This window comes from Schistosoma mansoni, chromosome 1 (genome assembly GCF_000237925.1).
Source record: "Schistosoma mansoni strain Puerto Rico chromosome 1, complete genome".
Taxonomy (NCBI): Eukaryota; Metazoa; Platyhelminthes; class Trematoda; order Strigeidida; family Schistosomatidae; genus Schistosoma; species Schistosoma mansoni.
Window position 1 is genome coordinate 44,618,251 of NC_031495.1, and position 72,089 is coordinate 44,690,339.

The 72,089-nt window shown below is 37.3% G+C and overlaps 3 protein-coding genes and 1 non-coding gene across 4 annotated transcripts; 2 read left to right on the top strand and 2 right to left on the bottom strand.

Annotated features, from left to right (window-relative positions):
* Positions 1–2,505: 2,505 nt before the first annotated feature.
* Smp_154960.1 (putative cop-coated vesicle membrane protein P24 (emp24/gp25l family)) lies at positions 2,506–21,677 on the top strand. Its single transcript, XM_018794552.1, has 3 exons — positions 2,506–2,652; positions 2,700–2,756; positions 20,665–21,677. The coding sequence occupies exon 3, from the start codon at positions 20,702–20,704 to the stop codon at positions 21,368–21,370; it is 669 nt and encodes a 222-aa protein (XP_018648954.1). The 5' UTR covers positions 2,506–2,652; positions 2,700–2,756; positions 20,665–20,701; the 3' UTR covers positions 21,371–21,677.
* Positions 21,678–29,214: 7,537 nt separating this feature from the next.
* On the top strand, positions 29,215–52,174 carry Smp_061100 (hypothetical protein). The gene is made up of 7 exons (XM_018794554.1): positions 29,215–29,438; positions 33,539–33,619; positions 34,610–34,773; positions 36,592–36,673; positions 43,239–43,364; positions 51,053–51,157; positions 51,973–52,174. Exons 1-7 carry the CDS (start codon positions 29,295–29,297, stop codon positions 52,015–52,017), a joined length of 747 nt encoding a protein of 248 aa, XP_018648955.1. The 5' UTR covers positions 29,215–29,294; the 3' UTR covers positions 52,018–52,174.
* On the bottom strand, positions 49,407–49,473 carry Smp_tRNA_01861_Pseudo_TTG.1.1. Its single transcript has one exon. It is a non-coding gene (tRNA).
* A 17,869-nt stretch (positions 52,175–70,043) lies between the features above and the next one.
* Smp_200620 (uncharacterized protein) lies at positions 70,044–70,439 on the bottom strand (the record flags this gene model as incomplete). The annotated part of the gene is made up of 1 exon (XM_018794555.1): positions 70,044–70,439. The coding sequence occupies one exon, from the start codon at positions 70,437–70,439 to the stop codon at positions 70,044–70,046; it is 396 nt and encodes a 131-aa protein (XP_018648956.1).
* Positions 70,440–72,089: the final 1,650 nt, after the last annotated feature.

Genomic DNA, 72,089 nt, shown 5'->3' on the forward strand with positions numbered 1-72,089 from the left:
ATGGACAAACATTTAATTACCAGTGCATTTTTAATCCTTTGAAGATGGAATTACAATTAATAAATATTAATTTTATCAGAAAGGGGTTTTGTGGAGATTTTCAGTGATTTTATAGTTGAAATCATGATTCAATTGAATCTAGAACACCATAGAAAACCTCGAAGCGCTGGACGGCCGTTTCGTCTTATTGTGGGACTCCTCAGCAGTACGCGAATCTCGCGAGGCGAGATCGTGGATGCGCACTGCTGAGGAGTCCCACAATGAGATGAGATGGCCGTCCGTGATGTTCTAGATTCGATTGACCCATGATTTCAACTATAAAAATAATAATTTCATTATTATCATGAACTATGGTCATGAATACATTACCGATGTTGAAATTTTGTTGTAGTAGGTCAAACATAGACGAGGCATTGAGTTATCGACTTTAGACTACTTTTTCAAAAATCTCACACCATACAGGTCTTTTTATTCGTACTGTCCACAATTTAGGTCAATGCTTCTGTTCCGTCTGACTACAGCTTATTGTTTTTTTAGACTAATAATGTAGCGCTTAATGATAGTGATAAAAGACTAGTTGAGACCAACAGAGCACTGAAGTTTATGGGCTTTCTTAAATCAACTTTTTACAGAAGGTTGAAAAAGCAAAGGGTTCAGTTCGAGAATAAGTGTGTTTTAACGGCCACTGATTAAAAGAACAACAATTCAGTTGGTGTCGAAGAAGTAGGGACCGCTGTAGCTGCAGAGTAGTGTAACACGTTCGCCTCACAATCAGGCACTGCCTTATGTAGTTACGTCCAGTGTACACAGAGTACAATCAACGGTATAGTCTAGGTTTCTTTATTAACAAATTATAGACAGTGCAACTGCCGAAATGTCTCCACCTGTTCATCTATCAATGAAGCAACAGCTATATAGAGTTGTAATTGAGATGATAAAAGGTGACATTACGGTACAGAAGGCGAAAGGAATTTCGGACTTTTACTGGGTGTACGTTCCAGAACTCCCCAAGTCAGTCAGAAGTGTACTACGTCGTCACAACATCGAACCGAAATTTCTGGAAACAGGAGCGTACTACTATATTGGATTGAAAACAAGTTTGCTGAGAATATCTGAAAAGTGCCTTTGCAAAATGTGTTTCAGAAAACTGATGTTTCAACCAAACTACGATGGCTTGTCATAGTTCAAAAGCTCCAACCAACAGTTGTGGCCAATCCTAGGTTGCACAGTAGGTCCATCACTTAGTGAAGTATTCATAGTTGGGTTCTGTGGTGATGAAGTAAAACCATCTAATTTCAACGAAATGTCCGCAGCGCTTGTAACCGAACTACAGGAGTTCCTGACCATCTTGTCCATCGTACTTTCAATAGATTGCTTAGCATCGATACGACAACCAAACCTAAACAGAAGAGGGCATGTCGATCTATCCAATTTTTTTCTAAGGTGGGTGACTTGGCAGTTGACATTCAGCATACTGCATGCTTTAAGGCAAATATCCTTTAACTTATTCGGATATGTGCGGCCAGAGAGATTGCATGCAACTGCATTGTGGAACGACATCCCTCTTTTCGTCACTTCTTCAGCCACAAACTCTGAAATACACTCAACTTTAGTGGGTAGTTCACGATTTTCATCAGTATTAATACTCCATATGTGTGTGAGGAGTGCTAATTGGTTAGGACAACCGTTAATTTCGGCCAGAGAGATTGGTTACTGACGGATAAAAGCACTATATTGAGTAGTGTTTTCGTATGTCAGATAAACTGATGTGAACAGAGAAACAAGAAGCCTTGACAACCTACGTAAGCTAGTTTGGGTGGCGTTATTTCATTTAATTCAAAGGTTATATAACAGTAACATTTAGTTTTGCCCCTAGTCTATTCTACAGATCATAAGCTTTCGTTTGATGTATGATTCACTGCCATAGCCTTTTCTGTTCCCAAGCTATTGTAATTTGGACTTAACCTTTTGTACTATATTTTCTACCCTAATCCCCCAGCTTTGGACATAATTGTATTTTCTTAATTATTGTACGTTGTGGTCAGGTTAGTCATCTATTTATTCATGTATCTTTTTACACTAATCTGAATTCGGGTACCAGATCGGAATTTGGGAATGAAGCGAGTAGTTTTCCAGTTGTCTTGTCTTCTCTCTCGAGTGTGCCTGTCATCCAATCAGGTGATAGAATAGTTTTCTTCTCTCTACCTCACTTCGGACTCACGCATACTAGACACAAGGTTAAGCCAGTCAGCCTTGTTGGATCCATTTTGCAAGTGAAAATCCCTCCATGCATACATTTGTGATTTCTTCCTTACGTTTCTTTATTTGTGTATGTTGTTGACATTTTTGATGCTAATTAAGACTATAACGTTTAATTTTCTTGGTTTTATTATCGTTTTTTATTGGGTCTCTATGTTCCTTACTGAACTGTATCTAGTTTGTTTTAATTGTTATTATTCTGGCGTCTGCCATATTGACTGCTCGCTATTTGATTGTGAGGTTTGATTTGACTGGGATCGTGTATCTTTGGTTGTAATTTGGAGCACTTTCCCAGATATTGAAACACTTTGTGTTATAAAACAGCTGCTCAGACGGAATTTTACTTGATCTATCCAGAAAGGATAGAATAACGCTTACCTTTCGGTGTTTTCGGTAATTTTCATATATTTCTTACCACTTTGCTATTTATTGTAATTTAGATTGAATATTTTGGTATCAATTGTCGGTTGAATAACTGGGTAGTAATATTTGTTTAGGTAAATTTGTACATTTGTATATATGATGAAATTTAGAACCGTCACTATATCAAACACTTTGTTTTGATTTCAATTGAAACGAGTCTCTAAACTTTTACTATATTTATTCAACCACATTCAGACCTATTGGAATTTAGGTTTGGATTTTACAAGCCTATCGCGTCAAGGTCTTAACCTACATTGGACAAGTTATCCTCGGCACGAAAGTGGGTAGACAGATCAAGGACGTAACATATACTGTTAGACTCATTGTTTTTGAAATTTTGTATTTATACCTTAGTAAGATATGCTGTCCGGTAGACTTTTCGTTGCATGTGGGTATTGTGCCTTTAATGTCAATTATTCTTACCGTAAGCATGCTGCACAAAGAAATATAGGGGTTGTTACATGGAGAACCAGGCAGGGATAGTGATATCTGCTGATAAGAGGCATAGGATTCAGAAGATAAAGGTTTATCATTGTCAGGTACTGAGTCGTCAATCATAGGGGTTACAGACTTTGACGTTTTGGTTGACTTGAAAGTTGGTGAAATGTCTATTTTACTAGAGTTACTTTCCATAAGTTGAAGCCGGGTGAGTAAAGAGCTTTCCTAACTAAAAGATAAAATCTGAGTATATGGTTACTATTACGTATTAACCGGGGTAATACCAGGATCAGGGACTATGAGTATATAACGTATATCAGATATAAGGTGTTCATTTATGACGTAAGAGAGTACCGATCAATGGAATATCCATATTTCAATTAGTATAATCCAAAGATAAATACACGTCAATGTCGATTGCTGGGAGTTTATATAAGATATACAGGAAACGAAGTCCATGATATGTATGTATTAACTGGTAAGTGTCCGTAAAAATTATTTTCCTGGGGTGAAATAAGACCGATATGTGAGATAGGATGATAATCCAAGTATAATACAGTCTACAAAAGAACAAGAAGAATTTCTAAACCACGTGAAAATTTTTTACCAAAAATGTTAAACAAGTGACGAATCCTTTCGAACGAGAACCCGTAACTTTCTCAATTTATATGTATTTTGTAGAGTCGAATCACGTCAATTCAACGATTTAGGTGCCATCCTATGTGGCCTAGTTTGATTTCCCCTTAAGCCCATGATCTGGCTACCTAATCCAAATCTCTTAATAGTGTGACCCCAGTGCTATTTTGAGTCACTGTCAGGTTAGCCAGACTTCTAGCTTGGTCATATTCTGTCTAAAGTTCCGACTCTGGTTTACTCGAAAAAGGAATATCCGGAAAATTCGCGACCAATAATATTTGCTTTGATAATTTTTATTGAGTTAAGTGATAATAATACTTCGAGTTACCCCACAACACAATTTACCCTTCCAAAATAGTTCTGATGAAAGTGCTGCAGGGACAAGAACACGTTATTGAACCAATCGTCCATCAGGCCGAACCATTTCCACGTCAGCAGACAGACCACTGATCATTGAACGATCAGTCAAACATCTTCACGGTTAAGGATTTACAACGTGTATTAATCGACTGGATGCTGTAGCTGTAAATAATTCCCCAGAATCAATAGCTTTCTAAGTGTTCGACATTGGATGCTGACCACGTTGTTTTAGTGGACTTGTTTAACTTAAGGCTTTCGGTCATGCATCCGTACCAGATCACGTTTCAACTCGGCGTGGGACACAGCTCCTACGTTTCAATAGATAGCTAAGATCAAACGCCTCTCGATATATCGATAACGTATCAAATATATCTTTCCTGCCTCTTCTCGTCTGACTTCTGATTTCCTTTGGCCGGGAACGATCGAATATAGAAGGTACTACTGGTTGCTAGTTGTTAAACTAGAATACTAGTCGTATCACGCTCTTACTGTTAGTTATGTCCACAACTAACTAATCATATCTTTGCTTAAGCTCCCACCACATTATTCTGGTCTGATGTGTCTGTAAACTATTCCTGCTGCATGTGACTTACCAATTGAAAAACATTATTATCCTATTATATTGATGTGACTCATAATTTTTATTCATTTCGATAAGACACGCAATACTGGTCGGTATGTTTTTGCGTTTCACTTAATGACTGTAATTCTTTAATTATTGTACTAATCTGATTGTTTTTATGTTTAGAAACAGATAAAGTTTAAAGCCAAGTCGTCCTTGTTCTGAATTTAGCTTTCACATAGACTCTGAGATCGCCAGTATCGCGTTTACAGTTTTAATAGTACATCTGTAAGACAAATTAAATCCTACACTTACTAATCTGTTTCTGTAATAACGTCGTTTGTGTTGTACCTTCATCAAAGATGACATCGTACCTGGATATCACAAAAGCGTAATCCACGCTAGGTACTTCAATGTTAGGTGGTTGGTCACGCCATCCCATCTAACTCAAGTAGGTACCCGGATTACCTACGATGGTGATGTACAGGTTTTTTTTAGCTATGTTTACTGTCACAATATTTTCTCATAATAAGCTAGTTGAATCCAAATAATACTGCTGGCTCAGGCACACGCATCTAGGTACACTGAGCCTTTTAGAAACTGCTTATCTTTGGTTGTAATAACCGTAATGACACCACACTCTGCGTACTACTACTCACAGAAGTACAGATTACTTGGGAGCCGAAGATTTACCTTTTTACATCATCCAGCCATCGTTTGACCATTTTCAGAAGATTTGAAAAAAAGCGTCCAAATTATAAGGTACTTACAAACATTCGAGCCGGAAAACGGAAACGAACTATCAACCGTTAATTTGTACGAATATTCGTCAAGGTTAGAACGAATAGTTTGACAATAATCAACCGTTAAGTTCAGAAAGTATATTAACCGAAAATACTTTTGTACAAAAATAATTACACAAACAAAATTCCATTATAACAAGATAGTTTTTAGTACCTTGTGTAAAGCTAAGTGGTCTTGATACGTAGTAAACGATCCAAAACTACAAAAATTTATTGAATGAAGAAAAGGATAACCCTTCTCTTAAATATCTCATCATCTTCACAACACCGTTCATTCGAAGTTCGGAATTTATGATTAAACATCAAAACGAGACTTAAAACCCGTAGCCTTATATTTTAGACCAACAACTGAAAATTCGATTTCACATTTTGTTTGTATCTTTTAGTTCGGTGTGTAGTTTAAAAGCTGTTACCTGGCGGTTGACGTCGAAGCTGGTTTTTTGCCGCCGATCAGAAGTAAGATGTGACGTAGCTAGAATTTTCAGGTTTATTATTTATGTCAAGATATATTTTTCAAGGCACAAAGTCTTGTATTCTGATGTTTACAGCTCGTGCTTTATGAGCGTGATATGCATCTCAAACTTTTGCTGTGTCCTTGCACAGCGAAAGTACCATCTTTGACCCAAACCTTTGTCATAAGCTTGAAGTTCGGTAGATCACTGCTGTTCAAGTTAATAATTGATAACAGATTTAGAAGCTAAGTTGCCGGGCCACCGTCAATAGTGTTAAAAGGCATCGATCACCGTCAGAAGTGTTAACCAGCCCCGGTCTTGTAAGAAAATTGGCTGTGCAGTCTACTCCTGGGATTGCACGAACTGTCAAGGGGAAACGTCGGAATTCGGACAGCCTTCTAACCGCCAAGTGGAAAGGACCTCAACCCTAACCAATCTTCCTATTTTGAGGTTAATTTGACGAGACTATAACTTATGGACGACCTTTGAACGAAGCCTAAGTGACCTTAAGAAATATCAGCCAATCAGTTAACAGTCAGCATAGAGTATAAATATACTATACAAAGCCAAATAATTGAAATGGATACACTTATGTAGTCCGAAAACTTGTCAAGGTTAGAAAGAGGTTCTTAAATCGTAATGCATAAGGCAGAGGAAGTCATCCATATGGCTCCATACCAGTCGGTCTCTGGAGCCATTATAAAGTCACAAAAACCCTCCCAGTATTGTTTGTGTGTACTCCGGTTCTGTAAGTTTATCATTTTTATTATGGATATGTCCCTACAATACTCATACCACTGAACAGCCGAAGTTTCAGTAACAGCTGCGATTACTGCAGCCAATGTTACTGGTGCTTTTATCATACAGTTCACGGCAATTATTATAATATGTCTTAGTCTCAATCTGAATCGAGCGAAAAAGGTTCCTATTCTAGCAGAAGTCTTGCTTCAACGCATGTTACATCAAAGGTTAACATCACGGTAGTCTGTACAGGGTCGACAAGTCATTTGATTACTACAATTACAAATAAAGGGACTTAGTAGTCACATTTATTGTAGCCGCCTAATTGTCAAGTCTTCTCTAAAATCCTCTGTGAACCGATCGTACATAAGCATCAGGTACTGAAATTGGCGCCGTGACCTTAAAATCCCTCAAAAGTTTCTAATTAGCTCGTCCATAAATTATAGTCTCGCCGTAAATTTTGGCCATAAACTTTGGGGAAGCCTCAATAGAAAACTTTGAGAAAATAGCGTAAAAACCCTAAAATTTCTCCAGGCCTGTGGAAAATCTCCAAAGTTTTGTGGCTATCTTCAATATTTCCCTAGGATCTTATAACGCGGGCTTTTCCCCAAAATTTCCTCAAACTTTGGGGGTAATTACTAAGTTTTCACGGCTTTTGGAAAAACCCTTAAATTTCCAAGTCTCCTCATAATAGATAGATTGGGTACTCCTGATTGACAATCTCGGCTCCCATAGAAAAGGCGACCACGCTGTGGTGTTCTTTACTTTTAACAGTAGCACTGACCTAAAATGTCCCACCAACAATAGGCGTTAGAATTTCAAACGTTTGGATGTGTCAGCCTTAAAGGACAATCTACAGTAGATGGAATAGAAAGCTCACTCTCAACTTGATATAGATGCTCATTGGGATTTCTTACGTGTTATAAACCAGTCTGTCCCACAAATTGTCCTCCAAAACTACAAACAACGTACAGTCGTAAGGAATCGAACTCTTCGACTACTAAGACTGGAAAAGCACTACTGAGAAGAGCCTAAACCAACTAGTAACGACAGCACACAAACAGTTTAAGCAGCAAGAGAACCAGTGCGGTAAATCGATAAGAGAAGATGGGCTCCAGTGTCAGATCAAGCTAATCGATACTTTTTTCTCCAATCCGTAAAACTCGTTCACTCATGCAGCCTCTCTTCAACAAGGCAGAGTCGGAGTTTCTCAGTTCTTAGGCTCTAATAGCCCAACCAACAATGACGGGGTTGCCACTGAGCTCCTAACAGCAGTACTTTCAAACATTTCAACAGTCACATACAAACTACGTCGATGAGGACCCCACCTGCAACTCAACAGGACTCTCACGATTGGACCTGAGGGCTGACTTGGTGTATTAGGAACTGCAGCAATGACAAAGACACTTTCCCTGGCCGTATATGGACCCTTTTGCTTGACTGAGAGAAACGGCATCAATCTTGGCAACATCGCTCAGTGTAACATTCACACGATCGATAAGCCGAGGGATGGCCGCGTACAGTCGGAAGCTGGCGCACACCTCACTAGTTTCCAAATGTTGTTGACGCAGTGAACTTTCAAGCTACTGACTGGTAGCACTTCCCTTAGTAATAACAAAAGCTACAGAATCCTTGATATATGATAGGCTACGTGATTACTCGTTATCCGTAAACTTCCTTCACCCCAACTATACCTGATGAACGCGGCGGACAAATGGTCAAACATTCTTGATCTCAGTGGGAAGGTTGATGTGTACCTCGACTTCGCAAAAGCTTTTGATAGAATCAATCATGTATGTTTCATCAAAAAGCTCAAACTGTTAGGTATTGTCACCTTCAATAAGCAGGCTTACTCCGTTACATACGTACCTTTGTTAACCCTCGTGTAGGAGTACAGGCTGCCCATCGGGGTTCTCCATCAAGCACTGTCCTAGGAAATCCTTTCCAGTCTATATTTCATCGTTTTGATGTCTACTTCCAGTACCCGGCACAGTGTTTCCTTCGGTCTTCCTCTTTCCCCTTTTCTTTAAGGATTCTAATTTAACGCTCTCCTCGCGATGCAGCCTGATGATCTCCTTAATGTATGTCCTATCCAGTTCCAGTGTCTTTTTCGTATTCCATCCTCAATTGGAATCTGACATCGAAGCTAAGCATCTACTCAGTCCTTCGTTCGGCTAAACAACACTTAAAAGATTTTCCTCGTACTGATAGTATGATTCCTCACACTTGCTAAAATCTTTCTTTGGCATCTTGATAAGCTGTCCTTCTCTACAGTCTGTCGGCACTTGTTTCTCCGAAATCTTTCTAAATATAATGTGGAACATCTTCGTAGTTACCTCTATATCTGACTTCAGTGCTTCAGCTGCTATGTTGTCTGGCCCTTCTGCTTTCCCACTCTTGATTTGTCCGATCGTCATGCTGATTTCTTCGATCGTTGGTGAAGTGACAGCTATAGGAAGATCTATCTGTGCTGCTTCGATGTCCAGTAGGGCTGGTCTATATTCAGGAGTTCTTCGTAGTGGTCTACCCACCTGTTCTGCTGTTCTTAAATCTCAGTGATTGGTTTGCCTTGTTTGTCCCTGACTGGTCTCTCTTGTTTAATATATTTCCCTCCTAGTTCATCTATTGTGTCATATAGTTATTTCATACTTATTTATTATTTATTTATTTAATCACATATTGGTACAAAGGGCACCGAATAAATATGCGCCTCACAAATCTCATTCGATTTGTGTGAGGGCTGTGATACTGCCCGGGTGCCCAAACCGAAGCAGGTGATTTTCTTAGGGGACCACACCCCGAGCCTTTGATCTAAAGGTCTAACCCACAAGGCAGTGGAGCATCGTAAGGAGATGCAGTCCCATGGTGGCCGGTGACCAACAGTTGGTTCATACGCCATTCGTTCCCTCAGGATACTGGACCCCATGTGCACCATTGGTTTGGAATGAGGGTTTTCCAACTCCCCTAGGTGGATCCTCCACATCCACCAACCCGGTTATAGCGCCGGACATTCGCTTTTCGTCCTCTCACTTTCGTAAACAACAGTAGTGCCACGAGAAGGCAGTGAGTAGGACTTCCCTGGCAGGGGCTATATACGCGTGGCCATATGAGAGCATTTGGAGAGGGAGAGCGGACTCTCCCCACTCTCGGCCGTACCAGGGCATTTGGGGGCTCCCTTCTCTTGAAGCTTTTTTCACCATCGCTTCTATGTCTCCCACGTCTTTCTGCTTGTCAGCTGTAATGCTCCTTTCAACTTGTTTGTTTGTTTCTGTTTGTTCAGTTTGACTATCTCTGTTTTGTTCGGCTGTCGTTAACTGCTGTCCTCTTGTCCTTCCTTTCTTGAATCCTCAGGGTTTCGATGAAGATCCATCGCTTATGATGATGCTTCTTGAGGTCCATAGCCTCCTGATACGTTGGAGTTAGTGCTTCTTTTATCCCTTTCCAGTTACTCTGCATAGTAATTTCTTCTTTGAGTAGATCTTGTATGGCTCGAAACCTGTTGTTGAGAGACCTTGAATTCGTTGAGTTTGTTAGTATATCAAAGGAAAACTGTATTGAACCTTTGTAATGCTGTCTCTCCAGTTGTCTTTCGCTTCAGTTTCATCTTGTCAATAACTGGGTGGTGATCTGAAGTTATGTCAGCTCCTCTCTTGGTTCTCACGTCTTTCATTGACCTTCTGACATTTTAGTGATGTAAATGCGACCGGTTTGGTTCTGTGTAGCGTGATCCGGTGAGACCCACGTAGCCTTGTGTATGAGTTTGTGGGGGAATATTGTGCCTTCTATAACCATTTTGTTGAATGCATATGGGTTTGCGAATCTCTCAACATTCTCTTTCCTTTCTGCCAGTCCATATCGTCCTATGGTATCTTCGTACCCGGTGTTATCCATTCCGACTTGGGCGCTTAGGTTTATCATCAGGATGGTCAGACCCCTTCCAGAGCACTTCTCTGTGACCGATCGCAGCCTCTCGTGAATCCTATCACTATCGTCGTTGTTGATGCGTAGCATTGGATAATATTCATTGTGATTCCCTCCTTTGTTTTGAATGATGCTTTGTTGATCCTGGGTCCTTGGCATTCCCACCCTATAAGTGCTTTACGTGTTTCTCTGGACAACATCAGAGCAACTCCCTGAGTATCCGGAGCATTTCTTTCCTCGTGCTCCCAAGTGCCCCGACCGTTGCTGCTACCTTGACGTGGTGGTCGGGCTTGCCTATCGTGATGAAGCAATCGAGCTATGCTGGCTGGAACAATCGTTCCTCGAGGTCCTACCATGCCAGACAGGTCGGTTGAAGAGCGGCAAGACTAAAAGCAGCAATCCCAAGGTCCGAAGGCGAAGTCGTACTGCCGACTGTACAGAGGTGTGACGGCAGTAAGGTGTTTCCTTCAGACAACCAGCATGACAGCGATGCTGCCTTCCCACAAGGAGGGGTGGGGTTAGAAAAGGTCGACCCTAAAAATGCACACTTCGCCTTATCCCACGGATTTCCGTCTCCGACGGTAAGGTCCCAACAAGTACGGAGCTAACACAAAAATCACCCACAAATAGGTCATGTGTGGCAGATCTCAAGCAGTTGTCCCTTTGGCACTGCGGTCACGCTCGCAGGTCGTTCAGACCAACACTAATCCAACTTCTTTTTCAGGTCCCTCAAGAAATACCCTTCCACGGTGTGGGCAGCCGGGAAGTGATATTAGCCCTCATACCCATAACAGCACACGAGACCAAGTCGGTCACTTTCAAACCCTTCCTACACCTCCTAACAACTCTCTTATCTCAACGACTAACCCTTCTCACGTCCTTTTATCACCTCACACCGCTGGGGCAAACGATTCGAGTACACAGAACGTTATTCCTGGTCTCCTGAAACCACGCTCTAAACTACATGTAGGAACTTTTAATGTCCGAACATTGTGCCAAATAGGACAACAAGCTTCCTTAGCTGAGACTTTCAAATCTCGCACCATCGATGTGTGCTGCGTCTCCGAAACGAGCATACAAGATCCGAGTAGCATCATTCATTTGACCTCACCTAATCAAAATAAAGAACCATCTCGATACACGCTTCGTGTATCTGGAAGCCCTGATGCTGCTTCCCGTGGCCTCGCTGGAGTAGGTATAGCATTAAGTCCTAGGGCAGAGCTAGGTTTTTTAGATTGGATCCCAGTTGACAGTCGTCTATGCGCTGTCTAAATAAATGGAACAGTAAGGACTCGGTAAGAAAAGGAAACTCGTCGTTGCCTCTTCGTCATCTCTGCCTACTCTCCCACTGACTGCAGCTCAGACGATATAAAAGATGAGTTCTACAGGAAACTTTCCGACCTTCTCCGAAAAGCTAGGCGTTCTGATGTAGTAATAGTGGTAGGTGACTTAAATGCTCAAGTAGGTAAACTAAGTGAAAGGGAAAGACACCTGAGTGGATCTTATGGTGTCATGGCGGAAAGAACAGATAATGGCGACCGTCTGTTGCAGCTGTGCTCAGATAACCGCCTATTTCTTGCAAATACTAACTTTAAGCATAAGGAAAAACATCTTTTGACATGGCGACCCCCTAATTCGTCCCAACGTTGGACCCAATTAGATCACATCGCTATCAGCCACCGATGGAGGGGCTCGATAGAAGACTGTCGCTCATTCTGGAGCACATGTTTAGATTCAGATCATGCTCTAGTGCGAGCACGTATCTGTCTGCGTCTCACTGGACATAAGAAAGACACTGTAGGTTAGCCTCTAAGGGTTCTGCTTAATAATAAGCAAGCTAAGAATATATTTCAGGAACAACTGGAAAAACAGTTAGACAGACATGTAAGTTGTGTCCACCCCGAAGCAGCGTGGAATGACATCCGAAAAGCTGTGGAAACAGCTGTGATATCCGCTAGTAAGGTAAACCATAATGTTAGGGAGAAACAATAGAACTCGCCAGCATCTATCGCACTGATAGATGCTCGAAAACTCATCCCACCTGGCTCTGAACATAACGAAAACCGGAGTCAGCTTAAGAGCAGGCTAATAAGAAGCTTACGCAATGATCGTGAACAGTGGTGGGTAGCGAAAGCAAGAGAGATGGAAAAGGCAGCGGCAATAGATAACAGTAGACAGCTATTCAGACTTGTTAAAGAAACCGGTATTAGGAACCCAAGTATCAGTGAAACTATCTCAGATAAAGATGGACATATCATTCACTCTCAATCCAGGAGATTGGATCGATGGGCAGAACACTTTAGGGATCAGTTCAACTGGCCTTCAGCCACACTTCCGTTTCATACGATCCCCAGTCGTCCTGAATGGCAAATTGATGTAAGTCCTCCAACTCTCTACGAGGTTGAAAACGCTATAGGAAATCTGAAGCAAGGGAGAGCAGCAGGCCCTGACAGGTTCACCACTGAGATTTTTAAGGATGGTGGTCCGGTACTAGCAACGAGATTGACTGAGGTCTTAGGTAGAATCTGGGAACTGGACGTAATCCCATCTGACTGGTCCCAATCACTGATTGTGCCAGTCTATAAGAAAGGACAAAAGTCCTCCTGTGACAATCACAGAGGAATCAGTTTGACTAATATAGTGTCTAAAATATTAGCTTCAATAATACTTCGACGCCTAACTAAAGCTCGTGAAGAGCAGACTAGAGAAAACCAGGCTGGTTTCTGACCTGGACGTGGTTGCATAGACCAGATATTCACTCTACGTCAGGTCCTAGAACATAGACACACATTCAGACGTCCCACAATAGTAGTATTTCTTGACCTTAAGGTGGCATTTGACTCCGTTGATCGTGAGGTTCTATAGCAGTGTTTGTCACTGAATAGAGTACCAAAGAAGTACATTAATCTTATAAAGGCTCTCTACTCGAACACAACTGGTCGAGTTAGAGCCTATGGCGAACTGTCATCAGAATTGGTTGCCTCAAGTGGTGTTCGTCAGGGCAGTCCACTCTCCCCATTCTTGTTTAACTTTGTCGTAGACGTGCTTTTAGAGGTATCACTTTCATCATCTCAATCTCCTGGAGTTGAACTTTTACCGGGAGGCTCACTTGTTGATTAAGAATACGCCGACGACATAGTTCTATTTGGTGAAGACGCTAACAAAATGCAGAGTCTTCTGACCACTATAAGCAACAATGCAGGCATGTTCGGGATACGATTCTCTCCCTCGAAGTGCAAAATGTTACTTCAGGATTGGGTTGCATCGACACCTGAACTAATGATAGGGAGTGAAGTAGTTGAGCGTGTTGACAGCTTCACTTATCTTGGGAGTCTCATCAGCCCTTGTGGTCTGGTATGTGACGAAATCTCATCACGGATACAGAAGACTCGTCTAGCTTCCGCCAACTTGCGTCATTTGTGGTGTAGGCGAGATATCCGTCTAGCAACCAAAGGACGGGTTTACTGTGCAGCAGTTCGTTCCGTCCTACTTTATGGCAGTGAAACATGGCCGATAAGAGTAGAGTATATTTGTAGGCTACTAGTGTTCGATCATAGGTGTCTTCGAAGCATTGCTCGTATATCCTGGGACCACCGGGTAAGTAATGCAGTTGTTAGGAAACGGGTACTAGGTAAGGATGGCAAATCGATTGATGAAGTAGTGAAACTTCATCAGTTGAGATGGCTGGGACACGTGTTACGTATGCCCAACCACCGACTGCCCCGACGTGCAATGCTTTATGGTGTAGGAGCAGGTTGGAAGAAAGCTATGGGTGGCCAGACCAAAACATGGCATAAATCCATGCAGTCACTGACAAGTGGACTGGGCCATGTTGGTAGGTTTAGACTACCTGGTTGGGATCCGCGAGATGATAGCAACCGATTGTTAAAGACCTTGAATGACATGGCTCAAAATCGTTTGCAATGGCGAAGGTGCATCCACTCTGTGTTCTACCAAATTCTAATCTGAATTCTTCATGTCTGTATCCTTTTTCTCTTTCCAAATTTATTTCATTGTATTATACTCCTTCAATAACATCTTCAAACCCTAATCTTTCCGAGTACTGCTTATACTCTTACTACTTCTACCAATATGGGATTTGAATCGACAACTTCATCTCTGTGCTAATGTGGTATGGCAACTCGAACTGATGTACGTACGTACGAAGTACTACGTTGTAACTGACTGACTGACTGACTGCTCCCAAGTGCTCTGGTACACCCGAGAGTGAGAAGAGTCAGCTACCCTCGAAATGCTTTCAAGTGGCCACGTGCATACAACCACTGACAGCAAAGTCCCACTCACTGCTTTCTCGTAGCAGGAGTGTTGGTTACGGAATTGAGAGAACGAAAATCGAATGTCCGATGCTGTAACCGGGTTAGTGGACACAGATAGTACACCTAGGGGCGTTGAAAAATCCTGATTTCAAACCAGTGGTGCACATGAGCTGTTGTATCCTGAGGGAACAAATGGCGTATGAATCAATCGTTGGTCACTGACTACCATGGGACTGCATCTCCCAACGTTGCTCCAAAATTGGACCACCATATTTAAAGACCTCTGGAGCCAATCCATCTGGACCAGCTGTTCTTCCCCGTTTCAGATTAGTAATAGCCTTTTGAATTTCAGCTAGGGTCGAGCGACTTACTCCAATGTTCCATTCAGAGTCTGGGAATAGTGGGTAGTTGTACAGTAGCTGAAGGCCAGCTGAACTGCTCCTTAAAGTGTTCTGCCCATCGTTCTAAATGTCTGGGCTGAGATCATTTCACTTACACTTGACTTATTAATTCCCGTTTGTTTTATTAGTCTGAAGAGTTGCCTGGTGTTGCCTACAGCTGCTGCCTTTTCCATCTCTTTTGCTTTCGTTGCCCATCACTGCTCACGATCGTTCCTTAGACTTTTAGTCAACCTAGATTTGATTTCTTTATGCTCTTCGTCGTGTTCAGAGCCTGATGAGATGAATTTACGCGAATCTATCAGTGAAATAGACTTGGAAGAAATCCATTGGTTTTTCGGAACCCTATGGTTTAAATTACTAATAGATGTGACTGCTGTTTCCACAGCTGTTCGTATGTCTTTCCAAGCAGCATCTGGGTCAGTCTCGTTTACAGAACTTCCTAGATGTGAACTCAGTTGTCCCTGGAATTTACATTTGGATTTCTTGCCCTCCACTTCAATCCTAATGGGTCTTCTTAGTGTAGTTTTCCTGCGTCCAGTGAGGCGCAGACAAATGCGTGCTCGTACTAAAGCGTGATCAGAGTCTAAACAAGTATTCCAGTGCGAACGACAATCTTCTATCGAGCCTCTCAAACGATGACTGATGGCAATATGGTCTATTTGAGTCCATCGTTGGTTTGTAGCATGTGGTCGCCATGGTAGACAATGTCTTTCCTTATGCTTAAAATTAGTGCTTGCTAAAATTAAACGATTGTCTGAGCATAGTTGCAACAGACAATCACTATTATCTGTTCGCTGAGCCGGAATACTAAAATACCCACCTAAATGTCTTACTGTTTGATTTAAGCTGCCTAATTGTGCATTAGTCACCCGCTACGAGTACTATGTCTGAGTGTTTGGCTTTTTGAAGAAGTTCAGAAAGCTTTCTATAAAAGTCATCTTTCACTTCGGACTGCAGTCAGTTGGAGCGTAGGCAGAAACGACGAAAAGGCAACGACGTGTGTCCCTATCCTTCCGAGTTCTTACGGAGCCATTTAGCCGGACAGCACACAGGCGACTGTTAACGGGGATCCATTCTAATAGTGCTTGTTCTGCCCTTGTACTAAGTGCTAAGCCTACGCCTGCAAGTCAACGAGAACTAGTCATAGGGTCGCCAGATACACGGAGAGTATATTTCGTAGGCTGTCCATTTTGGCGAGGTGAGGTCAAGTGAATGACCATACTGGGATCCTGTATGCGTGTTTCGGAGACACATCATACATCGATGGTATGAGATTCTAGGGTTTTAGCTAAGGAGGCGTGTTGACCGATTTGTCTTAGGGTGCATACGTTGGAGGCTCCAATGTGTAGCTTGGAGCGAGGTTTTAGTAGACCTGGGACTGTTTCGCGCACTACAACCGTTGGCCATGGTGACACTTGAGGAGGAAACCGAAAGAGGGAGTTTAGTGTTGAAAGTCGAGGTATAAGGAATAATAGGAATCTAAGAAGGAGATTGATTATGAATACAGTGATCTTGAGTGCTACTATAGGTATGAAGGCACTTATCACTCTCTGGTTGCCCACACCGTGGAAGGGTTCTTCTAGAGGTACCTGAAAAGGAAATAGGGTTAGAAGTGGTATTAATTACCTGAGGGCGTGACCGCAGTGCCAAAGGGACAACTGCTTGAGATCTTCCACACATGACCTATTTGTGGGTGATTTTTGTGTTAGCTCCGTACTTGTTGGGACCTTACCGTCGGAGACGGAAATCCGTGGGATAAGGCGAAGTGTGCATTTTTAGGGTCGACCTTTTCTAACCCCACCCCTCCTTGTGGGAAGGCAGCATCGCTGTCATGCTGGTTGTCTGAAGGAAACACCTTACTGCCGTCACACCTCTGTACAGTAAGCAGTACGACCTCGCCCTTGGACCTTGGGTTTACTGCTTTTAGTCTTGCCGCTCTTCAACCGACCTGTCTGGCATGGTAGGACCTTGAGAAACAATTGTTCCAGCCAGCATAGTTCGATTGATTCATCACGATAGGCAAGCCCGACCACTACGTCAACGGTCGGGTTGCCCACTAGAGCATACACCTCGTTGATAGGATAGAATATTCTCTCTTTAGCAATTAAAAAGATGATGCGCCAAAATTTTTACTTTGAATTTTCACGGTTAACAAAATATTCTGCCCGATCGGTCAACATAGAGAAAGGGACTTTAAATTCACAGAGGTTGAGGTTAGGATTCTCATCACAATCTGACACCAACGGCAGTTTAATTTTTCTAAAGTACATGCTGTAGTTCTTAGTTTTAACACGACAACTTGTTCATTTACCCTAGCTGTTTCATGGTGGGTTAAGACATCAGGGTCGTTTGGCGTTTTACTTTGTTTTCATTAGTTGCAGCTTAGCTAATCCGCAGTTGACTAATCTATTTCGGATAACATGACAGTTTCACTAATACACTAACGCTCATTATTATCAAAGTAACGGTCTGGGCATCCGGGCAGAATCACAGCCTCACACACAAATCAAGTGACGTGTGTGGTGCATATGTATTCGGTGCCCCTTTGTACCAATATTTATGTGTTCAAATAAATAAATTATTATCATGGTATCATTATGCTGTTTGTCACATAGAGCAATTAGTATTTTTTGTTGACTTTTCCATTCAAGGTATAGTTATGGTGGGATTATTGTGATGGCCTTATTGAACTATGCTCTGCAAGCTGAGTGGTGTAGTTTTGGGTATAAACTTGACGTTTAAACAATGTCATAAAAAATGTTGCTATTGTGTCGTGTTGAGATTTTCTACTAACAATACTACTTTTCTGGAACTTTAATAAACATTTTTGTTTGCCAGTTTAGTTTATGGGTGTAGTTTTACATTTAGTAGCCATTATAAGCTCAATGGTTTTTCTATTGTGATTACAGCCTTAAATAGATCATTGCATTGGACACAGCCCCTAAATGCCCTGGTACGGCCGAGAGCGGGGAGAGTCCGCTCTCCCTCTCGAAATGCTCTCATATGGCCACGCGAATATATAGCCTCTGCCAGGGAAGTCCTACTCACTGCCTTCTCGTGGCACTACTGTTGTTCACGAAATTGAGAGGACGGAAAGCAAATGTCCGGCGCTTTAACCGGGTTGATGGACACGAAAAGTCCACCTAGGGGAGTTGGAAAACCCTCATTCCAAACCAATGGTGTACATGAGCTCCATTATCCTGAAGGAACAAATAGCGTATGAATCAATCGTTGGTCACCGGCTACCATGGGACTGCATCTCCTTACGATGCTCCACTGCCTTGTGGGTTAGACCTTTAGGTCGAAGGCTCCGGGTGTGGCCCCCTAAGAAAATCACCTGCTTCAGTCTGGGCACCTGGGCAGTATCACAGCCCTCACACAAATCGAATGAGATTTGTGAGGCGCATATTTATCTGGTGCTTCCTTGTACCAATATTTATGTGTTTAAATAAATAAATAATAAAATCTTAATGACTAAGTTAAATATTTATGTTAACTCTACAATGTGATGTTCCTAATTCAGCTTTAGGAGCGATTACACATGATTCTATTCTATTATTTTATGGTAACCTGTTCAGCTACAGACTAGTCTATAGGGACTACTTCAGGTGTCAATCAATCAAGTTACTAGTGACTACCCGTATTGCTTACTAGTAGTCTTAGACTACATATCAAGGCCTGTCTCATTCGTTCAGTTTGTGCTTACCACTGCACCACCACTCACTCAACACGTAACCTACATTAGTTTCTTCTATCCTTCGTGGTAGTTAAATGATCGAATAATTATAGAATAAAGTAAGCTTTCTCAGTTTCAGATGCTACAGGTTGTTCACTCATTTCAAGAACTTAGTAATTATCTCCCATCTTCATTATCCGTTTCGTCCTGTTTATCACAAGCCTCTGTTTGCGATCTCTGTTCAGTTTATTTATTTATTTATTTGACCACATAAATATTGGTACAAGGGGGCACCAAATACATATTCGCCACACAAAATTACCATTTCATTTTGTGTGAGAGCTATGATACTGCCCGGGTGCCCAGACAGAAGCAGATCTCTGTTCAAACTCACAATCAGTTGGACAATAATAATTCATGTCACAATTCATAGCAGCATAAAAACATCCAACAAATATAAAGTCAAATCAATATAAAAGAATAACACGAATGAAAAAGAGGTTAGATGATGGTTGTTCAGTATTTGGGTGATAGTGAATATATCTGTGCCATTGTGACTAATTTTTATTCTTGTTACGTCTGATATCCTAATATTAATTTCTATCATCCCTAAGCCTCCGCTAACAAAGTTTTCAACTTCTTTTAATGATTACACAAATTACTGTCGTGTTCTACTCTGCCTTAAGCTTTCTTCAACATAATTTTGTTTCAATTAGGGTTGCGACTTGAAATGTGTGACGTATAACCTAGACACAATTAATGGACATTTACAGAATTTCCAATCAATCTTATCGAAAATTATGCATTTGCTAGGTTTTAAGCACATACCAACATGCATCTAAAATACTGCTGCTTGTAACTGTATTCACTCAGCTGAATTATGCTAAGATGTCTTTACGTCAACATGAGAAAAATTTAAGTAGTTAGTCCATTTGATAAATTTTAGCTTTGCAATATAAAGATAAAGTTTACCAAAACTATGTGATGTATTAATCTAATACATCTCAAACAATCTGGTTACATATGTACCTGTTCAGACACTTGTAAATGAACATCAAAGGGTCAACAATAACGAAATACCCGAAAAATAAAAGTGATATTCCTAATAGTGGTGGGTAGTCAAAAGTTCTTCAGTTAATAACTTTTAAGAGAAGACAAGGTGTTTATATTGATACGGTGCTCATAAATACAAAATCTTTCGCTGAGTCTACGAAATTCCTCTCTGCCAACGACAAAGAGGCCTCTCATTTCTGTACCAAAGTCCTTTCAAACAAAAACATTTGAATGACCTTATGGACAACTAAATTCAGATGAAAGGCCTTTAGTCGATCTCTGTTGGTCGTTTTCGGTAGCGTGGTGTACTTGGTTTCATTAACAGGATGGTTCTCTTCGTTAGGAGTCATTCCAAAATGGTAAGTTCAGTCCTCCACTAATATTTCTACCTCTATAAAATGACCGTCTTCAGATATACACAAGATAGATTATATAGCTTATATCCGGTGGGATAGAGTGTATACTTGATGTTTGAATTGTATGTGCACTTTCTTGAGTTATTGCGTATTGTAAGATTTAAGACATAGTTTTATCCTATGAAATTTACCCTTGCTGTCCGGCATAGAGCTCACATACTAAAGATGTGTTTTTTACTTACGGTTTATATGTCTAATTGTTTGTCGATTGCTCATTTATGTTAGCTTTGTTTTGTATTAATGTAGGTACAAGTAAACACAAAGGAAACATACAATCTTACCCATGTATCTTAGTTTATTCGCGTTTAATCTTCTACTGGGATTGTCAGTTGGTTATCCTAGTCGGTTGACTTTCGAGTTACCTGACAATGAAGGTATTTGCTTCTATGAAGATCTTCCAGCTTCGAAAAAGTACGTATTTAGCTATCACGTAATTCACGGAGGTCAAACTGATGTGGATATCGTGATTAAAGATCCTAAACAAGTGATTATTTCTAATGTCGAACGTGGTTCAGACGACGATATCACCTTCACAACAATTCCTTCTAATGGCACTTATTCTTTTTGTTTCAGTAATGAGTTCTCTTCTATATCGCACAAACTTATATATTTTGAAATTCGACCGGAAGATTTTGAATCGTTAGCTGAAGAGGCTGGGTTACCGGTTTTTCCAACTGTGATGACTTTATTGGATAGTGTTGTGGAGGTGTTACATCATTATTTGTCACGGGCTGAAAGTTTCGGAATCGAGTTGAAAAATCGTGATTATGGTGATTTCTTAGTAGCGGAAGATTTGAATTCAGCTGTTTTTGTTTGGAGTGTCATTATTACATTTGTTGTGATAATAACTTCAGTTGGACAAGTCACAATATTAAAGAATTTCTTCAGTGAGAAAAAAGTTGCTTATTCGGCAATCCCAACAAGTTATCCTACCCATACTTTGAGAACATGATTTGGTGCAAATTCTAGCATTATTTCTGCTTTATAGGATAGTTGGGATTAGACGATGACAAGCACGAGAAATATCGACTATTTTCTGACTCCCGTCCAACTTTATTTTTTTTGTCAGTCGATTCTTACTCATTTTCTAACCAAACTTTCCAAATTGTTAACCTGTACAGCTTCGGTTTTTAAAATTTTGATTTGTATTTTAAAGTTTGTTTTGTTCTTGTGGTGATTTGTTTCTCTCAAACACATTAGTTTAGTTCGTGTTATGAAAAACATTCCTTTGGTTACTCAGTATATGATGATGACCAGTGATTGTTAGTTTACTTTTTATGAAGAGCTGAATTGTGTCTGACGTTTACATGGTACATATAGTTGACTGACTGACGTAGCTGACAACTGACCGCTAAAACTATCTGATAAGTCTTTCTAATTGAACGCTATACTCGGACCCTAAGCTAGTCTCGTAATTTCGAAGCTAAATCTGCACATCGACTTGAACACGAGAGAAAAGGCGCAAAATATGCGATAAGCACTTTACTACAAAGGTTCATTTATGTACAGAAAATACAATGTTTTTATAGTATTTTAGAAGTCCTTGGGTTTTCCTAAAAATTCTGGAATGCTACTAGACATAGCAGCAGTGTAGTAACCAGCCAATCAGAAACTCTGCATGTGACTTAATTTTCGTGATGTTTCTAGTAAAACTTCTAGTCGAACACTGATTGAATAAAATGCTTCGTAATGTTTCCTGAGCTTGTCATGTCTGTCTCGAGAAATTTTCTGGATCATCCCAACACTATCGGTAGTCTACTCTGTCTCTGCATATTGTATCATATTTTAGAGCATCATTCATGTTATTTGTTAAGTCTTCACTGCTTACAAATTTGGCTAGTGTAAGGATATAAACTATTTCTAGGTATCCACTTTCCCCTCTTAGCTTACATGAAAATTTCTTCACTACACGAAGCTACTGATTAGAGGCTTCTTGAGTAAGGGTGTAGCATGAAAAAGCTCTGTGGAGGCTGAACTCTTTGTATACTCAGCTGTACCAGGGTTTCTGATGTATAGTATGCCTTCGATTGTTGCTTCACGAACGATGTAAGCGTACATCAAATCATGATCGAAAATCTGATGCAGTTTTGAGATATTCTAATTTTTCTTTTTTTAATAATTGGAACAATATAGTAAGTATAAGTGCATCAAATGAAAGCTAGGATCATCGTGAGACAAAAGTTTCTACTCAATCGGCTTCTTACCGTGAAGATACGCCGGTATTATAGTTTTATAACTATAAACCAGTAACACCTATATTCGAATCGTCCCCCAATTAGTTAAAACCAGAAGTCAGATGCAAAGAGATTGGAAAGATATATTTGATTTGTTATCAATATATCGAGAAGCGGTTGATCTATTCTGGCTAGTGAACGTAGGGGATGTTTCCCATGCTGAGTTGTAACGTGATCTGGTGCGGATGCATGACCAAACGCCTTCAGCTAAACAAGTCTACTTAAAACAATGTGGTCAGCATCCAATGTCGAACACTTTGAAAGCTATTGATTTTAGAGTTATTTACAGCTAAAAGAATAACCGCTCCTGAGATTGATTGAAACTAGTTATAATGATGAATACAAGAAATTTAATTATAATTATATGTAAATATTTTAGAATAATACAAGAACAACGTAAGTTACAACGTACAAGTAGAAATTGTTAGAAGTACAACTATTTACTGAATATTAATAAGTAGTATAAGAATAAACAAAAACAGGAAAGTGGCTTACATCATGTTACAAAGAGTCAAAAATCCAACATATCTACTCATTGGTCATAACAAAAATATACTTACTATTAACTTTCTACTCAGTGTTAATTTTATTTGGAACTATCAGGTCAGATCTTGGCATTGATACATATAAACAAAAAGAGTTGACGGGAAGAAAGTAGGTATGGAGAATAAAACAAGCTGTACACCACTTCCCAAAGACAACATCTCTTTTTATCAATATCATTGATTAGATATTTAGTTTGAAGACATTCAGAAACAATAAGGATACAAGTTACTCTAGCCGCAGTCACTCTGGAAATTCATTCTACGCTATACTTCTCAATGACTTGTCGATAATTCTGAAGATTATGATGAAGCTGTGAAGTTTGTTATAAAAGCCAAAGTATAACTCTTTATCCAGAGTGATGATCTAGTGTTTTCTGTAAACAAGGGATGAGTTTTCGTATGATTAGTGTCATGTATTTTACTTGGTAGCTCATTCGTCTGTATGAGGCAGTTGAAATCGCATTACTAAGTCTACTGTCATTTTCATGCACGCATCCGTATTTTCCTTTTGTTCACATAGTGACCTTGCGTATTTAATTTAAACCATCTCACCACTCCCCTTATTTTTTATATCGAACGACAATATTAAGTCCTACGAGAAATTATTGAAAACGTAGGGCATCCTCGGGGTCACTTCAAGTTGACTCATGAGTTGGTATCTTCGTGGTTTGATGGACGAATTTTCAGCTGTTAAAATGAAAAGATTCTGATCAATGGATGGTATCCAATGATACTATGTGACCGAATGATGGCTACTCAGGATCGAATTATTAACGTAAGTCTCTGTATAACTTGAGATAAAAGGCAAGACCTAGTTTGATAAGCCCTGGTGGGTTGGTGTTTGACGAAATCTCGATATGAATTCAGAAAACACTGTTGGCTAATGTCAATTTACGTCGCTTGAGGCGTAGGTGAGATATCCATCTACAACTAAGGGATGAGTTGACTGCGTAGTGGTTCTGTACATCCTACTTTAAGTCTGCGAAGGATGGCCATTATGAGTAGAGGATATTCGTAGGTTACTATTATTCGGTCATAGGTGTCTTCGTGTGCTTTAGTACAATTGAGTTGGGGATTCTGATGTTAGACGCAGAGTACTAGGTAACGATGGCAAATCAACTGAAGATATGATGAATATTTATCGACTGAGACAATTGGAACACATATTACATATGCCCATCCTCTGACTTCCTCGACGTGCGATGATGTCTGGTGTAGGAATAGGTTGGACGAAAGCTAGGGCGGCCAAACCAAGACATGACATTAATCCATGAAGACACTAACTGTTGAACTGAGCCATGTGGGTGGGTGCACTATCTGGTTGAGGTGCACGCAATTATTGTAACGAATGGTTAGAGAATGGGTAACATGACTCAAAATCGTTCATAATGACTCAAGTGCGCTCACTTTTTGTCGCTCCTTAGATCATAAATTTCCAATTTCCTTAAGAACTCTTATTTCACTAATTGATATTTTCGTCTGGAATTGTATCTTCGATGCCTAACCTTTTCCATTTCGATTAATACTTTTACTACCTGTACTACTCTGAGATTCACCCAGACAATTTTATCTCGTTGTGCTAATGAGATATGACAACATGTACTAGGTCCTACGCTGCTAATGACTTATTGACTGACCAGCCTCTCCAAAAATCGCAGATATTCCCTGCCAGTGAGGGATAATGGGAAAGAAATCTTGTTACAGGGTTTTATGTTGATTAGCCTACACGTGCAATTTTTTAAAAGCCGAACTCAGAGATCATAGTTTCCATGATGTATATAGTTTGGAACCAGATACTATAAACTTCGATCTAGTTAATCCCAAACATTTGTTAACGGACGTATGTAATATACTTTCTGTAATTTAACAAACAATTTGATTTTAAGTAACCCTGCGACAATTTCTTATGTTGACATTTTGAGATTGATAATTAAAGCATTACTTCTACATTGATGATTTTTACGAAGTTTTAAAACACTATTTATGTGGCATAAATAATTGAATCAACTGTCACGAATTAATCCATAGTAACACATTGGTAAAATTTTAAATTTTATGTAAAATTAAATCAATTATTTTAAACAAACATAAATTTAAATTATTTGTAAATCAATACTCACTTATATCAACAAAAAATGCCCATAAATGCCCTGGTACGGCCGAGAGTGAGGAGAGTCCGCTCTCCCTCTCCAAATGCTCTCACATGGCCACGCGAATATATAGCCTCTGCCAGGGAAGTCCTACTCACTGCCTTCTCGTGATGGGGATGTTGTTTACGAAAGTGAGAGGACGAAAAGCGAATGACCGGCCCCTTAACCGGGTTGATGGACACGAAAAGTCCACCTAGGGGAGTTGGAAAACCCTCATTCCAAACCAATGGTGCACATGGGCTCCACGATCCTGAAGGAACAAATGGCGTACGAATCAATCGTTGGTCACCGGCTACCATGAGACTCCATCTCCTCACGATGCTCCACTGCCTTGTGGGTTAGACCTTTAGGTCGAAGGCTCCGGGTGTGGCCCCCTAAGAAAATCACCTGCTTCAGTCTGGGCACCTGGGCAGTATTACAGCCCTCACACAAATCGAATGAGATTTGTGAGGCGCATATTTATCTGGTGCTTCCTTGTACCAATATTTATGTGTTTAAATAATAATAAATAATATCAACAAAACAAGTCATAATGAACTTTCATATGAACTGAATGATTTTACTGCAATTTGTTCAAGTTTCACTGAAGAAATTATGATTATAATTTGTGGAAGTACGTGATAGGTAAATGAGAGACTATATATTAATAATTTTATGGACAGTTTAATAGAATATGGACCTTTGATGAACTTTGACGGACCGATGTTCTATATTCAACAAATTTAGATAACAGTGTCTCAGAATGACTTTTTAATATGTTTAGACCTAAAAAAAAACGCCGTCGTTCTTAGTTGTTATGATTGGTATAAATGTTTATATTGAATTAGGAAAGATCAATTAATTATTTCGACATTTTAATTTATCGTTCATGAAAGTACCTTTGATAATGATGAAGTTTCAAGTTTTTTTCCATGTCAAAAATATGATTTCTTAAAGTTTTTATAACTGTGAAAATCAATTTTAATTGTTTAGTCGTTAATGTAACTTGAAACAGTTTTAAAGCTTAAGACTATGGAATGGAGCTATAGTTTTAGATAATGGCTCGTAGGGAAATCCAGGATGTGTAACTTTTTCAGTTAGTTAAGAGAATGTACCTGCTTTTCAGTGTTCACAAGTTACAAATGAGACAAAAAGCTTTTCCTGGAATTTACTTATTAACACTAATCAGACGTTCGATCAACTTACAAGTGCGGAAAATTTTAAGGAAATCGATAAAGGAACTCTTATGAAAAGAGAGAATAATAAAAGATAGTGTTGTGTATCAATAACGGAGTGATGGTAAAATGATTGAAAAATAAACAATTTTTGAGTGAACAATTGTTTACGACAACTTCATCATCAGGCTCCACAGTTATAAGTCCATAATTATTGTGATACTCTACGAAGGCCAAAATAAGGCATGTATTAATATATTTGACAATGATATATGGTGAAAATGGTGAATATTTGCATTTGTTACGACATATATACTTCAAAATTGTATTGTGTAAATTAGAATAGTCATTTAATAAAGGTCAGAATGACTTGTGGTTAAGTTTCAAGTCATAAGCAACATATTAGCAATATAGTAAAACGAAATCGTGTGAATAAAACACATAGTTGGGGAATTTTGTCTTGTTAATCGAGGTAATAATAATAATAATAATAGCGTCGTGTGAATATAATATGTTATAAAATAGTTGTTATCAAGGTAATTAGAATAGAAAGAATTCATGTGAATTACGAAAGATGAATGTGAAGATTACTTACTTACGCCTGTTACCTCTTATGAAGGAACACATACTGTTCACCAGTATTATCCATTGCCTCTGTCCTGGTTAACTACGTTTAAAGCTCTTCTATGGTTACTACCAGTCCCAAGCTCATCATATCATTTCACTCATTACGTAATGTTCAACCAAACACTTGATTTAATTTATGGTTATATTATTATTTATCTTATCCTATATTATCTATATTCATTTTGACCATCAGTTTTACTTAACTTATAAACTGGTTCAAGTAGCAATTATATATTAGTCATTTTAACATTAACAATTTTATTTTAGATCAGAGGGAGTTTTGTGGAGAATTTAGTATTTTCACAGTTGAAATCACGAGTCAGTTGAAGCTAGACCACCATCGAAAACCTGTAAGCACTGGACGGCCGTTTCGTCCTATTATGGGACTCCTCAGCAGTGCGCATCCACGATCCCGCACCCGCGAGCAAGCAATCTTAAATTTATATGACGTAATTGTAAACAATTCATTCGTCTTAAATTAGATCATTATTTTAAATCAACAGTTTAAATGTGTAACTTTAGAACCATCTGATAAAGGCTTATTGAAAAGCATATTATTTATTCATCAATCTGTGTTTTAATAAAATGGAAAATTTTGAACAGTTAAGGATCAAATTGTCAAATTTGAACCTTTCAGTATTAAAGACCTATCAGGTAGTGAAAAGTTGTAGTTTGCTAGATGGTTATTATCGCACACTTTCAGCTTTGGAACTTAACAAAATGTTTCATTCAATAATTAGCTTCATTATACTCCAACATGATTCATTTAACGACTAGGTAGATAGTCTTTGTTGTTTTGTGAATGTGTTTAAATAACAGTTGAATATATATATATATATATATATATATATATATATATATATCGAGATTCACATTTGCGTAAGACTCAATAGTGTGTGTCAGCAACACAGAGATGAAGAGAATCTGAGACCCTAACGTCTCTACAGCATCATCGGTCAACTTAAGATTTGGTGCAGTCATCATCCGGTGCCATCTCCAATAACTGGAAATAGCTAAATTGGCAATCAACATTTTAAGCTTAGATACAAAATTTTATTCTCCCGATTTATGCTGCTGAATGGTTCAAATAATCTTAATAGTTAATTTATACTGCTATTGAACGAATCAAAGTAAATCGTTTATTCATTTTTCTGTTGTAATTTTAGACTTATAATTTTTTATAGTCACATATCACATATTACTTTTTCATATTCCTGTTCCTTGATGAGATATTAGGTACCAGAAATATATAGCCAATTTCATATCATTTCGTGTAGTATCATAGCGAATTCATTCTAATTGTTTCACTAATCTATCCGGCCAAATATGATTGCTTTGGATTGAATAGTTTTGAAATGAATTCTAGAAATCCTAGTGAGAGTTTGTGGTCAGTTAAGTTCAAATATTTTGGGACTGACTTATCTAAAATGTAATTTTAATCAACCAGTTTATAATTGATTTCCCTCTCTCTATATATATCAACGTAATGAAAGAGGTATTTATTTTTTTACGCGTAAATAAGTACATGAGAGATATCTCACCAGTGAGGTTTGAAGCATAATTGTAATATATTTATAAATGCTTTATGTCAGAAGTATCAATACGTTCATCATATTTAGATTAAAGCTAATCAATTTGGGATCTAATTGAACCTCATCAGTTGTTTTGGCAAACTGTACATTCTTAGTAAAAGAACATCTAGTCATTCAGTATTTCTTTAGTGTGAGAAAAATTTAGTTTCTTTTAGGATCATTTTAACAATATTGATTTCAATAATTTCAATCTGTAATAATTAAATCACTAATGAAAGAGAATATATTGATTTATTTTATGTGTGTAAATGATACTGGCTATTGTTTTAAAAAAAATGTTAATATTTCAGTGACGCAACCGATATCTAAACTAACCAATCAAAATGCATATTTCAAAAAAATCGATTAATCGATTGATAGATCAGTAATTAATAAGTGTAACTACTCTTTTCTTCATCCATCGAATAGAATTGATCAGGCAATGAAGTAGACTTTTTTATAAGATCTATAAATTTTTTTTACTTCATATTCTCTTGGCTTATATTCAACTGCATTGATTGAAATATTGAACAAAGTGAACTGGATTACAGTTTAAAAAAGAGAATAGAAGTTTACATACCGATTAATTAAAATCATGGAATTAGTCAATCAAATTAATTTAATATCTTTAAAACAGAAAGCTACAAATTCACTCAATATGTTGGATAAAAAATTATCCAAGCTCAATAGTCAACCCATAAATGTAAAAGCTGAAAGAAAATGGACCATGAAATCCTTGGTAATTATATACATGTAGTATTTATTATGTTGATTTGTTTGTGAAGACTGACTGATCCAAATCAAAGTCAGTTTTCATCATAAATGGTCTAATCACGCTTTATCTTTAATTAACTAAAGTTGGAGAAGTTGATATCATTGCTCTTCGGCTCAGTGATCTTGTTTATTACAAAACTGGATAGAATAGGAGTTGATTTCGTGTGAGATATGTGTGTACACTGATGATAAGTACAAAGCGGTTCTGCACCTGTTGTTAATACGCAGCAAAAAAATCTTTTCTCATTTATTTTTATTGAAACTTGGATTCTTATGGGGAAATATGTGAATGTATGAATAACTTTTAATATATAACATATAAAAATGCATTTGTTTGAAATGATAGTCACTTTGCTGTCAGGATTTATATAGAGTAGATCAAATGTTTATTGTCATTAGAAGGATAATCATATTTAATTAACATAGTGGATTTATTCACTAAGATGGAATGCACAATCTTACAACTTTTTGTTAAACTATATGAAAAACAGTGTATTCATATATATGATGCTAATCAGGTTAAATAATTAAAAATAACATTATAACACTGATGACACTTAGTAACAAGCATTGGATATCGTAAATTGAGTGAATTTTAAATAGTAGTGATTGCGTTTCAATTCATTGACTGAATGATATTATGTTCATTAAGAAGCTCAAACCCCTCAGTCTCAATATTATGTATATTTTGTTGTTACTTTAACTATGTTCATTAACCACTAATAAATTCTCTAACTATTGGTAACGTACATGAAATTCTCATTCCTTCTCAGTTTACCAATCAGAGAATTTGAAAAATCCAGCCAAGTATATCTTATTATTTTATCTAGGGGAAAGTTGTGAACTCACCTAAATATATTGCTGATTTTCAGAATAAGGTGTAAAGTACCGATTTTTTGAATGTTATTATACAATTTTTTTAAACAATAAGAATCAATAGGAAAAGCTGAGGACTGTTTATTTGCTTTGAAGACAGTTTAGAGTTTTTATTACTGATAAATCATAAAACAGTATAAAATAATGTTTACTACTATATCCGTTCATAGTATCCAATGCTCATGTTGTCTCTTTCTACATTGTTTAAACTTTTGTTTATAGCTGATTAAATAAGTGGAATTTTAGTGATTGATTTCGTACTAGTTTTATGTTATCCTCCTCATCCTCATTTCCACAGTCTAATTTAAAATAAGTCAATAGGATTAATTTTTGCAATCTTTAAATGCATTGAATCACATAGACCATATAGATTTGTAATGAAATTTTGAGAAAACATTATTGTTTTAGATCTGTAACGAATGAATATATTTAAGTTTTAACAAACCTCACACATAGTTGCGAACATTATGGATGATAAGACTATAATTTATGGACAACCTATGAGCGCTCCTTGAGTGACCTTGGGAATGGTTGCCTATTTACTAGTGTTAAATGACGGTTGTAAGTTAGCTTGAGAAATTAGGATCAAGATTTACACGTTTGAATTTAGGGTCACCAATTGAAGTTGAGGTTTTCATCATGAGCTGACATCAGCCATACTGCCAAAATACTATTTAGCCTTATTGATGAACGAATTCCGCTCCAAAATTCAAGATCTGCTATGTTAAATGTAGTGAGTTTGTACATAAATTATAGTTTCGCCTTAATCATTCTTGTTTTTCAGAGATAAAAGTCAGAGCTGTTAGAACCTGAATCATTATATGCGTAAGTAATATGAAGTAGTTTTTTTCGACTACCGCAGAATAGAAATGTTTATATAGCATTCTGAAAGTAATTCATTCTATCCAAATAATATATTCACACAAACTATGATGGTAATTTTAGTTATAAAATATTTCCTACTTGTACTATTAAGTAGTTAATGACATTCATAAACATTTTTTTAGCCTTAAAATTGATATCAGATGAAAACACTTTACATACACAAATTGTTTTACATACTATGATTCTTTCTAAAACGAGAAATTTTAATCGTTTGTTGTGAACTTAACTAAAAATCAATTAAAGAATGAAAATTAATTATTAAGATCGAAAAACTTGTCATCAAACTTCAATTATATAAATGAAAAATATTCTTTTCAATGAATTTCTCATCAGGTACTCTACAATTATAAATCCAAATTAATAATCCATAAAAGAAGATTGACCAAGTTTAAGGCAGAGTACATCATTTAACAAAACTGTAACGTGTGAATCAACGAGTGTTGTTTGTCATATAATAAAATCAAATCGAATCGTTAATGTTGGAGCTGACTTCATCTTAATGAAGTGTTAACTTGAATCAGTTTATAAGTGAAATAAAATCGTAAGATAAATGATGATCAGAATATATGCATAGTTGACATGGGGGTGAGATAGAGAACAATGGGATTACAAATCAGAAATTACTTAATATGTAGAATAATATGAATTAGGTCAGATATAATAAATAGGGGTGGAATTTTTCAGCGATTATTATCAAACTATTTATCTATCATATTTGATCATTATTTACAGTATGTGAATACTAGTGTTAACTTTGTTTCTTCCAAGAAAATCTCTGAAAAAACTGTAAGGTATTGATGCATGTAAATATATTTTGAGGCTATCAAGTTGTTTATAAAGGTTAATTCATGTAGAAAATAGATTTAGTCAAAAAATAAGATACTCAGGAAAATCATTGGAAGCAAGGACTCACTAAACAACCATTGCACTCTACATTCACATGATATTTTTTACTTGAATCACCCGATTGATGTTTGGGACTGTAATTGATCTGTTTCTTATTGGCATATATGTGCATCCTGTGCAGACTGCTCCGATATTCTCTTAATTTACAAGCTTTATGAGCAAAGATGGATGGTGGATAGCTGTGGAATCCAATTTGACTCGCGTTTCGTCATATTTGGGACTCGTCAGCTGGATATGCCTGCATCTCAGAGTTGATGTTCACTCTAAGACTTGAACCTTGTACTGTTCACTTGAAACGCCATCGCGTTATCCACTTAGCTACTGAGTCTTTAAAGCCACTTGCTTGTACAATGGAGTGAAGTTTAAATTCACTTGATATTGTTTACTTCTAGAGATGGAGTTACTCAATACTATTTGAATCTCTTGGTGAGCTCATCAAATGCAAGCTGTTAAGTTGGAATCATAAAATCCATAATTTCAACTTCAGTTTTGTACAAAAATCATTCAGGTGGCTTCTAGTCATCTCAAGTAGTTGAACTTCACCAGTCACAATTTCTGAAAACGACTTCTACCACTCTCTTAAAAGTCGTCCATAATTAGGCAGCAGTTAATGTTTGATTACATGATTCGGGGAGGGTAGATAAATCTGAAAGTAGTTATTACTCCTGAACCTCAGTTTCATGAGAGTTGATATTTAACAATAAGGTATCGTTCGGAGAAATTTCGTTTTCTGAGCTGGATTGTTTAGCCATGAACCTTTGATCGTCCTTCTGAACAACATCAGCGCGAAATTCATGCAGCAGTTACGTACCCAAAGTTTTCGCCGACAACGTTTTATAGAAGAACAATGAAAGCTCTAAGACTAAACCATCCGGATCAGAAAACAAAACTCCACCAAAATCGTTCACCTAAGCTACAAAACTTGTCAATCATCTTATTAAGGTGTCTACAATCCTATGGGGAACTGGTGTCCCTTATTTACAACGTAGATGTATTTAATTTTTTTTCGATTGTCTTCAATCAATGATTTGCATCAAAATATGATGCACATGAGATAGAGTCATTTATACTAGTGACCGCATTGCAGTTTGATTGATAGAATTCAATCAGCATTATTAGACTTACTTTTCAGTGATCAGTCAGCGCAGGTAAATTTATTATAAGATTTTTATCATCTAGTTTATCCCAAAACTCTACTATGATCTGTTATCTTTAAACTGTATCAGGTAAAATAACCAACCTCATCCCCATTGATGATGTTTGTTATACATTCAAGTATATATTTATGGAATATATCCAATTATTTTCAATTATTTTTATTTATACCATTGTTACTTCATAGAATTAATTTTGCATTTGTTGTTGTTGTTGTTGTTGAACATTTAATACATATTCTAGTTAAAAAAATCTAAACCAAAATCTGAATGGGATAAATATTCAATGATTGATCGATCGAATTGGTTCAAATCACAAATGACTGTGAGTTTTTTTAAGTGCATATGGTATCATGTTTAAAGTGATTTTTTTGTATTTTTTTTTGTTTCTTTTTTTCATTTAATTATTCAATATTGAATTTGTTACATTAGGGTTATAAAAATTTGTTTTGGGTAATTTATTTTTTTTTTAAAATTCATAAAATGTTTCCTTTTCTTATAAATATTAAAGTCTATTAGATTGATAAACGAAACAAATTTTCTTTATTCGGAGTGAATCAAAAATGTTTCTTTTTTTTTCCTGGAGTAAAAAAAAATTGTCACCAACTAAAAGATGTAGGAAAATGTAAATCAAAAGTAATTTGTATCAAGATAATTTTAAATATTTTATGAATTGTTGACTGAAAAAAATTTTTTTTTCTAATCATGACTTTAATTAAAATTGATAAAGTTATTGAAAAATCTAGTTTTATTTGGAAATATATTTTATTTGAATGAAGCACTTGACAACAAGATACACGGAATCAAGCTCAAGACTTTCAGCTCTTATCAACAGTGATGTACCTTTGGGTTACTTCATTGAAATAACAATCAGATTTGTCCCTATTCCTATTGGTAACTAAATGATGATCAGTTAATTTTAGAAACAAATTTTCATTAATGTAAATTTTCACAAATCCACTTGTGGATGAACCAAATATGGATTATAGAAATTCTATCCATAAATGAAGATTTAAAATATTATTTTATTATCTGTGATCAGAAAAATAACAGAGTAATGCTGGGGAGTTCCACACTGGGATGAAACGGACGCCCAGTGCTTCCAGGTTTTCAATCATCGACTAGCTTAGATCTACTTATGAATCCGATCCTTTAAACTACTACAATCCCAACAAATGCCCAATTCTGTTTAACATAAAATTTTCTGTTTTTACTTAATTTCATTGTTTGAATGAGGCAAAACATTCTCTTAGTTTATTATCTTAGAATATTGTTTGTTCTTGTAAAAGATAATTTATTCCCCATTAATTCTCAGAGTAGCCCAAGTCCTACACGTTATGATATACAACGACTAGTTGTCGTACATCCGATTACCTATGGTTTCAAGAATACTGGTCGAATGAGACAGTGCTCAACGTTTACCAATGATGGTTTATGGTTGCTTCCCGGTGCTTATAACGTCACTGAAGTAGACGAAAAGTGGATTGGTTTAATTTTTATAAAATATTTCTATTGTTGTTAAATTATCATTCTTTTTGAAGTCGTTTTAATTGTTAATATATTTTCAGACGGGTCATCCCAAACATCTGTTTCTCATCATTTTAATTGTCATCACTGAGCGGCTGATTTAAAACAAGAAACTTAGTTGATTGAAATTTGTGATATTAGGTGAAAAGTATGTATCTCATAGTTGGATATTCCTATATATCTGATTGACTTGATACTAGACAGAAAGTGATTGTTACTGCGATGTACTGAACAGTTGTTTATTTCTAGCTCATGACTTCTGATCAATACACACTAACAGGGGAATGTGTGATTGAATTTGAAGCGTCTAATGCTGTAAAGTTACACAGTCCTCCGATCTAGACACTGATATATAGGATCACTATACGCAAGCCTAATTCTCTATGTGAATGAGAAGACTGAGAATGATTTGGAAATTATAACTGGCAAACCGAATATGTGTACACAAACCGTTGATATATATATATATATATATATATATTTGTGCATCACTTCTTTTAATCTATAAGCTAAGAGTTGCATAATCTGCTTCGTCCACCAGCGTTCATTGTTTATCATCTCTCACCTAGTACTCGAAACAGCATTTGAATGCAGGCACATGAATTGTCTGGGTTAGCCCAGCCCATCAAAGCACTCACCATAAACTTTACAATATTAGTGTTCTTGTGGCAAAGTCTTGAATTAGATTCATCATGAAAAAGTGTGATCTTAAAGCAAGTACTCACTAATCCCTTGATTTTAGTGTAATTAGTCAAATGGAGAAGAAAACACTCGTTTAAGAAATGAATTCAGTGTCACATAAAATATCTACTAATCACTGAAATAAATTTATTACAATTTAATGAATATAATTCCTTCCCCTTATTATTATTTATGATATAACGGCGGACGATTGTTATTTGCAACAGGGAAACAGAGATTTATACAACCTAATGTATAAAACTAAAATTGATAGCAGATGAAGATTTTATTCACCCTTCAAAATCATAACGATGATTTAGTAACCAGATACACTCATATAAAGGTTTTGCAGACGTTTGATGATTACTTAATGAATATCATACATAGGATAACGGATAGCTAAGTCATTATAGCTTCTTCAGCTATTCATAATCGAATATGCTTGATGTCAGCGGGTAACAAAGTTTTAAACAGAAGGTTAATCACAATGCGAATAACTTAGTTGTGATGATACTGGCTAAAGCGAGAGTTTTATGGTGGTTCAACACACATAAAGAAGGATTATTCCCATCAAGATTACGGGTTTACTTCAATGATAATCAGTAAATATTGAGAATCTCAAACCTTTCAGTTAATTATATTCAGGGATGTTATATTGAATCAATATCTCTTCAGATACCTTCATTTTAAAAGATAATCTTGATTTCTCAAATAAAAAAATCACTACTACAGAAATTAAGAGAAAAGATAAAAAAGTAAAATGTTATCACAGATGAAGTCGTGACTTGAATTACCTTTCGACAAAAACTATTTCTGTGACATTTCAACATTTCAATACATCATTTTCTTTAAAAAAAAATAAACCCATTTATCATATAAGTGAAATAAAAACCACAACTATGTATAACCCAGATGAACAAGATCCGATACATATAGATATATATACTTTGGATTTGTTGATCAAAAGTATGATCAAAAGTTAGATTTTATAATTTTCCAGTAAGTGAATAGCTAGACGAATTCACTTTTTTTTAGGTTTGTTTACCCAGATTGTTTATTTATGAATTTGTTTATTTATTTATTTTAAAGATTAAATCAATGTCATAGAACGTATTCATTTAAAAATTTACCTAGAAAATCTAATGATATACTATTTGGTTTACAAGATAAAGTAAGTTTATTTACAAAATAAAAAAATAATTTATATACTACTTGTTTAAATTGTAAGTAGTATAGAATAGAATCAATATCTATTGTCAAAATCAAGCGGTATTTTAGAATTCGTGCACATTTGTTATGATAGTCAATGTAATGTAGTTCATATAAATATCAGAAAAAAAAGTGATATTCCAATTTGTACTCAGTCAATTTTGCAATTATATTTTATGATTTATATATATATATATTACATTAAGAAAACCAAGAAGAATTCGATATGTAATTTATTTCTGTTGACACATATATGTCGTAAGAAAATGTTTTGATATTGCCCATAGATACAAATTTCATGATCTTAAATGAAGGATCAAAATTAGTGATTATCATACAAGAACAATCATATCTCAAAAAACCTCTGAACAATCACCTTACTAAGTAAAAATTCAGGTACTCAATAATGACTAGCTTAAAGATGGATTTCTATCAAATTTTTTGGAAGAAAACCACTAAAAGTATGGAAAGCTCAGCATTATCCAAGATAGATATGCTCACTACTATGATGAAACATAAATGTACACATTACCGATCTTCGGATAACCTTGTAGTTGATGTCATTTTAATAAGATAAATAAGTAAAATGAAAATAGTTTTTTTGAAGATCATCACGGTTTATTAAACTATTTGTTTAATATAGGAAATGAGTGCGAGTTGTTTCTAATAGCAATCAAGTGTGTTCTATTTGGTCTCGAGTCAAAGTTGCTCAAAATTAATGTGGACTTTACTTGATATTGGTTGTATGGTGACAGAAAGTACTCCGTCTATAGTTTGAGCGAGTTAGAACTCTTCACTAAGTTGTTTCACCAATTTTCAAGGGACTAATAATCCCTACCACAGAGCAATTGTTTCACAACCCTTAATTCTCACATTTTTCTGCCTGTTATTGCAAAAAGTACAAATCAAATAGTTTTCATAGAATTACGGGACTGAATAATCATTTTCAGCATATTATTGAGTTATTTTGTGATGAATCGATCGAGGTTAACTTGTGGAGATCTGATATATGAAGTTAATAAGGTTGGTAAATAGCACAGATACCAGTCATCGTTAATTCAAAATGCTCATGTTGTATTGTAATCTAACTGAGCATATGGAATATGCACTGTGGGGCTTCAATTTAATGTTCGTTAACTATTACATCATTGACGAAACTAAAGGTTTCTGCAATAATACTCTGTGAAGTTGTAAAGGCTTAGAAATAAAATATCGTATTGAAAAAATGTTGCAAACGATTTCGAGCCACGTCATTCAAGGTCTATAAGCACCGGTTGAGATAATCACGAAAACCCCCACTAGGTACTCCACACCTACTTACATGGCTCAGTCCAGATCTCAATGCCTTCACCTCGGCGATTCAGCCCATCTGGCTTCGAACACCATAAGGATAGGAGGTAACTTAAAAGTATAGTGGCAAGTCTACGCAGTAATTATGAGATGTCAGTCAGTTGCAGCATGAACTTGGTACGTAAGTACATCGGTCCAAGTTGTCATACCCCGTAACCATGACGAGATGGCATCGGCATAGCTGATCCCACAGTAAAAGAGGGAGTTGTAGTTTTACAATAATAGAAAAGATTATGTACCAAAGATATGATTCAAGAAAATATAAATTAGTGAAATCTGAAAAACATCATGGAGAATCTTGAAACATAGGATCTGAGAGACGATTGAGAATAAATACGCCTGAGCCATTAAAAACGACTTGAGCCGCGTCACCCAAAGTCTATAACTACCAACTATTATATCATTTAGTATTTGATGTTTAATATTTTATTACATGTAATAAAAATTATGGTTTGACCCGTACATATATGACTGGCATACGCTAATGCAACATAGTGTAAGAATTAATTTACATAATAATAAACTCTCGGAAAATTAGGATTGTCAAAGCAGAAAAAATTATGATCACTTGATAAATGTACTCATCAAGCAAGTATAGACGATATCTTCCCCACACAGCAAGTTGGCAAATACCAATAAAACCCTTTGAATCCGTGCTGAGATTTCTTCAAACACCACTGCTGATGACACTTCCAAGATAAGTGAGGCGGTCGATACGTCCGAATAATTCACTCCCTATGACTAACTCAGACTCGAACGCAGGTTAATCCTGAGGTAACATTTTGGATTTGGAGGGTTAGAACCGCATCCGAAACATGCTTGCGTTATTACTTAATGTGGTTAGAAGATTGCACTTTGTCAGCATCTTCAAACAGAACTATATTATTGGGGTATTCCGAGTCAATAAGTGAATCTCCCGGTAGGACGACTCCTGAAAAGGTAAACAATGAGAGTGTTACTTCTAAAAGCATGTCAACGACAAAGTTGGATAAAAATGGGAGAAGCAGGCGACCCTGATCAACACTTTGAAGTTATCAATTCCGATGATAGTTCTTCACAAGCTCTGACTCAACTAGAAATGTTCGAGGAGATTCTGCACAAAATTAATGTACTTCTTTGGGATGTCCTTCAATGATAGACACCGCCACAGAACCTCACGATCATCGTAGTCAAACTCCGTCTTAAGGTCAAGAAATATAACTACAATCGGACGTCGAAAAGTATGTCTATGTTCCAGAACCTGGCGAAGGGTGGATACTCGGTCTGTACATACTCGTTTAGGTCTGAAACCAGCTTGGTTTTCTCGGGTTTGCTCCTCACATTGGTTAAGCAGATTCTTTTGTGGTTATCACAAGAGGATTTTTGTCCTTTCTTATAAACTGGGACGGTCAGCGATCGGAACCAGTTTCCAGATTTTAGCTAAGATTTCAGTCAATCTAACCACTAAAACTGGACCAACATCCATAAAGATCTGAGGGCTTAATCTATCAGGCTCTGATGCTCTCTCTTGAATCGTACTATCTACAAAATGAAACGCATCACTACACACCAACTTCCTTGACTATGAGAAAACATTTGACAGTGTGTATAGGAGAGATTTATGGAATTTTTGACACCATGGTGTACCTGAGAAGATCGTCAATATTATACGACCTACTCCACTGCAAATTTGTGCATGGAGGACGGCTCACAAATGCATTCCAAGTAGAGACTTGTGTCAGACAAGGCTGCTTATTTTCGCCTCTTCTCTTTCTACCTGTGGTCAGTTGTATTATGAAGACCTCTACATCTAAAGGGAAGTACGGAACACAATAGACAGCATGGATGCAATAAGGCGATTTGGACTTCGCAGATGACCTAGCTCTTCTATCCCATACACATCAACAAATATCGGTGTAGACAGCTAGTGCAACAGCAGCCTCTGAATCAGCAGGCTTCAACATGCACAAGGGTAAAGTAAGATCCTAAAATACAACACAGCGAGTACCAACCCAATCACAATCGATGGAGAAGATCCGGAAGAGGTTGTAAATTTCATATATCTAGGTAGCATCGTTGACAAACAGGGAGGATCTGATGCAGATGTGAAGGTAAGGATTGGCAAGGCAAGGGCTGCATCTCTGCAACTGAAGAACATATGAAACTCAAAACAATTGTCAACCAACACCAACATTAGAATTTTCAATACAAATGTCAAGACAACTCTACTGTATGGGGCAGAAACTTGGGAACCTACTACAACCATCGCCAAAAGTGTAAGTATGTAAAACAATTGTCTACGCAAAGTACTTAATGTTCGTTGACCGGATACCATTAGCAAAAACCTACTGTGAGAGCAAGCCACCTTCCAGCTGGGCAGGAAATTAGGAAAAAACACTGCAGATAGATCGGACATACATTGTGAAAATCAACAAACTGCAACATGAGGCAACTACTAATTCGGGATCATCAAAGTTAAAGGGAATAGGTGGACCAAAGAACACGCTGTGTTGGTAATTGGAGGCAGGCATAAAAGGAATAAATGACACCTGGCAACGACTGAAGAGGCCAGGGCAGAGTGCATTGGAGATTCCAAGCCGCTAAATCACAGGAAGGTACAAAACCACCCCATAGTTGCATACAGCATACTAAGCACTTCTGGCCAGTCAAATAAAAGTCTCACCACAAACTCAATTTCGCCCTTCGCCAGACAATTTACGAAATGGATATCAGAGAGCTAATACGAAAACAGAACGGCGCTTAACTTAAATTCCCTGCATGGCCACAGCCGCCTCAGTGGTCAACAACCACGTAATTACCCACAGATCACCGTCTTTTGCTTGGAACAGCCGTAACTGATACGTCTCTTACGTCTTAATACTGTCGTGACTACCCCGATCATGATTAGGGTTATGCTTGTTATTATTTGCTCGTGTCTGCTATGCCCACTTGTCCTTTATATCAAATGTTATACTTAGACTCTTGCTTATTCACACTATTTGTGTAAACTACTCCTTCACACGTCATAAAAGTTATCTTCTGATTGTTCCTGTACATTCTAAATTCCGATTTGGTAACCCTTCATGTAGCAATGAATTAACCACCTTTCCGTCAGTCTGATTGCTGCAGGTTGAAGCCCTACTCTAATGGAACAAATGCAACCAGATATACACAAGAAATATCAACCCCTAAATACCTATTAGATTTACTAGTGTAATGGATTTGAGGTCTTATCCTACTGAACCCCAGATTCGTATCTCAGTGTTTTGATTTCATGCTGGTGTTTTTGCTAATTGTTGTCTATTGCTTTTATTATTAAATATAAGTTCATCCTATGTACTGATAGTCTTAGGCTCACTTTATCACTTTCTGATTTCTCGAATTTCTTCAGTCTTCAAGAGAACCACTGTGTGTTTGGGTCTTATCAGGCAAAAGGAGGTTGGATGGCTTGCTATAAAATTCGACTTTAACTTCTTTCGGGATGCCGGCTAGTGAGAGCGTAGTAAGAGATGTCGAGAACGCATTTACTCAGACTGTGCATAAGCGACTGCCTATTGAAATCCAGTCAAGCAGAGACTGTCCTGCATTTGAAGTTGATACTATACCTACGCCACTTACGCTACGAGAAGTGGCAGTCAAATCTCAAGATACACGGAGGGAAAATTGCATTGGTTTTCTCTGTTGACTAAGTGAGATTAAGTGAATGAGCATACTTGGATCCCACATGCGTGTTTCACAAATGTAGCATATATCGATGGCACTGTTCTCTGGAGTCCTAGTTAAAAAAGCCCATTGACTTGCTTGACATATGGTTCGAACTTTGAGAGCTACAATATGTAGTTAAAAGCGTGGTTTTAGTGGACCAGGAATGGTGTTTCATGAACTCATATCATTAGCATTGGTGGCACGTGATGATAAGGACATCTGAGAAGGGTTAGTCTTGGGGATGGGAGAATTAATAATGTGTGAGGGAAGGATTTGATAGTGAATAAGATGACTTATGGTGCTGTTAGCGATGTGAGGGCGTTTGTTACATACAGGTTGTTCATACAATAGAAGGTTATTTATTTTTGAGGGGCCTGGAAAAGAAGCTGAATTAGTGATGGTCTTAACGACCTGGCAGCGTGACTGCAGAGCCCAAGGATTGACTGCTTGAGGCCGGTGGCGCATGGCCGTTCTATGATAAGTTTTAGATGTGTTAGCTCTGCACTTTCAAAGGAGTGTTGTGAGGTGCAACATTTTTAGGGTTGACTTTTTCTAACCCCTTCCTCTCGTTGTCAGAATGCAGCATCACTGAAGATGCTGGTTGTCTGAGAGAAACACCTTACTACTATTACATCTCTCTACAGTTAGAATTACGAATTCCTGCTCAGACCTTAATTTTCTGCTTTCTATCTTACTGTTATCTGACCGACCTTCCTGGTATGGTAGGACTAAATGTACATGTGTCCCAGACAATATAGCCCAATTCAATCATCATGATAAACAAGTCCTTCTACTACGTAAGGGTAGCAGTTGCGGTCGGAGAATGTCTAACAAAAATAAGAATTAGTTACAATGTTTTGTTAACTGATCTTTGAGTCGATTCGGCGTTTTGTAATCTTAATCCGCAATAAATCTGGGAATTAAGAAAAAAGTTATACTATTAAATCGAATAATTTGTTGCTGAATCACTATAAAATAATCTCTTTATGATGTTAGATTGGAAACGGTAAATAATGTCTTTGAGAAATCACAATAAGTTGAATGCACCTTATGAAATAATTAATATCTGAAAACCTTACTCTATTCGGTGCACAGTTCCTTTACTTACATAAATGACTATACCGTAAACGTAACTTTGTGTGTAACTTTATGTGTGATCAACAATAGCAAGATGAAAATGTAATTACAAATCTTCAACTAGTTTAGATATTTTCACAATCATTACAATAAACTGACCTTAGTTTAATAGTCTTTGAGAATCAGGGAGTACTGGACAGGTGCTTCGACCTAACATGATACTCATTAGCAGTACACACCTACGACCATACTGGATCGTACTGAGAACTCTCTAGTTTACCACAAACCGCTTGAACTCTAGATAAACAAGTTATTATCCGATGATTTACATTTGTAACCCCAATCAGTTAATATTACTTCAAATCAAGAAATATTTATAATACTTATTTCATATGATATTTTTATCCCAATTACAGAATTTGTGTTTAGCTCCAGGCCAATATAACCCTTATGGTGATGAGTGGATTAAAAAAACTCAATTACCTACCTATCACAGTGTATTTAAATCAAAATATTCCAGATCTGTTTCAAGTCAAAAGCAAGTTAGTCGAAAAAACACTAACAAAAAGTTTTCCTTGTATGAAGTTTTTTTTATCAAAATAACTAGATATCATCTATGAGTTATAATTAAATTGATTGAGAAATGATGGGTTTAATACAAATGCACTATTAGTATCTTTTCAAAAGTGTAGCACTTCAATGCCAAAATGGTTGACTCTTGTCAGCAATGCATATTAAAAATCTGAAGGAAAGAGATCTTTCCAGTGACTCAAATCCGTATCATCTAATGATCTACCGGGATGCTGGATACCTGTGTTGTTGCGCCAGAGGACTGAATTGTGTTGTTCAGATTGTATTGCTAAAACCTGAATAAATTATCTGGTTCTCCCGAAAACTGATTTAAAATTACCCTAGTTTAAAAGGGTATATTATATAATTTTGAATATTGTTACACTCATATATACACTGACTGGTAACTGAGTGGTAGTCTATATCATATTTGTTTAGTCATTAATGGAGATTTGGTCCTATCAATAAAAATGTAATATAGTTGGTAGTTCGAGTGAGTACATAGTACATGTCTTACGTCTCAATGTGAGGTAGTGCCCTGAACGCTTCACACATGTATTACTTATCTGTCGACCTATGTGCAAGACAACTTGCCAGTTCCCTTTAATTATTTCATGGTCATATAGATAAGTAGCGACCTTTAATCAGGTGTCTTTTGTCGTAATTAAGTTTTAAGATGAAAAGAGATAGTTGTACTTTAGAAATAATAATTGGTAAAACTTCAAAGCTATTATGGAACAGGTAAATTATGACTAATATCGGGATTCAGAATTGATCAGAAATTCAGTCGACTATCAACAACAGAATGTTCAAAATCCTCACTAATATTGATATAAATATGATACCTGTTGTACAAGATAAGGGCTCCTTGAACTTACTAGCTTAGTGGATAACACGTTGTGTGTTTAAAGAAAAAGGTAATCGATTTGGATTTCAGGATAAACATTAACACTGAAATTCAGGTAAATCGATCCAACGAATCTCCTGGATCCTACTGCTGACCACATTCCATCAATCTATCTACTTGAAACAACTTTACATTCAAAGTAAAAAATATACGATAAGCTTAAATTGTTTCAATGAATTTTCATTCTTTAATCCAAAACACTTTTTGAAAGTGTAGTGGGTTTACATACTTGTAAATTGATCAGAAAGTTCTGATTTATATTTTTATCAAACGTTAAAATGTTAGTATCGATGATAAGTACAATGCGTATGGGAACGTTTAATGAATTTCGAAGTGATGTAGATTATTTTTTCCTATGTGACGTTGTTTTAAATGAAATGAAAAAAACAAAAAAAAACACTTATATTTTTACATATTAGATACATTTCCATCAATATTTTAACTTCTTTAATGTTAAAATTCACAGAAACACACAGTGGTTGTGAATCTGGGAAGAACACGTGCTTGGTAAACAGTGTAGGTTACCTGACTAGTGAGTAGAGATAAAGGAAAAAAAATAGATTCATGGGTTTTTTATTTGCAATCATCTACAGTTATATAACGTTTAGTATAAAGAGTAACAGAGACTAATGATTATCTTATCCCATAGTTAATGACAAGAAAACAATATTGCTAAGGTGTAGAATCATTCTTGGAAAATAGATATTATCCAACAATCAACTGAATAAATTAAGGCAGAAATGTTTGACATATTTCACGAGTATGAATACGTACAATAAACAATACACTTACGTAATGAATTTACAACTTCAATTTTTTAAAAAAAAATGCAATAAAATTTATTGTTTCCAGTATCTATGGAAAGCAACGAAGAATATGTTCAGCAGTGATTTTCTCGAAAATCATTCAAATTTTAAAAGACTATATCTTTATCTTGGAATAATTTTAGACATTTCAACAATATGTAGATTATGGAATTAGTGATCTTCATAATTCTGTAAAAGAACAGAACTTGTAAATGATATCTTCAACGACTGATGTTAATATAATGTTTAGAAATTTTGGGGAAGAATGGGTTCAAAGACAAGCCAACAACAAGATTATGAGATATCAAGTCTCCGTTCTATACACAGTTAGACTATTATGTTAGATAAATAGTCGGACATTTCCAATAATTTATATGGCTTTGTTAATCAGTGTGAAATGAAATATCGGAAATACAAATAAAGCACTTTGATTTAAATCATGAACCATTCTAAGCTGAACCACTACTGAAGCTTGAAAGTACTGGACGACCGTTTCTCCCCAGTATCAGAGTCCTCAGTAACACACACCCACGAACACACATGCGGTAATCTAATACAGGACCTACCTTAAAAAATATCATAGGTCGGAAGAAACTGCAGTATGTTCAACTAATTAGGCTTCTGACCACTTGGAAGATATGAGTCACTGGCCAGAATTCTTCATCCTCTATTGTTCTGTGATCTCTATAGTTGTTCCCATGCGTTGCTCATTCTTTTGGTGCCTGTCCCTAAATCTCAACTCCAGGTGTTCTTTGGTCTAACTCCTTTGCTTTTGCTTTGAGGATTCAAAGTTAGGTTCACCTTTTCATGCAGTTTGATGATTTATGTAAAGTGTGGCTTACTCACCTTCAGTATCTTTTATGATTTCTTCCTAATTTGGAAGCTGCCTTGTTCTCCGCCATAGTAGATTGTTGCTGATGGTGTCTATCCAATAGACCAGGAGTATCTTGCATAGACAACTGTTTAGAAATACCAATAACTTTTTGATGATGGTTGTAGTAGTTCTTCAAGTTTCAGCTTCGTACAGTAGAACCGTCTTGATGTTTGTATTTAAAATACTGACTTTGGTGTTGATTGACAGTTCTCTTGAGTTCCAGACACTCTTCATTTTTAGGAATACTGACCTTGGCTTGCCAATCCTTGCATTTCCGTCTTTATCAAACCCTCCTTGTTCATCGATGATGCTGTCCAAATACATGAAACTTTTAGTCTCTTCCAGAGTTTCTCCACCATGTGTGATTTATTTGGTGCTTTCCGAGTTGTGTTTGAGGATCTTGCTTTTTCCCTTGTGTAAATTGAGATATACTGCTGCGGAGACTGCTGCTACACCGATTGTCTCCACTTGCATTTGTTCATGTGTATAGGATAGAAGGGTCAGGTCGTCTGCGAAGTACAAATTGTCTAGCTGAGTTCAACATGTCCACTGTATTCCGTGCTATCCCTTCTATACTGTCATGATGACTTTTGGTACTTGTTCTTTTCCTTAAATCTTTCTGAATAAAACGTGAAGCATTTTGCAGTTGCTTCTATTATTGACTTTAGTGCTTCGGCTGATTTCCTGTCTTTATCTGCTGCTTCGCTATTCTTGGTTTGTATGATGGTCCTATTGATTTCTGTGGTTGTTGGTGCGGTAACGTATAAAACAAGGTCTGTATATGCTCTTTTAATGTCCGTTAGATTCATTGGAGCTGGTTTATTCAATATTTCTGGTTAGCAGGGGGCGATAGGCGTAGTTTAGCAAGTAAGTGTACGTCCAAATATATTCTAGGCTCTATCTTTGTCTGGCCATCACGATAGATATTGTTCTTAATATTTGGCTTCAAGACGGATTTCCTAGAGTTCTAATGAGAAGCAGTGACTACTGAAGTTCTATCCTTATCGGGTTTGAGACAAGTATCTACCTCAGACAATGGACGAACGGTTGCGCGAGATCATGGATCGACTGGAATTAGACACTAACACCGCTCGATGCCGGCTCAGTGGCCTAGGGGTTAAGCCGAAGGTCTTGGGTCCGAGTCCGGTATGTGGGATCGTGGGTGTATACTTCTGAAGAGTCCCATACCAGAACAAGACGACCGTCTAGTGCTTACAGGTTTTCAATGGTGGTCTAGCTTACATCGACTGATGAATTCAACTATTTAAAATTACTACAATCTCCACAACCCCCCATTCTAATGAGATATTATTCTGTCGATCGTGAAACTTTTTCCATTTAAAGTAGGTAGTATTCTGTTTCATTCGACCAATCGAAAATCGTCTACTTTCTAAACTCATTTTACTAAAAGCAAATTTCTAGTCCAGGACCATTATTAGTGGCAAACAGTAAAATTTAGGAACTACTGAACACTATATACATAATGCATCCTATAATACAAATTTTGAATTTTTTTTCTGAAGCTTAAGATAAACAATTAAGCTTCACAACTATCAGAACCAGTTTCAATACAATTGATAATTTTCCGAAGTCCCCGATTTCTTACACGTCTAAAGCCATATTTCAGTTCGTGAACATCATTACAGTTATGAAGAGTCATCAACTCTATCAATGAATATTCAAGACAATAGAATTAACATTAAAACACGAAGTTCAGCGAAGGGATCTCTTTTCAACAAATTTATTATCAAGCTGTACAATCGTATATATATATATTGTTTTTGTGGAGCAAGGTACATCGGCCGTAGCCGATGAACACAAATAACCAAGATTATAATACTAGATTACGTAATACGAATAATAACAATAGACTTAGTGAATATAATAAGATGATTAAAGTCAATAAAATGTTTTGATTACAATAATTAAAGGTCATTAAAGGTCATAGAGGTGTAAAAATAAATAAGGTGATATGATGAGTATTCATCAATAAAATAATGAGAATATAAGACATAAGTAAAAGGGAAATGCAGTAATAATAATAATCGAATGATAATAATAATAATATTAAGGCCATGGTAACGATAATGATAAGATGTACTTCTTTTGTACGCATAGCTCATGGATGGTAAGAGCTTCGGCTATTTTCAGGAGTTTGATACGAAGAAATCTAGGTAGATTTGAATGATATAAACAACCTTAAAATCAGACTGTGAATCCGTAGAATGATTACAGTCGATTAGGTGTTCAAGTATAGAACTCCTAACTGCTTTCTTTTCACCCTTGTAGAACAAAACTGGGATATGTTCTCGTATCCGAGTTGAAAGCGAGCGCTGGCTACGGCCGATGTACCTTGCTCCACAAGAGCAATATATATATACGATTGTACAGCTTGATAATAAATTTGTTGAAAAGAGGTCCCTTCGCTGAACTTCGTGTTTTAATTTTAGTGCTTTAATGGGAATTATATGCCAATCGAAGAATTAACATTAACAGACCATGAATATTTTGTCAGTTATGTTCCCGTATTTTTAAACTGAATTGTACTTGTTATCTGATAATGCCAACAGAATGTCTTAATCAGAAAGTAGATCATTATATAAATTACATATCGAGTGATTATAAACATGTTTAGTGGAAAATAATAGTTATAACGTCAAGTTTTTCTTAAAAATATGTTGTACTTAATTTTTGTATTGAAACCTACCCAACTTTTCAATCCTTTAAATTTACCTTCAGCTTTAGAAACACCAAGTGGTTTTTTGAGTGTATCCCATCTCCTCTTTTTCTAACACCTTACGTGGACCTTTCGAATTTCTCATCGATGTTTGTGTGACGTATTTGGTTCTCTATAGTTAGGTCCGGCCAGACCCACGTAGCTTTGTTTCTGCATTTGCGGGCGAATTAGTGCCACCTATAACCATTTTATTAAATGCACATATATTTGCAAATCTCTCCCCATTCTCGTTCCTTTCTTCCGGTCTGTTTCGTCCTTTGATATCTTCACACCGGGTGTTATCTATTCCAGCGATTGTGTTTAGGTCTCCCATCAAGATTGTATGATCCTCTCCTGAACAACTTTCTACTATTGATTGCAGCCTCATGAAACTAACCTTTATCGTCTTCACTGCCATCATTTATGAGTTCATATAATACTGTATAACATTCATTGTAGTCTAAATTCACTTAGTATTGTTTGTTTGAATCTTCCCATTAATGTTTTTTTTTAGTTTCTTTTTAGGACTGCAACTGGTCAGTCTCTAATTGGCATATGTGCATACTGTGCGTATTGCCTCGATATAGCCTAAATTCACAAACATGGTAAGGCAAAGATGGATAGTGGCTAGCAGTGGAATCCAGTTTGACGCGCGTTTCGTCCTATTTGGGACTTGTCAGCTGGATGTACCTGCATCTCAGAGTTGATGTTCACTCTGGGACTCGAACCCAGTACCTTTCGCTTCAAACGCCATCGCGTTATCCACTCGGCCACAGCCTAGTCTGGTCTAGATGACTTGATTGAGATACTGCGGTGGGTTGTGCTCGAGTCGTGGCTTAATGACATTATTTAATATCATTTAACAATGGTTTAAATGAGATAATATCTTATTCATGTAATATGAGTAAAACTAAATTCATAAATCATACATCATAATCATAAGGGTTTGTTGTAATTCAACATGCAATGAACATTATTTAATTTTGTTTATATTTCTATTAATAACAAAAAGAAACAGATTTATTTTAATCACTAATTGAATTCAAACATATAAACTTGATATCAATCGTTTTTCTTTTTAAGGAAAATCATTTTATACTTTTGCAATTTATTCAGTATTAAAAATTATTTATCATTTTGTTACTATGGGCTAACACCTAAACAGGTGTAAGTATAAATTTGTTACTATTACATTAGGATACACAGTTTTTATCATAATTATAACTGATTTCAAGCATTTTACATAAACCCAATTGTATATAATGCATTAAATAACTGAATATTTAATCTTAAACAAATAATTACCATGGATAATTGAGACTGTTCGAAAAATTAAAAATATATATTTCACTTATAGTTGAGTGTTTAAATTGTGACTAATTTCTATGATGAAAGCATCGAATATGAAATAATGTATATAGTTCAAATATTAAATTAATTAAATTTTGGCATTTTCTTTCAGTTTAAATATGTTTACGTTGTAGCATAATATCAATCAGAGAACAGATAAGAATCAGGGAAGTATTGAATAATTGTACTTTCCTAGTTCTAGTGTCATTACAACGGTACATACTCGTGACATCATATTGAATTGAAATTCGAATGTTGAAATCATACAACACTTATGATATACCTGGAAATCTGAATCCCATTAGGATGATCCAAATTTTCTGATTCCATATGTAAAGTCTTAAAATACGATAAAATATCTCCTGGTTCTTCAGTTTTCAACAGTTTTACAGCTGTAATTAATTTATTTGCAAAGTGGACTTCATGTAAAATATGTTTCATAGATTTAACTTAGGACTTTAATATAGACTAAAAAGTTACTTATTAAATTAAATTCATCCCGCTTGGCAAATTCACGTGGAAGCTTTTATAAGCCTTTTTAATGACTCAACTCTTAGTTCTTCTAAATGTACTACTAAGAATAGTAAATTCTTATTTAACGATTAAAGTTGATGTTGGTCAACTACATAGTTCAAATTATCTCCAACATGTTAGTATGAGTTCAAAATTGATAGGATTTCCGAGTTCCAATGAATCTCTAGCATCCTGAATTGTAAATATATTTACTCCATTGATAATAGTCAAGGATTTCGGTCCAGGTGGTGAAAATCAGCGTAATGATGTTGTGCAGTTCTGTTGGGTGCTCATAAGCACACTTGATAGATGGAATTTCTTCACTAAATCCTCACTAATTTCAATGATCAAATAGCTTTATTTAACCTTGTTCAACTACTCAAAATGAGCTTTTTCACCATAGCAGAATAGTTACATACTCATTCCAGTTTGAATAGTTGAAGGAAAATAAGATTCTAATTGTCATATATTCTTCGTTTTATTTTTTATTTCAGGATAATGTGCCCCCACCAGGCGCTTACAATTTGTCGTTTAAAGGAACATTTGGAATAATGTCTCCATTTGTATCACAAGTACCTAGATTTAAACGTTCAAAATCGGTAGGTATTAGTTGTTTTAAAAATGAAATCACCCATGATATACATAGATATCAATGTCAGAAGAATTAAAATATTTTTGAATCAGTTGTTTATATGTTTATTTTTGATTGTGTATACATGAATATCAAGCGAATACTGAGCTGGAAGCACACAAATTAAGGCGACTAGTTGTTCACAAACACCTGGAAATACGGCAAAACAAATACTACCTAATATCATAAACGGTGAACGCTTTGGGACCGATCGCTAATCTGTTGTCTAGTGGACGTGTAGTTGGTGTTTTAAGGAGTAAGTACAAGGATTCAGAACCATGGTCAAAATGAACATTTGAATTGAGATGCAAGTATTTGATTGCACAAACAGGTACTGATGTACTCATTCATTAGTTAGCTAAAAAGACTAATCTTGATTGTATAGTGGTGGCTACTGTTGTCATAAATCTCTGATGTTAGGCGAGTTTGTTTTTTTGTAAATATGAGCGTACTTTATTAAATTTCAAAATATGAAGATTTCATCAAAGCTCTGTTTTTATTTAAACCTATCGGTAGGTTCATCCATTTCACACATGAGTGTATACTTTATTATGATTCCATCTCCTATTTCTACCCAATGCACGAAATCATTGGGCACATTTTGTTATCAATGGATCCTATCATTATAGGATATTATGTTATTAGTGTCAAGAAAGTAACCGGCTATTATTTTAAGTAATGACAAACAATTTTTTTAGATAATGACCTGACGATTATTCTACCGTTTTACAAGAACTAGTTAATTTACCATTTTATTACCATGCATTTAAAAATAAATTTCAGTTTGTCCCAGGTCCTGGTACATATGATATCAGTGGAGCAACATAACATATTGAACAACTAAGTAAAATGAGTACATATTATGGATTATTCTTTGGTGACTATGGTGTTGATGATGACACGACAAATAGATGAAAACATTATGAAAATGCTCTTTTGAGTATAAATTTCAATAGTTTTTGATTCAATAAAATTTTACTGAATGTTTGTGATTTGTTTTTAAAAATCTGGTTCAGTAAGAGAAATATTGCTTGTGAAGATACGACCAGTATTGTAGTTTGACAACTATTAACCAGTAACACCTTCTATAATCGAATCGTCCCCCACTCGGTTAAAATCAGAAGTCGGAAGTGAAGAGGTTGGAAAGATATATTTGATGCGTTATCAATATATCGAGAAGCGGTTGATCTATTCTGACTAGTGAACGTAGGAGATGTTTCCCACACTGAGTTGTAACGTGATCTGGTGCGGATGCATGACCGAACGCCTTCAGTTAAACAAGTCCACTAAAACTAATGTGGTCAGCATCCAATATCGAACACTTAAAACGTTATTGATTTTGGGGAATTATTTACAGCTACACTTGTATATTAGGTAAGTTCAGTTATGTTTAGTGAATCTCCCTCGAGAGATCAGTACCAATTCACTTTTGCAACTTTGTTTACATCTAAGTGTTTCTTCAACACTGATTATTACTGGTAAACCGGAGTATAAGAATAATTTACACATAAAGAATCAGTCGAAAATAGAATAAAAGTACACTCAATTAGAGAATTTTTATTAAGACTTTGTTCATTATTTTTTATAAGTTGGAAATCAAAGTTGCCCAGAAAGTCTTTCTATAAGAACTTTTCTACTCTTCAACAGTATAGAAACTGAATATCATGTGGAATTAAATTTTGAGTTCAAATCATAGTCCAAAGGTTTACATTTTCAACTTCAGTTGGTTCACATTAAAGTGAGATGGTCATCATTTATCACTAACAGTGACTGTTTTAGCTCTGATGTACTTCGACTTCATCGCCCATAGCTTAACACTAGAAATCCGGGAATACCAACATCAAGTTCGATATTGGTGAGTATTAAAAAACCAATTAAGTCGTTTAAATGCTAAGTTTTCGTTGCAAGACCTGAATATTTACGGTCCAACCATAGATGAAGTACTGAGTGTTCACAGTTGAGTTATCTCATACTAATATGAACAAACTGTCTGCTGAGCCTTGAATTTTGGTAACTGATCATCCACTTGGGTTTGGTTCATCTGTTTTGACTGATTAAAAATTGGTAGATATTTTCATCTTGTTCAGTTTACTGAGATAACGGAGCACTGTTGATTGAAGAAATATGAACATATAAAATTAAAGAAGGATAAATATAGTTCAGCAAAGGAAGTTTTCTTTTCGAAAATTTCATTTACTATACAATCGCATTTATAAACCGGACATTCCAATAAGACCAATAAGACTACATAAACACACCTACATATGCATTATCTAAATATATGAGTAGCGTATAAAGACCACTTCAACACAGCTTACATAATATAATTGAAGATTTATTTGACTTTAAGTCAAAAAATATTGGAATTACTTATCGAAAAGGATGAAACAGTGGTAAGCTATGATGTTGTATCTCTATACACTAGTATTCTTATTGATAGATGCCTAAATTTTATCAACGGTTTATCAGAGAATGATTATACTTTATCTGACAGATATCTTCTAAGCATCAGTTTCATCATGAAATCTCTTACATTATGCTTGGATTCAACCCTATTGACCTCCAACGGGACATCATACAAACAAACAAAACGAAGTAGCCATAAGATCCTCCGTGTACCTGATTGTAGCCAGCCTTTTTATGTCACACATATAATCGAATATTTTTGCCAATGAAATGAAACCACGAGTCGAAGTCAGGTATACAGATGATACTATGTCTCCATGAAAAAGAGTCTACTACGACTTTTTTTATAAATTGATCAACAGCTTCTCTTATTACATTAAGTTCAACCATGAAAATGAACACGATGAGCTTACGTATTTAGGTCGCTTGGTTAAAAAAGATTTAGGTGGACTATAAATCTAACTACTTACCGAAAACAAACACACTCTAATCGTCATATTGACTTTAATTCAGCACATAAGTTCAGTACAAAAATTTCTCTGACCTTAAATTTCTTTAGAATAGTGACCATAATCATTAACATCTAAAGAGGATAAACAAGAAGAAAAAATCGGTAATAATTAACATGTGAAAATTTTATAATTTTTCTATAAACATTATTCAAAGTGTAATAAAACAAGGGAATTTAAGGTTGTGTAATAGTTCAAGTGAAAAACAATGACTTTCTTCCGTAGTTCTACCACACCGCCATTGTGCAACTGAAGAACTTCAAAGAGTCTCAAAACAACCCAGAACTAAAGCATACTACAAAACAACTAACACTATTTGAAATGTTTTGGTTTGTGTAAAGGATAGATAATAATGATATATATATATATGTTACGTCTGGCCGATTGTGAACGCTACATTCGCTTCCCTAAGCTAGTTCCGTACCCCCGAGCCAGAACTACTCCGCGACTTGAAGACCAGAGAAAAGGCACAAAGTGTATGGGAAGCACTTTACTACAGGGTTCCTTTGTGTACAGAAAATATAGGGATTTTATAGTAATTTAAGAGTCCTTGAGTTTTTACTGAAAGTTCTAGAATACTGCTAAACATAGTGGCAGTGTATTAATCAGCCAATCAGGATCTCCACATGTGACTTTTCCATTTTCATTATTTTAGTAACATAACTTCATATAACTTCTAATCAATCGCTGATTGGTTGAAAATGCTCCTTGATGACCCATGAGCTTGTCATGTCGCTTGCGAGAAAATTGCAGGGTCAACCCAACAATATATATATTCTGGAAATAATGATGAACAAATTCATGCCAGTTTACAGACATGATATGCTTAATATAACTAGTAACATTAAAAGTAGATAACAATCATGTAATGTAAGATTGTTTTAAGTTTACCAGCTCAAAAATTGTTTATGTTTATGTCATCTATGACATGTATTACAGAAATGAAATGCATCGACCGGGAACTTTTAATTCTTCTCAAGTGGACATTCTGTTAATATATGAACGGTGCATTTTAGGTCATTTTCTGAGCCAGAACGGATTTATTATAGCCATTTATAACTAGAGAAAATAAGGCAGAAGCAGAGAGCACAGAACAAAAAGGGCAATAATTATTATGATAGGTTAGTTAGGTCTACCATAATACATATGTCAAGTTATTTTCTGATCTACTATTGGTGTTAGATATTATTCAGATTATTTAGGGTTGTCTGGGACAGTGTTAACGTAAAGTAACAGCAGGTAGGTTGTTTTACTTAGTGAATTCAGTAATAAGAATAGCTAAACGTTTAGAGTTCCTATAATCTCACTTATGGAATAAAACACACTTACAGGTGCTAGAACAATTAATGCATTTTCAGAGTAGCAATAAGCATCAGTGCAGCGAACATAGGATGCGAGTGATTTTATCTGACGGATGGATTGTGGCAGATTATTCCAGCGTCTGGAAAATTTACAGGTAAAGTAATTCATATAGAGAGATGATTTACAATAGGTTTGTTTCACTTATGAGAAGGAGTTACGGGTGTTGTAATTATAAGTTTCTGCATATTGAATTACTTGACTGGATGTAACGAACAGTTTATTAAGCATTTTTAAGAAAAAGATTAGATTTAGTTCGAGTCTCCTCTTCCTTAAAGGGTCAAGTCCAAGTTTATTACATCTGGAATTATAATTCAAGGTACAATCCGTTCCAAGAATCCAAAGTTTAAACCGTCTCTGTAAGGATTCCAACCTTCATTTATTCTCTGAAGAAGTGGCTTACACTGAGTCACGAAACGTCAGAAAATCTAATTTTTCTACTCATTGGGATATTACAAATATGTTAATTTATTTATAACAATCTACCCAATGCTCAATTTATTCAAAATTATCAAATCAAAACTTGGCAATGATACCTACAAACCTTCATTTAGCCTTTATGTTCACACTACTAAGAATAAACGTGCACTATTCCAGGAGTGGTCGAATACATACTTTGTACATCAAAATACGTGACTCGTTGTTGCAGAGGTTTAGAACTATGCAACCCATGATACGTTGGAACTTAGAGGTCTGTTTCAAGACCTGTTCTTTCTCGTAGGACTGCCTAAGTCCTAAGTCTGTAACTGTAAATTAGATAACACCTTACCATTTATGGTAAGATCTAAGTGGAGTAATGTATTTGATATGTGGGCGAGAATGACAATGATTGGTTGTCTTGATGAGTCAGACATTAGATAGGATGACAGGTGTTATGTGTTATATATATTCCCCTATCCTTATTATGTATTGACACTTATTGATGGACTGTTGTTGATTGACTGTTCTTTGTGTCGGATTTTGGTGTGGAAATATATTGACGTTATAGTCAGGCTAATCTCGTGTTCTTGATCTGAGTTGTGTTGAAGTCCTGTAGAATAGACACTTGGTAAGAATCTAGTGTAGATATTCGTCTAAGGTAAATTAACGTCCCACATACGTATAAAAAGTGAAAGGACTGTTATAACAAGAAACCTCTAGTGTTATAACAAGTATCCTTACGTTTATAACAGTATTACCGAAGCATATCCACCTATATTTAGCTGTGCTAATCTCCAGCTGCCATTTTGAGCACCACAGAGCCACCTTATTAAACTCTAAATTGATGTAATTTGACATATTGTTCAGCTCATGAGGACGAAATAAATACGCTACTTGAAGATCATCTGCATACAGAAGGGGCTTACCCACACAAAAGCATTCCTAAATGTCATTGATAAGACCTAAAAAGAGCAAAAAGTCTAAGACATTGCCTCGTGTTATACCAGTTTTGACGGGGACAGCGTTCGACAAGGAATTAATTTTGAGTATTAGGTGTCGGTGGCTGAGCAAGGAATCAAGGCTAGCAAGCAGATAGTTTGGGACCCTGTGAGATGTGATTTTGTCCATAAGAATCTGGTGATTAACCATGTTGAGGGCTTTAAAAATGTCAAAGTATAGTACTAGGACCAGATATTGTTGGTTACGTTGAGAAAAGACTAAATTACAGTAGTCAAAGTGGAAAGTCATACAAGACCGATCTTTAAGAAATCCATGTTCAGAATCATCTATAAACTATTCAGCGAGTAAATAGTTTGAGAGTTCGTCACTAACAATTTTTTTCCATAATCCTAGAGATAACTGGAGTAATATTTATGAGCCGATAATTGTTCATTTCAGTCTTACCTCCCGATTTATAACGGGGTATGATAAATGAAGTTTTCCAACAGTAAAGGTAGTCACCTGCTTCCAGAGAGAGAGAGTAAACAGCTTTAGAAGAAGTAGTAGAATATCTAGACCACCATATTTGTAGAGAAAGGATGAAATCCCATCTACTCTATGACCTCACGAAACCTTATGGTGGTTTATAGTCTTAAGCATGTGAAGGAGATAGATTTTATTGAGTTACTAGTCAAATACCCTGACCGTTGCTGCTACCTTGACGTGGTGGTCGGGCTTGCCTATCGTGATGAATCAATCGCGCTATACTGGCTGGAACAACCGTTCCTCAAGGTCCTACCATGCCAGGCAGGGCGGTTGAAGAGCGGTAAGACTAAAAGCAGCAAACCCAAGGTCCGAAGGCGAAGTCGTACTGCCGACTGTACGGAGGTGTGACGGCAGTAAGGTGTTTCCTTCAGACAACCAGCATAACAGCGATGCTGCCTTCCCACAAGGAGGGGTGGGGTTAGAAAAGGTCGACCCTAAAAATGCACACTTCGCCTTATCCCACGGATTTCCGTCTCCGACGGTAAGGTCCTTTGAAGAACGGAGCTAACAAGTCAAAAATCCCCCACAAAAAGGCCGTGCGTGACCGGCCTCAAGCAGTTGTCCCTTTGGCACTGCGGTCACGCTCGCAGGTCGTTCAGACCAACACTAATCCAACTTCTTTTTCAGGTCCCTCAAGAAATACCCTTCCACGGTGTGGGCAGCCGGGAAGTGATAAATACCCTCATACCCGTAACAGCACACGAGACCAAGTTGGTCACTTTCAAGACCTTACTACACCTAATAACTCTCTTATGTCCACAACTAACCTTTCTCACGTCCTTTTATCACCTCACACCGCTGGGGCAAACGATTCGAGTACACAGAACGTTATTCCTGGTCTCCTGAAACCACACTCTAAGCCACATGTCGGAGCTTTTAACGTCCGAACATTGTGCCAAATAGAACAACAAGCTTCCTTACCTGAGACTTTCAAATCTCGCACCATCGATGTGTGCTGCGTCTCCGAAACGAGCATACAAGATCCGAGTAGCGTCATTCATTTGACCTCACCATGTCATAATAAAGAACCATCTCGATACACGCTTCGTGTATCCGGAAGCCCTGATGCTGCTTCCCGTGGCCTCGCTGGAGTAGGTATAGCATTAAGTCCTAGGGCAGAACTAGCTCTTTTAGACTGGATCCCAGTAGACAGTCTTTTGTGCGCTAGCCGACTAAACGGATCAGTTAGGACTCGGAAAGATAGGGAAATTCGTCGTTGCTTCTTCGTCGTCTCTGCCTTATCTCCCGCTGACTGAAGCTCAGATGATATAAAAGATGAGTTCTACAGGAAACTTTCCGACCTTCTCCGAAAAGCTAGGCGTTCTGATGTAGTAATAGTGGTAGGTGACTTAAATGCTCAAGTAGGTAAACTAAGTGAAAGGGAAAGACACCTGAGTGGATCTTATGGTGTCATGGCGGAAAGAACAGATAATGGCGACCGTCTGTTGCAGCTGTGCTCAGATAACCGCCTATTTCTTGCAAATACTAACTTTAAGCATAAGGAAAAACATCTTTTGACATGGCGACCCCCTAATTCGTCCCAACGTTGGACCCAATTAGATCACATCGCTATCAGCCACCGATGAAGGGGCTCGATAGAAGACTGTCGCTCATTCTGGAGCACATGTTTAGATTCAGATCATGCTCTAGTGCGAGCACGTATCTGTCTGCGTCTCACTGGACATAAGAAAGACACTGTAGGTTAGCCTCTAAGGGTTCTGCTTAATAATAAGCAAGCTAAGAATATATTTCAGGAACAACTGGAAAAACAGTTAGGCAGCCATGCAATTTGTGCCCACCCCGAGGCACCGAGGAATGATACCCGATAAGCTGTGGAAACAGCTGTGATATCTGCTAGTACGGTAAACCATAAGGTTAGGGAGAAACAATGGATCTCAGCAACATCTATCGCACTGATAGATGCTCGAAAACTCATCCCATCTGGCTCTGAAGATAACGAAGAGCGGCGTCAGCTTAAGCACAGGCTAATTAGAAGCAAACAGTGGTGGGTAGCGAAAGCAAGAGAGATGGAAAAGGCATCGGCAATAGGTAACGGCAGATAACTATTTAGACTTGGTAAAAAACCGGTATTAGGAATCCAACTGTCAGCGAAACCATTTCGGAAAAAGATGGACATATCATTCACTCTCAATCCAGGAGATTGGATCGAACACCTTAGGGATCAGTTCGAATGGCCTTCAGCCACACTTCCGTTTCCCACGATCCCCAGTCATCCTGAATCGCAAATTGAGGTAAGTCCCCCAACTTTTTACGAGGTTGAAAAGCTATAGGAAATCTGAAGCCTGGGAGAGCAGCAGGCCCTGACAGGTTCACCCCTGAGATTTTTAAGGATGGCGGTCCAGTACAAGTGTGGTGTGAGCTATTTATATCGACATAAGTAGTATATATTGTGAGTAAGGAATAGAATATCTGACAGCAGAAGATTGAGAAGATCAAGAAGAGAAGAACAGAAATAAAAAACAATTTGTGTGGATATCCAGGAACAATGAAGCTTGAGACAATTGAAGAACATTTTGCAAATAGAGTATCATAGTATGATTTTTGTATTTTACCAAGTAACGTTGTAATTTGTGCCAAGTATGTAGTTGGTACCTATTCTCAACACTTCGTGTCGCTGCGTCCCAGGATGAGGATCCCATGACTGAAGGAATTTGAGGACGGAGATGTGTAGAGCTTCCCGAAGTAGTCCGGAGCCGTGGCGGAGCTGGTGGAAGTGAAGGAGCCGAAGGCGAAGATGGTGGTACTGGGGATGCTGCTGAGAGGCAGAGCGGAAGCTGTATATGACAGATTGAACGGTGCAGGCGGGAACACGACGTGGGAGGCAGTCACGGAGCGGTTGATCGTGGAGTTCGACAACCCAGTAGACAGAGGAGAAGCACTGCAGAGGTTCCGAGTGGCGGAGTTGCCGGTCGATTGTGACCCGCTGGTGCTGGCCGTGGAGCTTACCAAGTTGTTGCGTCGCGCGCTGCCGAATCTGGATGAAGAGTCGGAGGCACAGTTGTTGGCGTCGCAGTTTATCGAGAGCGTGCCAGTTGCCGTTTCCCAGCAGCTGAGTCTGGTACACGCCGCGCAACCTATGGATATCAGTGAGCTTGCAAAAGTGACGCGACAGTTGATGACACGAACAGTAGCTCCGGTCGCGTGCGGAAGTCAGGAGGTAAATAGCATCGAGGAGAAGATTGAGGAACTGCAGCACGAGATTGCGGCATTACGAGTGAGTCGTAAAGGGAATGATAAGTGTTACGCATCTGGAGGGACAGGACACTGGAAGATAAACTGTCCAACAAGACGAAAACGGAGATATTTTAGACATTACAACGTGTTTCCTATTTACTCTAGGTATCTGGGGGTTGTTACATTGTTAGATAGAGGGGCAGTCTATACAAGAGTGAACATAAATGAACTAGATTTAGTGTGTCTAATCGATACAGGGGCAGCAGTTTCGTTAATAGGTAAAGAGCAATGTAAGAGATTCAAGTCGTGTACAGTAGCAGCTCGCACCATAGGAGGGCATATGTTAGAGGTGTTGGGCGTGTCTAACAGTATCGTAAAAGTGGATGGTTCTGAAATAAGTTTTCCGTTCGTGGTAACCGCAAACCTATCGAGACCAATATTAGGAGCAGATTTCCTAAGAGAAGTAAAAGCCATAGTTGACCTAAGAAGCAGTAAGGTGATCAAAAAGTATGGTTCATTCCCAATACATGAAAGTAGCGAAGTGGCTGAGATCAGAGTGGCAACGGCTGTTTCAACGAAGAAACCAAACATTACCGAGTTGTGCACAAAGTGTGCGAAACTGTTCACTGGAGAAGGAGAGCTGTACGGATTTTGCGACAAAGTAAAGCACGAAATCCCGATAAAGAACAATGGAGTAAGTATATTCACGTCGTATATACACGTCGTGTTCCTGTGCACTTAGAGGCTGAGGTAAATCGACAGGTCCAATAGATGTTGAAAGAAGGTATAATTGAGGAGGCGGACAGCCCATATAGCTCACCGGTACTCTTGGTAAAGAAACCGAATGGGAAATATAGATTTTGTGTTGATTTTAGAGAACTGAATAAAATAACAGAACTAAAGCCATGTGCAATGCCAACAGTAGTGGAAACATTAGATCGACTGCAAAATGCCACGGTATTTACAGTGTTGGATTTGCGGTCAGGTTATTGGCAACTGCCTATAAAAGAGAGCGATCGACGCAAGACAGCATTTACCGTACGTGATAAACAATATCAATTTAGACGAATGCCGTTTGGGTTGGCGGGTGCACCATTTACGTTCAGAAGATTAATATCGCTGCTGCTCAAGGATCTAGATAATGTCGAAGTGTATGGCGACGATGTAGTTGTATACAGCCAGACAGAAACAGATCATGTCAAGCATGTGGAAGCGGTTTTAGACTGAATTGAAGAATCCGGACTTCGAATTAATAGGGACAAGTCACAGATGGCGAAAAGTAGCATCACGTTGTTGGGGCATAAAGTGGGAAATGGAGAAATAAAACCACTATCGGAGAAAATTCTGACCATAAGGAACATTGCAGTACCTAACTCGAAAAGGAAATTGAGACAGTTCCTGTGAAGGTTGGCGTTCTACAGTCGGTTCATCAAGGAATTCAACGAAATAGCAGCACCCCTTTATAAGTTGTTGAGTAACACTAAATTTTCGTGGACTGAATCCGCCCAACAAACATTTAATCAAATCAAAAACATGCTAGATGACCGCCAGATGACGCCCAGGCTGCCCAAACTCGAGAAACCATTCACAGTGACCACAGACGCAAGTGATTATGGCATAGATGCTGTTTTGAGTCAGTCTGATAGAGTGGTGGAATACGCCAGTCGCGTTCTCACGCCTGCCGAACAGAAGTACTCAACGATCGGAAAGGAGTGTTTAGCGATTGTGTGGGCAGTAGACAAATGGAGACTGTACCTTTTAGGTAGATTACTTCACATGGAGACTGGTCATATACCCCTGCAGTGGCTACAAATAGCACGAGACCCCCGTGGGAAGTTGGCGCGATGGATGATACGTCTGTAGGAGTATGACTTCAGTGTCGGGCATGTTCCAAGGAAGGAAAATGTAATGGCGGACTACCTGTCAAGACCAGACTGGAAGCCGAGCTTCCATTGACAGCATACGCAGTGAACAGTATAGAGGGAGACCCACTAGAACTCGTCCGGCAACAGAAATCTGATCCTAAACTTCGAGATGTAATCAGAGTGATAAAAGAGGGAGCAGATGTTGACAAACGAGCAATGGATAAGGAACAGAACACTGGTTGGGGACTGACTCATCCACAAACAATACTTTCACTAAAGAAAATATTTCACTTATATAAATTTATAACTTAAATGTAAGTTAGGGAGTAATTAGATGGAAAATCAGATTTTGTGCTAAGATTACTTTACTAAAATCAAATAGTGTACAAATTGTGCACTTAGTAATATAGACAAATTCATTTGAAATTTGTCGCAGTGTCGGGAACAGAACACTGGTTGGGACAATCAAATGTATTTTAGCAAAAATTACAGACTATCTCAATAAATTCTGAAAACGATACAATGAACAGTTAATTTGCAAATTATCAACCAATAGTCTCAATCTTCACTATTTCTTCTCTAATTCCATTGTTCGTGCATTTTCCTACCGATTGCGCTTCGTTTCAGTTCTTTCCTCATCGGTCTTCTGCCAAAATACATTCTATGTCTGACCAACACCATATACTACTTATATAGATATAAGTAGACCACACCACACTCGTCCCCCCTTTAAAGCATTCGTTCATGCGGTGGTTCTGCTCGCCATGCCACTATCTTCTTTCACTGTAGTCTGTGCCAAACTCTCCGTCAGAATGTCGAGTCTGCGGCGCACTGACCTCCATAGCTCCATCGACCTGCCGGGGCACCAACATCCGCATCCGTCCGGCACCTGGGGCGTTCAACATCCATACTCCACCGGCCTGCTGAACCATCTACATCCGATGTCCGCCCAGCAGCCGCACGTCCCACTGCTTCTCTCCGTCGACAGCACCCGCTACAGCCAACGCCGCCCAGCCAGAACACTCCACTCGACGCCACCCCTCCGCACCAGACTGCCCCAACAATAATACTTGGACGTCTAACCAAAGCTCGTGAAGAGCAGACTAGAGAAAACCAGGCTGGTTTCTGACCTGGACGTGGTTGCATAGACCAGATATTCACTCTACGTCAGGTCCTAGAACATAGACACACATTCAGACGCCCCAAAATAGTAGTATTTCTCGACTTTAAGGTGGCATTTGACTCTGTTGACCGTTAGGTTCTGTGGCAGTGTTTGTCACTGAAAGGAGTACCAAAGAAGTACATTAATCTTATGAAGGCTCTCTACTCGAACACACCTGGCCGAGTAAGAGCTTATGGCGAACTGTCATCAGAATTGATTACCTCAAGTGATGTTCAACAGGGCTGTCCACTCTCTCCATTCTTGTTTAACTTTGTCGTTGACATGCTTTTGGAGATAGCACTTTCATCATCCCGATTCAAAGGGGTTGAAATTCTACCATGAGATTCACTTGTTGACTTAGAATACCTCGATGACATAATTCTATTTGGTGAAGACGCTAACAAAATGCAGAGTCTTCTGACCACTATAAGCAACTATGCAGGCATGTTCGGGATACGATTCTCTCCCTCGAAGTGCAAAATGTTACTTCAGGATTGGGTTGCATCGACACCTGATCTAATGATGGGGAGTGAAGTAGTTGAGCGTTTTGACAGCTTCACTTATCTTGGGAGTCTCATCAGCCCTTGTGGTCTGGTGTGTGACGAAATCTCAGCACGGATACAGAAGACTCGTCTAGCTTCCGCCAACTTGCGTCATTTATAGCGTAGGAGAGATATCCGTCTAGGAAGAAAAGGATGGCTTTACTGCGCAGCAAGGAAAAATGGCTGGTAAGAGTAGAGGATATTCGTGGGCTACTAGTATTCGACCATAGATGTCTTCGAAGCGTAGCTCGTATATCCTGAGACCACCGGGTAAGTAATACAGTTATTAGGAAACGGATACTAGGTAAGGATGGCAAATCGATTGATGAAGTAGTGAAACTTCATCAGTTGAGATGACTAGGACGTGTGTTACGTACGCCCAACCAACGACTGCCCCGACGTTTAATGTTTCATGGTGTAGGAGTAGGTTGGAAGAAAGCTATGGGCGGTCAGACCAAAACGTGGCACAAATCGATGAAGTCACTGACAAGTGAACTGAGTCATGTTGATAGGTGTAGACTACCTGGTTGGGATTCGCGAGATGATAGCAACCGATGGTTAGAGACCTTGAATGACATGGCTCAAAATCGTTTGCAATGGCGAAGGTGCATCCACTATTTGTGTTCTCCTAAATTCTAATCTTTTAAATTCTCCATGTCTCTATCTTTCTTCTCTTTCCAAATTTATTGCACTGTTTTATACTCCTTGAATACCATCTTCAAACCGTAATCCTTCCGACTACTGCTTATACTTTTACTACTTTCACCATTATGGGATTTGAATCAACAACTGCATTTCTGCGGTATGGCAACTCGAACTGATGTATGTACGTACGAAGTTCGACGTTGTGACTGACTGACTAATCAAATACATGACTTTTGTAAAAGTGTCATTTGAGAATTCTTTATGATTCGCAAAAATACCACTGAAAAGGTCTGCTATGGTTTCAGAGTCGTATATAAATGTACCATTGTGCAGGATGCATGGTATGTCATTATTTTGAGCTGATTTGACGCGTTTTTTGAAAAGGGGAATTACGTTTTGTACTTTTGAGAAAGTATTAAGTACAAACAGCCTCTCATTCACGGCCTTTAACTTGTGTTTCTCTAATTTGGTTAGTTGTACAACGGCTGTGAAATAATTTGACTTAAAATAACGTCTCTTCAGGCGTCTTAATTTACTATAATACTTAGCTCGTATAAGTAATTAATTAGGTTTACTAAACCTGTAGATTTTAAGGGGTGGGTAGGAATCTAAAGAAGGATTGGCGATTAGATAGAATGTGTCAATGGTTTCCACGAGACTGTTACATGAGAAGAAGGTATCCCAGTCTGAGAACATAACCAGTGAGCACAGGAGGTCCCAGTCAGCATGCTCATAATATGGGTTGATTATAAAAGGGATAGATAGGGAGAGTACAAACTACTATTTTATGGTCACTGCTTTCGAATTAATTATGTACTTGTACAGATAGTGGGATGATATCCCTACTAAATATCAGATCAAGTATATTATCACGCCTTGTTGGGGTACGAACCTGCTGTGACCAGCAGTACACGTTAATGGTTGCTGAGAATTCATCATTACATGACTGACAACTACGGGTATTCCCTTTTATTCTAGGGTAATTGAAATCTCCTGTAATAACCTTAGCAGTGTAGTTTGGAGCAGATACATGTATAAATGCATTGAAAATAGGATCATTCACATTATCTGAACTATTGGGAGCTCTTTGTATACATCTCAGGAGTAGACTATGATTCAGGGTGTTGATTGATATTCAGATCAATTCAGGTAAACACTCAGGACACTGTCTTCAACTTTATATAAGACAAACACCCTCGCTCAGTTTCTGTTACAGCCATATAGACGGTAGTTCCGGATGTTTAATTCAGAATCAGACACTAAATGATAGCACCATTTTTCAGTGACAAGTTTGAAAAAAAACTAGTGAGGCTAGTAAGGTTTTATGACACGTAACTGTGTCTACAAATTAGAGTGTGTTGATTACGTTGCCTTCTGTGTTGGAGTTTGATCTGGTGAAATCTTAATTCACGTTAAAAAAACATCAAAGCTAGACAAATAAACCATCTGATAATCCTGTAGAACTTAAAAATGGACGGCATCTTCAGTAACCATCAAGTCGATACTAAAAATATATAAATAATACAAAAAAACTTTCGCAACTACAAAGAAAGGAGAATAGCTAAACCTTTCCACATAATGCTAAATCCAACTCCCCTTAATAGAAGAAAAGCCACTAATATCCATCCGACTTGGACCATCTATCCAAGCTACCATATCTGATTCTATTCACATCACACTATTATCATACATATCTAAGTCTATCATTTCACATTATAAATGTCAAATTTTTCATATATTAGCGCACACAAACACGTCTCATCTAAACTACTTTAACCGGAGTGACGTTGTATTGACTGGGTTAGACCTGTTTATTGATTGGTTTTAGTAAATATTTTTGCTTTGTACCGTCTAAACTTGCATTAATTTGTTTAGTTATTTGGTCTGTGAGGAAGTGGCTTACAGTGAGTCACGGAACTTCAGACAATTTGATTTTTCTACTCGTTAGGATAGCTTCAAGTGACTCATGATCTCAGCTACATAAAATTACTAAAATCTACACAAAACCCCCTTCTGATATTACGAATTTACCGTTTTTCATCAGTAAGGGGTTGTGGATATTGTTAAATTTTATTAAAACGATGAGTCGATCAATGTTAGGACCCCAATTAAAACCTAGAAGCACTAGAAGTTCGTTTCGTCCTAGTATGCGCGTCATCAGCAACTCGCATCTAGTTAGTCTTATTAACTAAAAATAATAGTTTATTGTAAATCAGAATGATACTAAATAATAAAAAATCCTGAAGTAGTATCTTGTCATGAACTGTTTACGAAAATCAAATATTGAAAAGAATTTATGTGATAACCTGTTAGTGTGAATTGTTAAAGTGGAGATAATTGTCTATTTGGTAGCCATTAAAAAACAGTAGTTTAAAGTTGTGAAAACGGCTTATTCATATCTATGAAGATCACTAGAAGGGAACAGAAATAAATAAAACGACTGATCAAGAAATATAGGAAGGAAGGTGAAGACCGCTGTAAAATTAATGAATGAACACTATTTTTGTACGAAAAGGTTAGGATTGAACTGGTGGATTGCAATAGTCTCTACTATAGATAAGTTTTCCATTTTCATTTCCCTTGAGCCGACTCTTCTAACTGTATACATAATTTTGAAGTGGAGTTGCCTAGAATTTACTATATGCTCCGAAATCCAGCTTTTGATTGACTTCTGTAGTCACTTGGTAAGCCAGGAAGGGTAATTTACTTAGTATTGTTTGTTTGAATCTTCCCATCGATTTGTTAGGACTGCAACTGGTCAGTCTCTTATTGGCATATGTGCATACTGTGCATATTGCTTCGATATAGCCTTAATTTACAAGCATGGTAAGCAGAGATGGATAGTGGCTAGCAGTGGAATCCAAGATGCGCGTTTCGTCCTATTTGGGACATCAATGGGAACATCCAAACAAACAATACTAAGTAAATTTCATTTTTACCTTATTGCACAAGCAAGTGGCTATCAGGACTCAGTGGCCGAGTAGATAACGCGATGGCGTTTGAAGCGAAAGGTACCGGGTTCGAGTCCCAGAGTGAACATCAACTCTGAGATGCAGGTACGTCCAGCTGACGAGTCCCAAATAGGACGAAACGCGCGTCAAACTGGATTCCACTGCTATCCACTATCCATCTTTGCTTACCAGGAAGGGTAACGTTCAAAGATGCGTCTCTACGAAGAGGCATTGTGCAACCTTATTTTCATAAACAATTCCTGGAAAGATAACGTTATCAATTTCTATCGAGTTTAAAGCTATTCTATATTTCTTAGTGTAAACTAACTACATACCCGAAAAATGTTAGAAAAATCAACTGTACTTTAACATAAAATAGTTTGTTATTTATTTTTGTTCTGTAAAGTTTTTATGAAACAACTTACTTTCTGAGAAATAACCATTCCCTTGGGAAACAATCAAAAACATTGAATGATTATTTATTATTGAATTAACGAAAATACTTTGTTAGCAAATAACATGTATCAATAAGTTAATGATAAGAATAGCGGTATATATGTATACCTAGTTTTCATTGTTAACTTAATAGTTGAAGAGCTTATTCAACTATGAAGTTTATTTTGTACTTTCCAATTTCTTTAGTGTTCAATGTTTTCAACATCTGATTTATATTCTTTGTTTTTCTTTTTTTTTCTACAATATTTACGTAGATTATTATTGTTATTACTTATTAAGGGATAAAATGGTAAAGGCTTATTAATGGTAAAGATTTATTACGGATTGACTTTATCTTGACAAGCAGTGACAACTAGTAAGCATAGCACAATTAATTTCGTGCAAATATGAGACTCACAAGCCAACATTTATGACATTACGAAAAAACACTCGGTCTCGCAGTTAGCATTTAACCTTCATGCCAGCTCATATTTCTAACTTCAATCAATTCATAAAAAAAGATTCCCTCCTGTCATTTTCATCGGTTTAGACTCTGCAGTCGTATTCATAGTAATTATTGACATAGTTTCTAGTTAAATAACTTGGTGTCACTTTATAATAAAAGCGTTTTAAAATTTAAGGTGTAATCATGTGTGATGTTTGGTAATTATATCAGCCAATATAAGTAGTATGTAACATCATTGGAAGTGGAAACCCTAGCAACAGAAAGCTGAGAAGATCAAGTTGAAGAGAATAGGGAAATGGAAAGGAATTGCGAATAAGAAGAATCATACAAAATGTGAAGCACAGATGATATGAATTTGCAAATAAAGTGTTCAATTTATGGCCCTCATATTTTACCATAACATTCTGTAATCCTTTATTAAAATAAATTAGTTGCCCCCCTCCCTACTTGCGTTCTCGTTCATTGCACAAGAATTAGCAGACCATTCAAAAATGGGTAGCGAAAAACTGTGTAGTGGAAATGGTTTATTGGATCAGAAGTATGCGAGATAATTATCAGCCTTGTAAATACAAGGAAGATAACTGGAAGACGGTCATCAGAATCGTAAATTGAATACGAAAATTTGGTAGGATGAGACATTAGATATGTTGATTTTCGTACTAACTAATTCATACTTGACTCACTGATTTCCTAAAGCTTTTTGATTCTAAACGTTTCTTCTTCGTTCCCACTTGAGCTAATCAGTTAGACCTGATTTGCGTGGTAACGTGACTAGAAATAACAACATGTCATAGAAGTTAGATATTGAAAAATGTGCACTGTCATTTTCCTTTCCGAACCATCTTTAGTACTACTCTCAAGATATAATATAAATGACAGGAGGTCTGCTTGAATATTTGAGTTACCTGTTCCTTCAATCCAGATATTTCAGCAAGTAATCTGTTTTTTGTTTGTTTTAACACATCATTATGTCTATTATTCGCATAACCCATTCAGATGCGTCTATGAAACGTTTACGACCTTTCATTGTACAAGTTACAAAAAAGTACAATCAGCGACATTGTGGTTGTTGGAAATATACTTCGAAATTGATGTACATTATTCAAGCGTCGATTCCTAAACTTCTAACATCTAACTGGCGATCACTTAATATTTATCATCAGTATCGATAAAGAAATAAGAAACATAAACTTTTTGAAATACTGTGGTGTGGTCTACTTATATCTATATAAGTAGTATATGGTGTTGGTCAGACATAGAATGTATTTGGGCAGAAGACCGATGAGGAAAGAACTGAAACGAATGCAATCGGTAGGAAAATGCACGAACAATGGAATTGGAGAAGAAACAGTGAGGATCGAGACTATTGGTTGATAATTTGCAAATTAACTGTCCATTGTATGCTTTTCAGAATTTATTGAGATAGTCTGTAATTTTTGCTAAAATACATTTGATTGTCCCAACCAGTGTTCTGTTCACCACATTTGATGTCGCTGCCAACCAGGAGGAGGAAGGGTGCTGTTCTGCGGACTCTGTTGCGGGTCTGGAGTGGAGGTGCTAGTTGGGGCAGTCTGGTGCGGAGGGATGGCGTCGAGTGGAGTGTTCTGGCTGGGCGGCGTTGGCTGTAGCGGGTGCTGTCGACCGAGAGAAGCAGTGGGACGTGCGGCTGCTGGGCGGACATCGGATGTAGATGGTTCAGCAGGCCGGTGGAGTATGGGTGTTGAACGCCCCAGGCGCCGGACGGATGCGGATGTTGGTGCCCCGGCAGGTCGATGGAGCTATGGAGGTCAGTGCGCCGCAGACTCGACATTCTGACGGAGAGTTTGGCACAGACTACAGTGAAAGAAGATAGTGGCATGGCGAGCAGAACCACCGCATGAACGAATGCTTTAAAGGGGGGACGAGTGTGGTGTGGTCTACTTATATCTATATAAGTAGTATATGGTGTTGGTCAGACATAGAATGTATTTTGGCAGAAGACCGATGAGGAAAGAACTGAAAATTTGCAAATTAACTGTTCATTGTATCGTTTTCAGAATTTATTGAGATAGTCTGTAATTTTTGCTAAAATACATTTGATTGTCCCAACCAGTGTTCTGTTCACTGCAATACTTCATGCTAAGAATTCTATATCATATCGACTAAGGTCAATAATAATAGTAATAATGATAATAATAATAAGTTTCTGATTCATTTGACTATCATTGAATGAGATCGGTAATGTAACAATTTCGTTTCATCGATTGCGTAAGAAATAAACCTAAAGTAACTTAGACCAATATTATTACAAATTGTCTTTGAATTATTATTGTACATTGTAAAATGTAAAATTTTGTCCAATTCATCAATAAGATACCAAAATATTTAAACAAACTTTTAATAATACTGATTGTTTATTCTTTCAGTTAAGATGATTTATAGGCTTATTTATTTAATACAGTACGACTGTAATCTCTATATTTTAACGTCAAAAAATAAATAAAAAATAAAAAAACGTTTGAATATCATGATGAATATAAATCATAAGATATAAAATCATAGTTCTAATCACCACCATCACCAGCACAATAAACCCAATACACTTGTCTAATATTCTCTCATTTTCCATCTGAATTTTTAATCAGTAATTCAAATTCATTTTCTAGTGAACAATTTGTATAAACTTTAAATAATTAGTGTATTTTATTCTAGAATAAGTAGAGAACCATCATCAGATGGATCGTTAAGAAGAAACATGAACAGAAAAAGTACTTGCACTGGACAGTATACACACTTCCTTAGCTTTGTACCTCTACAGTACAAACGAAACCTGATCAAAACCCTTAGCTATCAAATACGCACTATATGTTCGGCAGATGTAGTTGACAATGAGCTAAACACATTGTATAATGCTCTGAGGGAGAACGGGTATCCCAGAAAGTTTATAATTAAATATATGTTCTTTAAAGTGAAAATAGACGAATTCCAAACGGTCAACAAGAAGTCCTTGTTCATGCGCCTACAATTCAGGGGAGATGCCGCTAGCGAAATACTTACTCAGAGATTACGCAGATCTATCCAAAAATCTTTCAACGCAGGTGAACTACGTTTGGTGTTTTCTACGCGTCCAATGGTGATACCGAGGCTTAAAAATGAAGTTCCTAGGATGAGCACTTCATTTTGTATTTATCAGTTCGACTGCTCCTGTGGAGCAAGTTGTATTGGTCGAAGTTCTAGGAATTTACATTTTCGTGCTCGTGAACACCTCCCAGCGTGGCTAAGCAAAGGTCTGATGAGGAAAGTAAACAGCTCGATTTTGGCCCATTTAGTACAAACTGGTCATAGTGCCAGTATAAACCAATCTTTTTCAATTATTTATAGGGTCAGTAATTTTTTGTCTAAGCTTGTCAGGCTTAAAGTCCTTCAAACGGCGGAGGCAGTAGCCATCAGAATGAAGAAACCAGAGCTATGCGTACAGAAG

Excerpts from the sequence above, each read along its gene's own strand:
- Smp_154960.1 (XM_018794552.1), top strand. The coding sequence starts at position 20,702 with ATGTATCTTAGTTTATTCGCGTTTAATCTTCTACTGGGATTGTCAGTT.
- Smp_061100 (XM_018794554.1), top strand. The coding sequence starts at position 29,295 with ATGGAATTAGTCAATCAAATTAATTTAATATCTTTAAAACAGAAAGCT. Across the intron at positions 34,774-36,591 it reads GTCACTGAAGTAGACGAAAA|ATTAAATCAATGTCATAGAA; the intron begins GTGGATTGGTTT and ends TTTATTTTAAAG. Across the intron at positions 43,365-51,052 it reads CTGTTTCAAGTCAAAAGCAA|GATAATGTGCCCCCACCAGG; the intron begins GTTAGTCGAAAA and ends TTTTTATTTCAG.